This window comes from Phocoena phocoena, chromosome 13, assembly GCF_963924675.1.
Source record: "Phocoena phocoena chromosome 13, mPhoPho1.1, whole genome shotgun sequence".
Lineage (NCBI taxonomy): Eukaryota > Metazoa > Chordata > Mammalia > Artiodactyla > Phocoenidae > Phocoena > Phocoena phocoena.
The window spans coordinates 71,700,452-71,772,540 of NC_089231.1; the positions used below are offsets into that span (position 1 = coordinate 71,700,452).

A 72,089-nucleotide genomic window follows, 5' to 3' on the forward strand; every position below is an offset into this window, starting at 1 on the left:
ACAAAAACACCCAGGGCCCCCCACCAATAATCCCACCCTCAAGCTCACCCGCTTCTAGCTCCGTGGGGTCAGCACCCTCGCAGGGTAGCTCCACACCCCAGGAGGCCACCGCTCCTTTGCAGACGCTTTCCGGGCTGGCTGCGGCGGCTCCCCGCCCTGTGGGTCGCGCCCCCGGCCCCCGCCCGGCACTTACCTCCTTCTTGACGGTGCGCAGCAACCTCTGCCGGGTCTCCGCCTCTGTGGGGTGACACGGGGGAACTGCCGCTCAGCGGAGGGCTGGGAGCCGCGGCTCGGGGCTGCCCTCCCGCCGCCCCCGCGCCCCGCGTCCCCTTACCCGCCAGCCCTGAAGCCATGGCTGCGCCCGCTGCGATCCGAGTGCGGCCGGCGGCGGTGGCTCCTAGGGGCTTCTCCCGGCTGCTGCGGCCGCGGCGGGGCGGGGCGAGCGCCGAGTGACGGTCAAGGCGCCAGACGTCAGGCCGGGCCGCGGCTGCCCCACCCTCGGAAGAGCCACGCTGGGCCGCCCAGGCCCTAGCTGAGGCTCCGCGCGGCCCGACACACACGCTCACCCCCGCGCATCCGGCGCGTCCCGCGCATCCCGCGGCTGGACCTCCCTCCTGAGGGACCGCCCCCCGACCTCCATGCCCACCCGCCTTCTATGGGGCCGGGAAGGACAGCATCATTTATTCAATGTCTGCTGTGTGCCAGGCTTGGAAGTGGCGGGAGACGGTGGGCTACTATCGACACTCTACTAGCTTCGGTTTTCTTATCTTTAAAGTGGGTATAATATGATCACCTCATGGGAATAATATGAGACTTAAATGAAGTACTGAATGTAAAGCGCTTAGCACACACCTAGGAAAAAAAGGCCAGCAACCATAAAAGATAGCTGTGCTGCTACTATTACTGTTGTTGTTATTATTATTACAGGCATACCTCGTTTTATTCTGCTTTGCTTTTTTTTTTTCATTTTAAAAACTTTACCATGGACATTTTCAAACATATATAAAAGTAGAGAGAATAGCATAATAAACCGGATTTACCCATCCCCAGTTATTAATATACAGCTAATCTTTTCTTTTTTATACCTCATTTGTGTCCTACCCCCTGACACCATTATCATTTCATCTATAAATATTTCAGTGTGTATCTCTGAAATATAAGAACTCTTTTTGTTTACAACAAAACCCCAATCTCATCATCAGACCTAAAAATTAACACTAAATTCTTAATAACAACAAATATCCAGTCAGTGTTCACATTTTCCCAGTCAACTTATAGATTTCAGTCTATTTTCAACTAAACTATTGCTTGTGTCTTATACCCTTTATTGCACTTTGCAGAGATTGTGGGTTTTGTTTTTTACAAATGGAAAGTTTGTGGCAACCCTGAATTTAGCAAGTGTATTGGTGCTATTTTCCCGATAGCATTCGTTTGCTTTGTGTCTGTCACATTTTGGTAATTCTCACGATATTTCAAACCCTCCACCTGCAAAAAGATCGACTCCTCAATGAAGGCTTGGATGACCGCATTTTTTAGCAATAAAGTATTCTGAAATTAAGGTATGTCCATCTTTTTAGACATAATGCTATTGCACACTTAATGGACTGCAGTATAGTGTAAACATAACTTTTATAAGCACTGGGAAACAAACATTTGTGTGACTTGCTTTATTTTGCTATTCACGCTTTTTTTGTGATGATCTGGAACTGAACCCGCCATATCTTTGAGGTATGTGGTATTATTAAGAATCTTCCAAGGCACACTGGTTCTCCATCCAGGAGTTGCCAAGCCTTGAGGGGCTCCCTCCCCCACATGCAGGTCATTGGGAGAGTGGGATCCTGGCAGGACCCCAATAGGGGCACCTGTCAGCCAGGATCTCCAGGGCTGGGCAGGCAATGGGCTCTTTGAAACCAAGGTTTGTTCCACCAAGTTCCTGACTGCATCCACCCAGGACGCATCTCAGATCTATATTTATTGAGCACCTACTATGTGCCAGGTTACTGTGCTGGGGATACTGAAGTGAGCAAGACAGACAAAATGCCTCACTTTGTGGGGCTTAGGGAATAGACAACAAAATAAATAAGCAGATGATATAGTAGGATGGAAGCTTCTGGAGAAAAATAATGTAGGCAAAGCAGAGAGGGAGGGCCCAGACGGGTGGGTTTTGTATTTTGAAGTGGGGTAGCTGAGAGAGGCCCCACTGAAGAGGTCATTTGAGCAAAGGCAAAGGAGTAGGCTGTGGGGATTTCTGGAGGAAGAGCATTCCAGGCAAAGGGAACAGCAAGTGCAAAGACCCTGAGGTGGGAGTGCGCCCACTGAGTGTGATGACAAGCTGAGAAGCCAGTGGGGCTGGAGTGGCACAAACAAGGAGCACAATGGTGGGCCAAAGTCCTGTAAGGCCTTGAAGTCCACTTTAGGATTTGCATCCTGCCCCAGAGGGGCCCCCACTATTCAGTTTTCCTTTCAGAAGGACTGAGGACAGCTCAGAGTGTGCCCTCTCCCTGTAGCCGTGGATCCAGAGTCCCCTCTTTTCCATTTGTCAGTGTCAGGGGCCTTTGACCATAAGCCACAGGTTCTGACTTTGGCTAACTTAGCAAATGGGAATAGACTGGAAGGATAATGGGCATACCCAGAGTCCAAGGGAGGCTGGAAGACTCAGAAATGGGATGAAAACCAAGGCAGCTCTGGAAGGCCAGAAAGAGACTCTTGGGAATAGTCGTCTGACAAAGACTTTAGAGCACCACCACTCAGGTGACAGGAGCTCCACCTATTTAAGGCCCTGTTCCAGAGAGGGGGCATCTGATTGGTCTGGCCTGGGTCACACAGCCTGCTCCTTCTGTGGGAGGGGAGTCTCAGTCACACTCCCCCCACCTCACTATCTCCAGTGCAGGTGCCCAGAGTATGAGAAACAGTTGCCTATTGGCAAAAGAAAAAAAAATGGTAATACACAAAGTGAACAGCAGTCAGAATTCTGACCTCAGGGCTCAAGAGATTGATCCAGTGGTTCTATCCTTGACTGTGCCCCTAGGATAATTGTGGTACTTTAGAAAAGTAGGATGCCCAGGCCCCACTATGGGGAGCCATTTCTCAAAACCCATGTTTTTCCTTCTGCCAAGCACTAGGCATGGATAGGTGACCTGTGATGGTCCCTCCTTGAAAACCTGGAGCTTTTCTTCCAAAAAGAAGGACTTGATGAAGCTTGCTTTAATAGCAACAGGAAGATGGGCATCTGTGGGACCTGGATTTGCTCAGGTTTCTGAACCAGGAGCTTGGCTCTCTCCGCTGAAGTTAGACCGCTCACCACTTGGGGCGCCATCACCTAAGATCAGCTTGGAAAGATCCCAAAGCCCTCCTCAGGGTCTGAGAATTCCACCATCTGACTCACAGCTACCCAGGCTTTGCCTCATACCTGTGCTGCTGACCACTGGTGCAGCTGCGGGAACCAGCGAGAGAGGCCTGTTTCTCCTGCAGTGTCTCTTTAGCGCCCTCTACTGAGAAAACTCAGCATCGTGCTCAGTATAAAAGACAATCTTGATGCAGTCTTGATTATTATGGAGGAGCCTCCCTTGAACTCCGGGAATGCCCGTTTTTCTTCTTAAGTTAGCCAAAGTCAGCTTCTGTGGCTTATGGCCAAAGACCCCTGAACACGTCCATTCACTATGGAAGAAAGAATTTGGAGTTGAAAAGCAATACACTGATTACTGGCACAACGGCATGACCCTATTGTGAAGTCATTGACCTAGAGTTTTCTCTTACCTGCAGTTGAAAACACCTTGCTGATAAAATTATTCTATGTAATGTGTTCATCTGTTTACATGAACATTTGTAAAAAAAAGTGACCTGCTTTTTCACTTAAAAATGAACATCTCGGGCTTCCCTGGTGGCGCAGTGGTTGAGAGTCCGCCTGCCGATGCAGGGGACACAGCTTCGTGCCCCGGTCCGGGAAGATCCCACATGCCGCCGAGCGGCTGGGCCCGTGGGCCATGGCCGCTGAGCCTGCGCGTCCGGAGCCTGTGCTCCGCAACGGGAGAGGCCACAACAGTGAGAGGCCTGCGTACTGCAAAAAAAAAAAAAAAAAAAAAAGAACATCTATCTATGTCAATAAATATAGATCTAGATCGTTCCAGGCACATGGTAGAGCAGGTGCAAAGCCCCTGGGGCGGGAATGAGCACGCCTAGTCAAAGAAGAGAATGGATGTGGTGGAGACTGTAACACAGTGAGTACTTAAGGCTCCTCCAGTCCATAACTCCCTAAAAAAACCCAGGAGAGTCTTGATTTCCTTCTTACCTTCTCATTCCACATTCTATCCATCAGCAAGGCTTTTTAATTTACTGTGGTAACAGTCACATAACATTCACCATTCTAACCATTTTAAAGTGGACAATCAGTTGTATTTAGTACATTCGCAATGTGATGAAGCCATCACCACTCTCTAGTTCCAGAACACTTCATCTCAAAAGGAAGCCCTGTACCCATTAAGCAGTCACTCCACATTTCCCCCTTCCCCCAAATTTTGGCAACCACTAATCTGCTTTTTGTACCTATCAGTTTGCCTGTTCTGGAGATTTTATGTAAGTTAAATGATCCAGTAGGTAGGTAGCCTTGTGTCCAGCTTCTTTGACATACCATATTTTTGAGATTCATCTATGTTGTAGCATGTATCAGTACTTCATTCCTCTTTATGGCCTAAGAATTTCCATTTTATGGACATACCACATTTTGTTTCTTCATTCATTAGTGGATGGACATTTGGATTGTTTCCACCTTTTGGCTGTTGTGAATAATGCTGCTATGGATAGTGCTGTATACTTCGGTATACAAGATTTTATGTGGACAAATATTTTTATTTAACTTGGAGTGTAATTGCTGGGTGCTATAGACTGAGTGTTGATGTTCCCCTCAAATTTATATGTTGACATCTAATCCCCAGTGTGACAGTATTTGGAGGTAGGACCTTTTGGAGGTGATTAGGTCAGGGGGATGGAACCCTCATGAATGAGATTAGTGCCCTTATAAGATACCCCAGAGAGCTCTTTGGCCCCTTCCACCACGTGAAGACACAGCAAGAAGATAGCCATCTATGAATCAGGAAGTGGGCCCTCACCAGACACTGAATTTGTCAGTGCCTCAATCTTGGACTTTCTGGTCTTCAGAACTGTGAGAAATAAATTTCTGTTGTTTATAAGCCACCTAGTCTATGGTATTTTGTTATAACAGTCCAAACTGACTAAGACATGGGTCACACGGTCATTCTATGCTTAACGTTTTGAGGAACCTCCATATTCTTTTCCATAGTGACTGTACCATTTTGCATTCCTACCAGCAATGTACAAGGATTTCAATTTTTTCACATCCTTGCTAAAACCTATTTTCCTTTTTAAAAATTATAGTCATCCTAGTGGGTGTGAAGTGGTATCTGATTGTGATTTTGATTTCCATTTCCCTAATGACTAATGATGTTGGACATCTTTTCATATGCTTGTAAGCCATTTGTATAACTTCTTTGGAGAAGTTTTATTCTAGTCTTTTGCTCATTTTAAATTGAATTGTCTTTTTATTGGTGAGTTGTATGAATTCTTTATGTATTCTGGATACTAGACTTTTATTACATATATGGCTTGCAAATATTTTCTTCCATTCTGTGGGCTATCTTTTCTCTTTCTTGATAGAAGCCTATTGAGATAGTGCAAAAAAAGTTTTAAATTTTTATAAAGTCCAATTTATGTATTTTTTCTTTTGTTGCTTGTGATTAAAAAAAATTTTTTTTTTGTCCGCTCCACAGGGCATGTGGGATCTTAGTTCCCCAACCAGGGATCGAACCTGTGCCCCCTGCATTGGGGGCATGGAGTCTTAACCACTGGACCACCAGGGAAGTCCCTGTTGCTTGTGATTTTGATGCCATATCTAAGAAACCATATCCAAAACCAAGGTTATGCCTATTTGCCCCTATGTTTTCTTCTAAGAGTTTTATAGGTACAGCTCTTATATTTAAGTCTCCAATCCATTTTGAGTTAAGTTTTTTATATGGTGTGAGGTAAGGGTCCAACTTCATTTGCATGTGGATATCCAGTTGTCCCAGTACCCTTTTTTCAAGAAACTATTGTTTCTAAAAATAAAGCTACCATATGATCCAGCAATCCCATTCCTGGACATATATCCAGAGAAAACCATAGTTCAAAAAGATACATGCACCCCAGTGTTCACTGCAGCACTATTTACAATAGCCAGGACGTGGAAGCAACCTAAATGTCCATCAACAGAGGAATGGATAAAGAAGATGTCGTACATATATACAATGGAATATTACTCAGCCATAAAAACAAATGAAATAATGCCATTTGCAGCAACATGGATGGACCTAGAGATTGTCATACTGAGTGAAGTAAGTCAGACAAAGAAGACAAATATCGTATGATATCACTTATATGTGGAATTTTAAAAAATGATACTTATTTACAAAACAGAACTTATTTACAAAATAAGTTCTTATTTGCAAAACAGAAGTAGAGTTACAAATGTAGAAAACAATCTTATGGTTAGCAGCGGGGGAGTGTGGGGCAAGGCATAACTTGGGAGATTGGGCTTGATGTATACACCCTACCATATATAAAATAGATAAGTAATAAGGACCTACTGTATAGCACAGGGAACTGTACTCAATACTATGTAATGACCTATATGGGAAAAGAATCTAAAAAAGAGTGGATATATGTATATGTATAACTGATTCGCTGTGCTGTACAGCAGAAAGTAACACAACATTGTAAATCAACTATACTCCAATTAAAAGAAAAGAAACTATTGTTTCTCCATTGAATGGTCTTGGCAGCCTCTTGAAAACCAATCGATCATAGATGTATGGTCTCCTTTCTGGGCCCCCAATCTTATTCAGTTGATCTATATAACTATCCTTATTCCAGCACCTCAGTTTTGATAACTGTAAGGAAGTGTGAATCTACCAATTTTGTTCTTTTTAAAGATTGTTTTGACTATTTGAGGACTCTTGATATTCCGTATGAATTTTTGGATCAGTTTTTTCATTTCTGCAAAAATGGTGTTGGGATTTTCCCTAAGGATTGTACTAATCTGTAGACAGTTTGGGGGAGTATTGCCAAAGTTTATAAAGTGGTTTCGCAGCCATCACTTGATCCTCATATTGTCCTTACGAGGTAAAGGTTACAATCAGTGTTTCGCATTCTACACACAAGGAAACTGAGATCAATGAGATGGAGTAACAAAGCCCAAGGTCTGGCTGTTAGGAGGTGACAGATCCAGGGCATGGAAAGCAGAAGGAATAACACATGCAGGGTTCAGAGGTGACAGCCAGTAAGATACATTTGGGGAATTACATGTTGGTCAGTAAATTGAATACTGGGGTGTTGAAAGTGGGGTGGCTGAGAAAGCTCTGGGTCCACTCAGGGAGGCAGCACCACATACTGGTTAAGACCACAGTCTCTGGTCAGACATACACAAGACTGAATTTCAACTCAGCTACTTGCCAGCTGTGTGACCTTGATCATGTCCCTTAACCTTCCTGAACTTCAGTTTCCTCATTTATAAGATGGGGGCAATAATGATCAATATAAGCTTGTTGTGAGAATGAAATGGATGCCAAGTGCTATATTCCTGGCATACAGAAAATGCTCAAGAAATAATAGTCTCTAGGGAATTCCCTGGTGGCACAGTTGTTAAGAATCCACCTGCCAAGGCAAGGGACATGGTTTCGAGCCCTGGTCTAGGAAGATCCCACATGCCACGGAGCAACTAAGCCCATGCGCCACAACTACTGAGCCTGTGCTCTAGAGCCCAAGAGCCACAACAACTGAGCCTTTGTGCCACAACTACTGAGCCTGCGCTCTAGAGCCCATGAGCCACAACTACTGAGCCCTCGTGCTACAACTACTGAGGCGGCGTTCTAGAGCCCACGAGCCACAACTACTGAGCCGCATGCCACAACTACTGAAGCTCGCATGCCTAGAGCCTGTGCTCCGCAACAAGAGAAGTCACTGCAATGAGAAGCCCACACACTGCAATGAAGAGTAGCCCCAGCTCGCCGCAACTAGAGAAAGCCCACACTCAGCAACAAAGACTCAACACAGCCAAAAATAAATAAACAAATTTATTAAAAAACCCGTCTCTAGTCTCCAAACTTCAAAATCTGATTGGCTTAGCCTAGCCAATGAACTGACTCGATCCTGGGTCAGGTGGCCCTATCTGCTCCAGTCAGCTGTAGCCAGAGGGCTGAAGTTATTTGGTGTGAACATTGTTACTGAAGCAGAACGAAGCATATGTGGCTCAGGAGTGTGCCTATGAGTGAGGCCTAGAGAAGGTGGGAGAGAAAAGTGTTCCAGATGGTCTCTGAGGGCTCCAGGATGTCCTGGTTCCTGTGCCACAGGCATTGCCTTCTGAACATCATTCCTTATCCTCTAAGCCTCACTTTTCTCATCTATGAAATGGGAGAGGTGTTAATTCTACTTGTCTATCTATCTCCCAGTGCCCCTGTGAAGATAAGAATCAAATGACATCGTGTTTATGGAGATTCTTGGTGTACATGCCGTGTAAGTACACATGACTGTTAATTTACTGAAGTGATAAAATTGTGTTATTGAGCTGCTAAAGCAGATCTTAGTCAAGGCTCTTGAGACAGGAAAGACACTCACTCTGAGTCACTTAAATTGATGGAAAGATATGCAGGGCGGATTTGACAGAAGAAAAGGACAAGCCGAATAGCATCTCTGGCTGTGTGAAGGTTAATGATTTTCTCTTGCTGTGTGTGGCTCCATTCTCTTTGCCGATGTGTCTTTCTCCCTTTACTAATGTATGGGAAGGAGACTTACTTTGAATTGTGTGCTCTTTCCAGCAGTACGTTTGTGTTTTTTTTTTGGCCGCACCACACAGCATGTGGGATCTTAGTTCCCCAACCAGGGATTGAACCCGTGCCTGTGCCCCCTGCATTGAGAGCACAGAGTCTTAATCACTGGACCACCAGGGAAGTCCCTCCAGCAGTGTGCTTTTCAAAAAATTGTTATGAACATATGTTGGTACCTTTTCACAAAATAGAAAATAATAATGATAATAATAAAGATGATGGGGTAGGGTCTCAGCAGGAATTGCAATTACCTGCGTGTTTTGTGAATCTTGCCTCCTTGTGAATCAGCTACTTCTCCAGGACGCCTTAGTTTCTTCTTTTGGAGTGTGGCATTAGAAACCAAGATCTGGGCACGAGGTATCTTCTGCTTGGTCTCCTTCTGCCTCCTTCTCTTCACACTCCCTTCGAGGTCTTGGGTTTCCAGTTTCCTGGAGGAATGCACAAATGAGAGATAAATTTGTGTTAGAAACAAAGACACAGGGCTTTTCTGGTGGTGCAGTGGTTAAGAATCTGCCTGCCAATGCAGGAGACATGGGTTCGAGCCCTCGTCCGGGAAGATCCCACATGCTGCGGAGCAACTAAGCCCGTGCGCCACAACTACAGAGCCTGCGCTCTACAGCCCGCGAGTCACAACTACTGAAGCCTGCGTGACACAGCTACTGAAGCCCGAGCACCTACAGCCCGTGCTCCACAACAGGAGGAGCCACCGCAATGAGAAGCCTGCGCACTGCAACAGAGTAGCCCCCGCACTCTGCAACTAGAGAAAGCCTGTGCACAGCAACAAAGACCCAATGCAGCCAAAAATAAATAAATAAATTTTTTAAAATTATAAAAGAAACGAAGACAGAGCAGAAGCAAGGTCCAGGATACAGGAACCCGAGCTCTGGCTGCTTCTCAAGCAAACTGTTCTTTCAGGTCGGCTTTTGCTTCCTAGACTCCAGAAGTGTGGATCCTGAACCAGAGGAAAATGAGCTGGGTGATGGCCTGACAGTTCTGTGTCCAAAAGAGCCTAGGCAGGTGATGAGGGCACCCTAATGACAAGGCTGCTCCTCACTGTGCCCTCGGCAGAAGCAGGGCCACCGGTAGCAAAGGCCAGAGGCTACATCTCAGCACAGTCTTGCCTTTGGTGTCACCGGGCTCACTACTTGCAACAAGGGGGCTCTGCCTTGGAGTACCTCCAGGTTCTGACTTAAGGCAGGGGCAATCGTGCCTGCAAAAACAGGGTTATTCTTAGTGCCAGGTCCTGTGGTTGCTATGGAGGTGTTTTGCTGAGGGGGGCCCCAGGTGTTCAGGTAACGCTTCCCCCATAGCAGCTTGTGGTTCTCAGGGACCCACTCACTTCTGCTGTAATGCTGAGTGCTGCAAAGGGGCAGCTCATATCTGGGGCAGATCTGCAAAAAAACCCAACAAACAAACAAACAAAAAACAAAAGAAGAACCATCACATAAACAATAATCTGCTCACCAGGGAACCACATCACTGACACTTGGATGCACCTCCTTCATGGCTTATTTTTAGGTGAGCCCCCCGCCCATTATCCCATAGGAAGTAGGGAGTCCTTAAGAATTCCTGGGCTGGAAGAGTTCTCTCAACAACTTAATTTTGAAGCTCAAAAGACAATTTGGGGAAGCTACGTGGGCCTTAAAAGATCCAGTTACAACACAGGAGCACCTCAATACATAAGGCAAATGCTAACAGCCATAAAAGGGGAAATCAACAGTAACACAATCATAGTAGGGGACTTTTAACATCCTACTTTCACCAATGGACAGATCATCCAAAATGAAAATACATAAGGAAACACAAGCTTTAAATGGTACATTAAACAAGATGGAGTTACTTGACATTTACAGGACATTTCATCCAAAAACAACAGAATACACTTTCTTCTCAAGTGCTCATGGAATATTCTCCAGGATAGATCATACCTTGGGTCACAAATCAAATTGAAGAAAATTGAAATCATATCAAGTATCTTTTCCAACCACAACACTATGAGACTAGATATCAATTACAGGAAAAAATCTGTAAAAAATACAAACACATGGAGGCTAAATAATATACTACTTAATAACCAAGAGATCATTGAAGAAATCAAAGAGGATATCAAAAAATACCTAGAAACAAATGACAATGAAAACACGATGACCCAAAACCTACGGGATGCAGCAAAAGCAGTTCTAAGAAGGAAGTTTGTAGCAATACAATCCTACCTCAAGAAACAAGAAACATCTCAAATAAACAACCTAACCTTGCACCTAAAGCAATTAGAGAAAGAAGAACAAAAAACCCCCAAAGTTAGCAGATGGAAAGAAATCATAAAGATCAGATCAGAAATAAATGAAAAAGAAATGAAGGAAACAATAGCAAAGATCAATAAAACTAAAAGGTGGTTCTTTGAGAAGATAAACAAAATTGATAAACCATTAGCCAGACTCACCAATAAAAAAAGGGAGAAGACTCAAATCAATAGAATTAGAAATGAAAAAGGAGAAGTAACAACTGACACTGCAGAAATATAAAGGATCATGAGAGATTACTACAAGCAACTCTATGCCAATAAAATGGACAACCTGGAAGAAATGGACAAATTCTTAGAAAAGCACAACCTTCCGAGACTGAACCAGGACGAAATAGAAAAGAAACAGACCAATCACAAGCACTGAAATTGAGACTGTGATTTAAAATCTTCCAACAAACAAAAGCCCAGGACAGATGGCTTCACAGGTGAATTCTATCAAACATTTAGAGAAGAGCTAACACCTATCCTTCTCAAAGCCCTGTTAGGACTAGCAGGGCCTGAGTTAGGAGTAGTGTCAGGGCCTTAATTAGGGACAGTGTCAGGCCTTAGTTAGGACTAGCATCAGAGCCTTTGTAAGGTATAATATCAGGGCCTGAGTTAGGAGTAGTATCAGGGCCTTAGTTAGGACTAGCGTCAGAGCCTTCGTTAGGTATCGTGTCAGGGCCTGAGTTAGGAGTAGTGTCAGGGCCTCAGTTAGGGACAGTGTCAGGGCCTGAGTTAGGAGCAGTGTCAAGGCCTTAGTTAGGGTCAGTGTCATGGCCAGAGTTAGGTGTACTGTCAGGGCCTTAGATAGGGACAGTATCAGGTCCTGAGTTAGTAGTAGTGTCAAGGCCTTACTTACAGACAGTGTCAGGGCCTTAGTTAGGAGTAGCATCAGAGCCTTTGTTAGGTACCGTGTCAGGGCCTATGTTAGGAGTAGTGTCAGGGCCTTAGTTAGGGACAGTGTCAGGGCCTGAGATAGGATTAGTGCCATGGCCTGAGTTAGGAGTAGTGTCAGGCCTTAGTTAGGATTAGCATCAGAGCCTTTGTTAGGAACAATCTTGTCTTGTCCTGATCTTAGAGGAATTGGTTTCAGTTTTTCACCATTGAGAATGATGTTGGCTGTGGGTTTGTCATATATGGCCTTTATTATGTCGAGGTAAGTTCACTCTGTGCCTACTTTCTGGAGGGATTTTTATCATAAATTGGTGTTGAATTTTGTCGAAAGCTTTTTCTGCGTCTCAATAGATAATCAATATTACCTCAATAGAGATGATCATATGGTTTTTCTCCTTCAATTTGTTAATATGGTGTATCACATTGATTGGTTTGCGTATATTGAAGAATCCTTGCATTCCTGGGATAAACCCCACTTCATCATGGTGTATGATCCTTTTAATGTGCTGTTGGATTCTGTGTGCTAGTATTTTGTTGAGGATTTTTGTATCTATGTTCATCAGTGATATTGGCCTGTAGTTTACTTTCTTTGTGACATCTTTGTCTGGTTTTGGTATCAGGGTGGTGGTGGCCTCGTAGAATGAGTTTGGGAGTGTTCCTCCCTCTACTATATTTTGGAATATAGAGAATAGACTTGAGGACATGGGGCAGGGGAAGGGTAAGCTGGGATGAAGTGAGAGAGTGGCATATACACTACCAAATGTAAAATAGATAGCTAGTGGGAAGCAGCCTCATAGCACAGGGAGATCAGTTCGGTGCTTTGTGACCACCTAGAGGGGTGGGATAGGGAGGGTGGGCCGGAGGGAGACGCAAGCGGGAGGGGATATGGGGATATATGTATATGTATAGCTGATTCACTTTGTTATAAAGCAGAAACTAACACACCATTGTAAAGCAATTATACTCCAATAAAGATGTTTTTAAAAAAAAAGGATCCAGTTAATGTGATTTTTGGAGGCTTAAAGGGGTGAACCTGTGAAATCAGGAAAACAAATGGTAAAGAAATTAAACTCAAATTGAGCAATTATTCCTAGGAAGATGGCCTTACACTTGCACATATGGGTGGTGGTGTACAAAAGTGGTTTTACTGTCATTTAGAAGAGGAATCCCACAGTGATATTGAGGAAGCCACAACTATCCACCTACAGGATTAATATTTTTAAATGTCCTAATGCCACATGAATGCCTTGCTGTGGTTTGTCACAAATTCCTGATTCAAAAAGGTCTGTTTTTCTTTCCACATAGATGGAAAACAATCTGAAAAAGACATATATATGTATGTATAACTGAATCACTTTGCTGTACACCTGAAACTAACCCAACACTGTAAATGAACTATGATTTTTTTAAAAGGTAAAAAATAAATATACATAAAAATGCTAATAACCTATAATGAAAACCTATAGTTTTCTGTTATCCTGATTTCTTGTGAAACCGGTCAGATTTGTATATTCCTTCAATATGTTAGGCTTTACTCCTCTTCTTAACTTGATTATCAAATAATCCAAGAGCCTAATCATTGATTCTGTTTGAAATTTATCTCTTCCTCTTCATAAATTATTGCTTTGGGTATGATACAAAAAATTTTTTGTTATATTTCTCATTGTTTGGTGCATTTATAAATATATGTGCCACATTACTGACTGTATTCCACTTGGACTGCGTGACCAACAGAATTGTTGTACACACTTGAATTTCCTAACTGAACACCATAGCTTGTTCATCAAGGGAAATGGTTCCTGATCTTGCATATTTGGGGCCTGAAAATTGCAGGGGAATATGTATTGGATAGGAAAATTTTTTTTTTTCCGGCTGTGCTACATGGCTTGCAAAATCTCAGTTCCCAGACAAGGGATTGAACCTGTGCCCTCAGCAGTGAAAGCGTGGAGTCCTAACCACTGGAGCACCAGGGAATTCCTGGAAATTTTTAATTTTGGTTATTAAGGACGCAAAAAACCACCACACATCCACTGTCTCCATCATTTCATAAAAGAAAAACCGGGACTTCCCTGGTGGCGCAGTGGTTAAGAATCCGCCTGCCAATGCAGGGCACATGGGTTCGAGCCCTGGTCTGGGAAGATCCCACATGCCGCGGAGCAACTAAGCCCGTGTGCCACAACTACTAAGCCTGAGCTCTAGAGCCCACGAGCCACAACTACTGAGCCCACGTGCCACAACTACTGAAGCCCGCACGCCTAGAGCCCGTGCTCCACAACAAGAGAAGCCACTGTCATGAGAAGGCCGCGCACCGCAACGAAGAGTAGCCCCCCACTCTCCGCAACTATAGAAAGCCCGCGGGCAGCAACGAAGACCCAACGCAGCCAAAAATAATAAATAAATTAAAAAATGAAAAGAAAAACCATCTTAACACCTAAAAGATAGGAAGGACCTAATTTCAGCCCTAAAAAAAAAAAAAGGCCTTTCCCGGGCAGGGACAGCTGGTGTTTGTACACTGACAATTTCACTGCAGAAACCTTCTGCCCCTGGCTTATGGATTTGAATCTTGTCTCTGATACTTCCTAGCTGTGTGACTTTGAGTAAGCAACTTTGCCTCTCTGTGCCTCACTGTCTCCTTCTCCGGATCATTGTGAGGATTAAATGATTTAACCTATGTAAATTAAAGCCCTTGCTACAGAAGCTGGTGTAGATTTATCGTCGCCGAAACTCACGAGTGACAACAGCGCCACCTAGTGGCTCTTCATCCCAGGTACAGACAAGCTGCTTCGGAGGAGGCATCCACACGGGCAGTGAGTGGGAACCATGTGTAATGGCCAAGGCTGAGGGAGAAATAAGCAGAAAAGCCACAAATATTCATGGAATTATAAATAAAGTTGGATTCTCACTTTATGCCATATACAAAAGTTAATTCAAAACTGATCAAATATCTAAACGTAAGAGCTAAACCTATAAAACTCGAAGAAGAATACAGGGCAAAAATCTACATGACGTTGGGTTTGGCAATGATTTCTTGGATGTGACACCAAAAGCACAGGCAACAAAATAAAAATAGATAAATGAATACATCAAAATTAAAAACTTATGTGCATCAAATGACACAATCAACAGAGTGAAAAAGGTAACCCAGGGGATGGGAGACAATATTTGCAAATCATTCATAAGGGGTTAATACTCAGGATATATAAGGAACTCTTACAATCCAATAACAAAAAACTAATGTCACCATTCAAAAATGGGCAAAGGAGTTGAATAAACATTTGTTCAAAAGTGTATACAAATGGTCAACAAGCATGTGAAAAGATGCTCAACATTATTAATCATTAGTGAAATGCAAATCAAAACTACAAGGAGGTGCCACCTCACATCCATCAGAATGGTTACTATCAAAGAAACAAAAGACAAGTGTTGGTGAGGATGTGGAGAAATTGGAAACTTTGTGCACTGTTGGTGGGAATGTAAAATGCTGCAGCCACTATGGAAAACAGTGTGGTGGTTACTAAAAAATTTAAAATAGAATTACCACATGACCCAGCAACTTCACTTCTGGGTGTATACCCAAATGAATTGAAAGCAAGATCTCAAAGAGATATTTGTACACCCATGTTCACAGCAGCATCAATTACTAGAGCTAATCCAAGGAAGCAATCTCCATCGTCAGATGCATGAATATATATATATATGTCATACACACACACACACACACACACAATGGAATAATATTCCACTGGACACAATGAAATACCAGTCCTGGGTCATTCTAAGGAAATTGTTCCATCCAAGTATCAAATGGTTTTCTAAATTTATAACCCATCACAGGTTCAAAGTCATGCCTCATTTTAACTGGCCTCCTATTTGGCCCACGACTTCCTTGCACAGACTTATTTTACTAGAACTTGTAATTGGCTTCCTTAGTTGTTACTGACATAACAAGCATATGTGTTCTCCTTATTTCCAAGATTTTCAGTCACAGCTTCTTTTTTTAAATTTTTTTTATTGAAGTATAGCTGATTTACAATGTGTTAATTTCTTCTGTACAGCAAAGTGATTCAGTTATACATATATACATTCTTTTTTATATTCTTTTCCATTATGGTTTATCACAGGATACTGGATATAGTTCCTTATGATATACAATAGGACCTTGTTGTTTATCCATTCTACATGTGATATTTTGCAACTACTAACCCCAAACTCCGTCCATCCTTCCCTCACCCCCCTTCCCCTTGGCAACCACAAGTTTGTTCTCTGTGAGTCTGTTTCTGTTTCATAGATAGGTTCATTTGTGCTGCATTTTAGATTACACATATAAGTGATATCATATGGTATTTGTCCTTCACTTTCTTACTTCACTGAGTATGATAATCTCTAGTTGCATCCATGTTGTTGTAAATGGCATTATTTCATTCTTTTTTTATGGCTGAGTAGTAGTATTCCATTGTATATATGTGCCACATCTTCTTTATCCATTCATCTGCCAATGGACATTTAGGTTGTTTCCATGTCTTGGCTATTGTGAATAGTGCTGCTATGAACACAGGGGTGCATTTATTTTTTTGAATTATAGTTTTGTCCAGATATATGCCCAGGAGTGGGACTGCTGGATCATATGGTAATTCTATTTTTAGTTTTCTGAGGAACCTCCATACTGTTTTCCATAGTGGCTGCACCAACTTATTAATACATTCCAACCAACAGTGTAGGTGGATTCCTTTTTCTCTACACCCTCTTCAGCATTTGTTATTTGTAGATCTTTTTTTTTTTTTTTTTTTTTTTTTATGCGTTACGCGGGCCTCTCACTGTTGTGGCCTCTCCCGTTGCGGAGGACAGGCTCCGGACGCGCAGGCTCAGCGGCCATGGCTCACGGGCCCAGCCGCTCCGCGGCATGTGGGATCTTCCCAGACCGGGGCACGAACCCGTGTCCCCTGCATCGGCAGGCGGACTCTCAACCACTGCGCCACCAGGGAAGCCCTGTAGATCTTTTAATGATGGCCATTCTGACTGGTACGAGGTGCTACCTCTTTGTATTGTAGTTTTGATTTGCATTTCTCTAATAATTAGTGATGTTAAGCATCTTTGTTTTTTTTACACCTTTATTGGGGTATAATTGCTTTACAGTGGTATGCTAGTTTCTGCTTTATAACAAAGTGAGCATCTTTTCATGTGCCTATTGGCCATCTGTATGTCTTCTTTGGAGAAATGTCTATTTAGGTCTTCTGCCCATTTTTCAATTGGGTTGCTTGTTTTTTTTGTTGTTGTTGAGTTGTATGAGTTGTTTGTATAGTTTGGAAATAAAGCTCTTGCAAATATTTTCTCCCATTCCATAGGTTGTCTTTTCATTTTGTTTATGGTTCTCAGTCATAACTTTTTTTTTAGTCATAAGTTCTTTTTTTTTTTTCAGTATGCGGGCCTCTCACTGCTGCGGGCCTCTCACAGGCTCCGGACGCGCAGGCTCAGCGGCCATGGCTCACGGGCCCAGCCGCTCTGCGGCATGTGGGATCTTCCCAGTCCGGGGCACGAACCCGCGTCCCCTGCATCGGCAGGCGGACTCTCAACCACTGCGCCACCAGGGAAGCCCTAATAAAATTTTTAAATGGCAAAGCCAAAGAATGACAGAACCCGGAGGCAATTAACAAAAAGACTGATACAACAAATATCATTTACAAAAACAACCTCCAATAGTTAGCTTAAATATCACTGCAAATCCACTTGTAGGGATCTGTGCCAGGGAGACGACTAGGGATGAGCCCAGGTTTGAGTCCAAAGACAGCCACAGTAGCTACAACTGAGTTAGTTATATTGGCCACAGCAGGGATTTAGTTCAAGTATTAAGTGCTAACGACATAAGTTTCTGGAGTTCCAAGTGAACATCATTTGGTAAAGTCACTCGGCAGGTTAATCCGCGGATGGCTGATGGGTGGGATCAGGTGGGCCCAAGGGCAGGCAGAGCCACTCCCCCTCCCACCTCCCCATCCCACTGACACTCGGAGCATCTCTTAATTCACCAGGTGCAGCTTAGAGTTGGCTGCATTTGGGCCACGATGGAGGCGGCGCCGGAAGAGGCTGGGCCGCAGGGTTGAAAATGAAATTGAGGTGGGCCTGCACCGGGCGCCTGCCCTGCTCGGAGTGAGGCGCATCCCACAAAGCGGCCAGGCTAGTTCTCCCTCCAATCCCACCCCTGCTTGGTGACTGCTTTGGGGGCACAGGGTTGTGTCCTGGGAGGGCTAACCCTTTTAGAAGGAGCTTTGCACCTCTAACCCTGCAGAAATCGGCGCTCAGACACTGTGGGGCTGGAGGAGAGGGACCCGAGGGCACAAAACTGTGGGTGCATCACGCACAGATCTTCCTAATTGCAGAAGAGGAAGGAGGGTAGGTGAGCTGTGTGCGCTGAGGCCCAAGACTGGAGATAGGTGGGTGGAGTAGCAGTTCAGAGGTGTGTGTGTGTGTGTGTGTGTTAGAGAAAGTCTAGGGGACACCGTGTGTGTGTGTGTGTGTGTGCGTTAGAGAAAGTCTAGGGGACACCGTGTGTGTGTGTGTGTGTTAGAGAAAGTCTAGGGGACACCGTGTGTGTGTGTGTTTGTGTGTGTGTGTTAGAGAAAGTCTAGGGGACACCCAGGCTCCTCACTGTGCTATGGGGATGCCTAGTAGGTAAGAAGAACCCAGTACACACCTGACTTGTACTAGCAAGCACCTTGACCATAGTGTCTCGTGAATCTGTGTGTGGAAAAGAATCATAATCGACAATTTTCTTAAATCCCCATGAGTGTCTTCCCAGGCGCCCTGTCTTTTACCACAGGACACTCCTCTGACAATTTAGGGCAGGCCCTCTCGTTGGTGTGACTGGAAAACGTGTGTAGCTAGAAACCTGATGCTTTATTTGAAGTCGTAGTTTAAAAAGAAGTTCCCAGGCAACTACGCAGAGATGTTTAACAAAACCAGGTTTTTTAAGGGCCTCCCCCCTTCAGGGTCATCGCCTTCAGGACAGCAATGACCGGCAGGGCCAGGGTTCGAGCCCGAGGCAGAGCGTGCAATCCAGCATCCGTGGAGCCTGCTAAGCCTGAGGTGGCTAGGGGGTCCTGAAGTACCCAGAACTGACCTACAACGGAGCTTCGCTGACATAGTGAGACGTGGCACAGCAGTGAGCTTCCTAATGTTCCTAAAGATGCCTTGCTGAGTCAGTACAGTTCAGGTTTAGAGTTCTCTCCTGCTGAGAGGGAACTAATGCATCTTGTAAGAAAAGTCAGATTCCATGGCTGTCGGTGTGGGTAGGCTTTATCTACCTGGATATCCTCTCTACCCCTTCCCTTTCATGTGCATCTTCATAGATGCAAACAGACTTTCTTCCAAACCCCAGTGGATGGAAAGTCATCTACCTCTCTTGGTCTCAGCCAGTGACTCCTCTTTGGGGAGTGATTTCAAAATGGGCAATTTCAGGCAAGTGTTTAAACAGACTGAGTTGGATAGAATTTTTTAGTCTTGTTTAAAACTTGCTATCCCTGCTGTCTCTATGCACTTCTGTCCTCTCTTATCCCGCATCCACTTTGCATGTTTTAGGGGGTCTTGCTTTGACCTCTGATGGGTCCCAGTGCTGGCCAGCAGTCACATGACCCCATCAGGTCCTGTTTCTTTGCCTCCCCCACCTGCTCAAGCCTCAACCCTTCCTGCTGCTCCTCCCCCATCTTAATTTTCAGCCTTTAACATCAACTCCTATGTCACTGAGACAAATAAAGCATCAAAGCAGAACTTCAATGCTGTCTTCACCGAATCTCCACATCCTGGCCTTGGCCCCTCACCCGAGACCCTAGGGCACTGGCTCTGCTCCTACCTGAAGGAAAAATCTCCTGGGCCCCTTAGCCAATTCTCTATCCCCTGGCATCTCTCCTGCAATTCTCCTATCTCCCAAGTCCTAGATCATCCCCATCTGCCTACAACCAGCTGAGTTGACTGCCATCCAATGAGAATCCTCTCCTGGATCTGCTTTCCTCACAATTACTTCCTTTCTCTTTGCTTCTCATCAACGAAGTCTTGTCTCTATTCTGAACTCCAATCCTTATCTCCCTCTTATCCCTTCACTCCAATCAGGTGCTCTCCTCATTGCTCCACTGAAATGGCTCTTGTCAGGCTTCCTCAGTCTCCTCCACTTTGTCAAATCCCCAGGTCCGTCCTAGGTCCTCCTTGGTCTTGCCTATCACTTGTACTTGGAATAGTTGAGCCCTCCTTTCTCCTTGATTAACTCCTTCCATGTGGTGGTCAGGTCACCGCACACCCTTGGTTTTCCACCAACCTCACTGGCCACTGCTGTAGCTTCCCTTGGCTGGGTTCTCCTCCTGTCCTGTCCATATGCCCAGGACCTAGTCCTTGGGCCTCTTCTCCTTGGTACATGCACTCACACCCTTGGTCATCTTATCAGTATCATGGCTTTAGGTGCGATCTGGTATGTGGACAAGTTCCCTCTCCTGCACTAAACGAACATCTCCATGCATGTCTCACGCTCCTGACTTGCCCTCCCAGACAATTCCTAACTACTTCATCTGATGAAATCCCTTTCTTCCAGTTGTTTAGGCTAAAGTCTTTGGATTCATCCTCTCTTGACCTCAAACCCTTCACATAAACAACCAGGAAATACTGTTGTCCCTGATGTTCAAAAAATATCCAGTCTCTGATCATTTCTCATCCCCTCTATTACTACCCTCTGGGCCAAACCACCAGCATCCCTAGCTGGACCCCACAAATGGCCTCATAACTGGCCTTCTTGCTTCTGCCCTGGTCTCATCCTCAGTCTGTTCCCAGCACAGAGCCAGTAAATTGGATTCACGTTCAGCCCACAGCCTGTAAGAGTTCCCATTTTCTCAGAGTCACAGGAGGTTTCCTTAACATGGCCTCCCTCCCACTAGCTCCCCAGGTCCCCCTGCTTCCCCCTCCCTTGTTCATCTTGCTCTTCCTTGAACAATTCTTCCTTAGGAGCTTGCTCTTTCCTCCACCTGAGGCTTGTGTAACCTTGTTAACTCACTGCCTCTGAGTCTTTGTTTCAGCGTCAACTTCGCACTGAGGCTCTGCTTTGTCCCCCATGAATTAACGCAACCAGCCCCTTTCATACCCCACCTTCCCAATAACTCCCAATTTTCCATACTTGGCTTTGTTCTACTTTTTTCATTTCCCTAGCAATTATCATATTCATGCCATATAAGTTAGTCATCAATTTATTTTCTGTCACTGGAATATGAGGTTTTCAAGGAAGTTCCTTTGCTTTATGCTCTGATACATGCATCGTGGCACATGGCAGGCATATGATAATTTTTGGGTGACGGTCGAACATATGGATAACATTACTCTTTATTTTTATCTCCAAAAACTTGCAGGCTCAGCAACCTCGTCAAATCCAGGCTAGACTCAAGCAGCTGTGGGGTGTTAGCCACGTGGCTGGGGCTGGACCACCAACAGAAGCAGAAGGAACACCGCAGCCTTCAGGTAAAAAGAGGGAAGAAGAAAGATATGGTGAGGGGTAGAGGATACTTAATACGTGATGGTACATGACAGTGATAAAATTCTAGACAGACAGCCTCGGTGTTCCCGTGATGTTTGGCAGGATGGGAAGAAGGTACAGCTCTCAACTACCTCCTGCAGTGAATTATCTGGCTATCAATGCTTTATTCCCCTTATATTTTAAGACTTATGGAAAAAGAAATAGAGGTCATTATTCATTAGCTAATTCAATGTAATTGCTTTTCAAATTTAGAAAATGCATTGGTATGACAACTATAAGTTAACTAGTTCGGGGAACAAGATTTTTCTTGGGTTCGTGAATCGCTATACTGAAAGGTTGAGCAGTTCCTCAAATGTTTACCTACATTGTATTATCCTCACAGGTGAACGGTTATCATTATACAGGTAAGCCCACAGGCTCAGATGTTGTCGTTTGCCAAGGATTTGGGTAATGCAGTGAAACCTTAGATCTGATTCTCCAACCACCTTTTTAAAACATTTAAAAAATTTTTATTGTGGTAAGAACAATAGAGTTCTACCCTCTTATTGTAGTTTTAAATGTACAGCACAGTATTAACTATAGGCACAATGTTGTACCACAGATCTCAAGAACTAACTTATCTTGCATAACTCTAATTTTACACCTGTTGATTAGCAAATCCCTAGTTCCCCTCTCCCAGTCGCTGAAAACCACCATTCTACTCTCCGCTTCTGAGTGTGACTATTTTCAATGTATAAGTGGAATTATGCAGTATTTGTCCTTTTGTGACTGTCTTCAAGGTTCATTCATGTTGTTACATATTGCAAGATTTTTCTAAAATTTATTTTTATTTATTTATTTTTGGCTTCATTGGGTCTTCGTTGTTATGCCTGGGCTTTCTCTAGTTGTGGCGAGCGGGGGCTACTCTTTGTTGCGGTGCATGGGCTTCTCATTGTGGTGGCTTCTCTTGCGGAGCATGGGCTCTAGGCGTGCGGGCTTCAGTAGTTGTGGCACGTGGGCTCAGTAGTTGTGGTGCACGGGCTTAGCTGCTCCGCGGCATGTGGGATCTTCCTGGACCAGGGCTTGAACCTGTGTCCCCTGCATTGGCAGGCAGATTCTTAACCACTTCGCCACCAGGGAAGCCCATAGAATTCATTTTTTAATGTTGAACAATATTCCAGTTGAAGAATCTTGTATTCTGAACCAAAACCAGAGGAAACAAGACAAATATTAGAGCAGGGAGGAATGAGGTGCTAAGGCAAACACCGATGTGGACTGGGGACTTGTTGGGAAAAGCTTCTGAGTGAGACTCTTCTTTTCTGATGACCCACTGCTAAAATAATGTTGGGATCCTTTGATACCTTTTCTACCTCAAACAATCTTAACTCTTAATAGCTGGGGTGTAATATTGTCCTTTCTATTTACATTTCCCTTTTTGTGTAAATTAACAAGTTTCATGCTTGTTTACATGTAGAGGACCTTCAACTGGCATCTGGGTTGCAGGAATCCTCGCTGAGGCAGAGGAGGGATGTTGGCAGGGATTATCGAGACTGTGGTGAATACTCAGCAGATATTAGGCCATGTTAGAGACTCAACAAAAGGTATGTTGATCGTTAACAATACAATGTTACAGAGTTGTTTAAGTATCTATGATGTTTTATACCATCACCTTAAGTGGAGGTACCCTCTCACCTTCTCACATTTTTGTAATAACATTCACTTTTGCGTAAACAAAGACTTAAGAGTCCTGGATGTACTCTTCATTTTCATCTCTTCCTTTTATAGCCACTTAAGATAGAATGACCCAGTTCTTCGGTTGTGCTGAGATCTTTTAAAAACCCAGAAAACTAAACATTATTATATATCGTGGCTCCCCTCCCCCAATCCCCTGCTTTTGGCAGAGGTTTCCGTTTGCTATTTTTATTATCGTTAAATACCTTGATCCTTGAACTTCCTAAATGTGGGCTTGCATAAGGATTCACCTAAACTGATGTTAGGGATTCTGGAGGCCAGGTGTATATAATTGCTTATGTTGTTTGTTGTCAATCTCCTGGTTGGATCTAACTTTGGTTCTTAATATTGTGGTGTCCAAATTGTTTGGGGTCTGATCAGCCACTCTGTTTCATGATTAACACGTGGCTCCATTTTTCAGGCATGCTAGGTAGCCCGGTAATGCTATTTTCAAACCATGTCCAGCTGAAGTCTTGTTCCCATGGGAATTCACACAAGTACAATGTCATCTATATGCCAGACATAGAGGATGGACGAAAACGTGAAGCTTTACTCTCTGAACTTGAAGAGTTATTGGGACATCGTCGTATACGTGATGGAAACTCTTTATTATTACTTCACTCACTAGGGGAAACGGTTAAGTAATATTCTACATTTTCCTGACATTGCTCTTTCTCTCCCATTTTTCACTCTATTAGAGCCAAACTCCCACTATTCCTGTGCAACAGTTTGTGGAGATATCCTGAACATCCCTTGCCCATAGGACTTGTAACAAACCCACATGCCATGTTTGATTATCACCGATATTCTCTAGTGTCTCATTTCACTGCTTAAACTGAATTTAGTACAAAGGTAAAAAATATATCTTTTACCACCTTTTTAATGATACAATATGTCTCAAATGCCGATAATGAAGTTTTGAGTAATTTTTTAAATTTCTTGTTCCCTCTAAAACTTTAGCAGAAAAAAACATTGGGAGAAAGACTTACTATTTTATCCTATAAACTTCTACATTAAAGAACCAAATAATCATCTCAAACTTGGGTAATTTCTCTGAAAATATTGTTAATCATAACACTTGTGTCTATGTGTATGTATTACTCCTTGGTATACGTGTATATAATTTACATATGTATATATCATATATATCCTCACATATGAGTATATATAACAGTTTAAGCCCATAGGTGATAATAAAAATGGTTTAACAAAGATGATGTATTACTTATAACTAGCGCATCTGGTAAAAATCTCTGTTTGAAGGTCCTTCAAAAGACCAGTGATTATTAAAAATAAGAGATTAAAACTGACTCTAAAAGTATCAATTTTAGACAGTGAGTTTAGGTTCCCTAATACCTGGCTTTACGGCCAGAGCTGGGATCTTGAAACCCACATCTAACTTATTTGCAGATTGGAAATCTGGCCTGGCTATATTACTTCCATTCTTCCATATGAAGCTGGTCTTACCCTCTGTGCTGATGTGAGCCATAAACTGCTCCGAATGGAAACTGCTTATGATTTAATACCACACAGTCGTGAAAAAGCCAGAGGAGAAGATGCAAAAGAGAAAATTCTTAAAAAGTTAGTTGGGTCATCTGTTCTTACAAAGTAAGTCTGCTTTTTGGAAACCTATCCAATCACTTTGACTTTTTTTCATTAGAGATGTTCCTAGGGTTTTTTTTTTTTTTTTTTTTTTTTTATTTTTTTTAAACATCTTTATTGGGGTATAATTGCTTTACAATGGTGTGTTAGTTTCTGCCCTACAACAAAGTGAATCAGCTATACATATACATATGTTCGTTCCTAGGGTTTTTGAATGATTAAATATAGACATTCAGAAGTAGAAATAGCATGAAAATGGCAAGAATCACTGGATAATTTTTCTCATCTGGTTATACAGCATGGGAGAGGAACATGTGTCAATTGTAAACTCTGAGGTTCTTCTGAGTCCTACTGCTAACTCAGTTGTTGGCTCTGAACGCTCACTTGCACTCAAGAGAGTATGCATCTTCCAAATTTCTCTTTTCCTTTCTCTTTGTCTAGCTATTTTTAAAAATTGGTGCTTAATTATAATCTACTAGCAAATTTCCATTTGAAGGAAGTTTTTATTTTTAATCTCCCTCTACACCAGAAATCTTAATTGGTAAGAGGATGTTTTGGCTAAGTAACCTTAAATCCAATCTTTAAGAAGAGCAAAGTTGGAAGACTTGCACTTCCTAATTTCAAACCTTATTATGAAGCTACAGTAACCGAGACAGTGTGACGCTGGTATAACTATAGACCTAAAAGCCAGTGAAACAGAATAGGGATTCCATGAATTAATGCTCACTTTTATAGTCAGTTGACTTGAACAAGGGTATGGAGATAATTCAATGAGGGAAAGAACAGTCTTTTCAACAAGTATTGCTGGGATAGCTGGATATTCACCTGCCCCTTCATCACAGGATACACAAAATTAACTCAAATTTACTAAAAAATTAACTCGAGATAGACCTAACTAAAAGAGGTAAAAATATAAAATTCTTAGAAGAAAACATAAGAGTAAATCTTGACTTTGAGTTAGGCAAAAACCTTATTAGATAAGACACCAAAAGCACAAGTAATGCCCAAAGAAACAAATAAATTGGACTTAACCAAATAAAATGTTTGTTCTTTAAGGTATACTGCCAAGAAAGTGAAAAGACAACTGGCAGAACAGGGGGAAATATTTGCAAATCACATGTAATAAATTATTTGTATCTATATACATAAGGAATATTTACAACTCAATAAAAGAAACTCAACTTTAAAAAATGGGCAAAAGATCTGAATAGACATTTCTCCAGATAAAATATACAAATGGCCAATAATCACATGAGAAGATGCTCAACATCATTAGCCATCAGGGAAATGCAAATTAAAGCCACAATGAAATGCCACTTCCTATCTACTAGGATTGCTAAAAGTTAAAAAGGAAGATATTAACAAGTGTTGGCAAGGATGTGGAAAAATTGAAACCAACCATTATACACTGCTGGTATAAGTATGGCCTCTTTGGGGAACAGTCTGGCATTTCCTCAGTGTGCTAAATATAGCATTACCATACGACCCAGCAATTCCACTCCAGGTTATATACCCAAGAGAAATAAAAACATATCCACCACAATTGGTATATGAATGTCCACAACATCACTATTCACACTAGCTTGAGCATAAACAACCCAAATGTTCATCAACTGGTAAATGGATAAACACAAATGTGGTATATCTATACAATGATATATTATTTGTCAATGAAATGGAATGAAGTAGCAATACATGCTACAGCATGAATGAACCCTGAAAATATTATGCTAAGTGAAAGAAGCCAGTCAGGGAAGATCACGTATTATATGACTCAACTTATATGAAATGTGATGAGTAGGCAAATGCATAGGGACAGTAAGTAAACTAGTGGTGGTTTAAGGACCGGGGGAATTGGGTGGAAACAAGGAGTGACCGCTCATGGTTCAGGTGTTTCTTCTTTGGGTGATGAAAATATTCTAAAATCGCGTGATGGTTGCACCACTCAGTAAGTATACTAAAAACCATTGGACTGCACTCTTAAATGGCTGAATTGCATGCTATGTGAATTAATCTTAGTAAAGCTATATATCCTGCAATTACGTGTAGGATTTTAAACCACTTCTTTCTTACATGGTTCCATGCAATAACGTCAGGAATAATACCATATATTACGATTATTCCACAGGTATGACAACAGAACCTATAGGGTGGATGGTATTACTTGGGAGAAGTCTCCCAGCTCTACATTTACAAGATCAGATGGCAGTGAAACCTCCTTTGTAGACTATTACAGGGAGGTATGAAATTTTATTTCTTCAAACATACTTGTCTTAAAAATTTTCATATTATACAGTTAAGTATATTTCTCAAGTCTTATTTAGACACATATATATGTATTTGTATATATTCTCCTTTTGGGGTATTATAGCTTGGCTTATATCTATTATCCATGTATTCGAGTGTTTTGTGTATAGGGTAATGTCACATAATTAGAATGGCTCCAAGATGGCCCTCTCTGTCAGGCTTTGAAGTGGCTATGGTTGTTTTGAACATGTAGATGGATTGTTAGGTAGAAAATAAAATATGGTAAGACTTCAGAAATGAGAACTTTATGTAGGAGTTTCAGCCCTACAGAACTTGGTTCGAAAAGAAGAAAAAAACGACCAATTACAATCTGAGATGATGTCTGTTATGTGCTAAATCTCATAATTCATGGATTCCTCTATTTATTTGTTTTTGGCTGTGTTGGGTCTCCGTTGCTGTGCGCGGGCTTTCTCTAGTTTCGGCGAGTAAGGACTACTCTTCATTGCGGTGCGTGGGCTTCTCATTGCGGTGGCTTAGTTGCTCTGCGACATATGGGATCTTCCCGGACCACGGAACGAACCCGTGTCCCCTGCATTGTCAGGTGGATTCTTAACCACTGCGCCACCAGGGAAGTCCTTCCATTTTTTTTCCTTTTTTTTTGCGGTACACGGGCCTCTCACTGCTGTGGCCTCTCCTGTTGCGGAGCACAGGCTCCGGACGCGCAGGCTCAGTGGCCATGGCTCACAGGCCCAGCCGCTCCGCGGCATGTGGGATCTTCCCAGACCGCGGCACGAACCCGCGTCCCCTGCATCAGCAGGCTGAGTCTCAACCACTGCGCCACCAGGGAAGCCCTCCCTCCTATATTTTTAATTTGAGTGCTCACAAATAAACTCAGGCCAGTTGGTGAGGCTGGTTTTCCAGCTTTAGCAGATGAGAGAAAGGTAATTAAAGGAATGTAAACTCAGGCCAGTCGGTGAGGTTGGTTTTCTAGCTTTAGCAGATGAGAGAAAGGTAATTAACGGAATGGCAGATATTTGTGGCAAATGGAAAGAACTTATAAATGGATGTTTTTAAAAAAGCTTGTATTATATTGGGACTCAAAACATAGCTACTGGGCTTCCCTGGTGGCGCAGTGGTTGAGAGTCCGCCTGCCGATGCAGGGGACGCGGGTTCGTGCCCCGGTCTGGGAAGATCCCACATGCCGCGGAGCGGCTGGGCCCGTGAGCCATGGCCGCTGAGCCTGCGCGTCCGGAGCCTGTCCTCCGCAACGGGAGAGGCCACAGCAGTGAGAGGCCCGCGTAACGCATAAAAAAAAAAAAAAACATAGCTACTTGGAACAACTGCAGGTACATAGCCCTCTGACATCCTTTCAAGGGACGGTTATTATGACATTATCCTCATTTGTGTTTCACACATCACTTGTTCATTCAATCCCAAGAGCATCTAGTGCCTATTGTATATCTTGGGTATACATTAGTAAGACAATTTAGTTCTCAGCTGTTAAGGCACTTGCCTTCTCATGGCAGACAGAGAGATGACAAACAAGAAGAAAACTATTCTAATAGTTATAAGGGATATGGAGATAATTAAAATTGGGTGGTATTATGGAGAATATCTGGTGGCTATTAGTCTGCAAGGTCATGGAAAGCTTCTCTGCGAAGCTGATATGTAAGTGGAAGCAAGGAGCAAGCTAGGTGCGGATGAGGGAGAAGAGGTAGTACAAAGGCACTAATTTCGGGGTGGGCATTGTGTACCCAGAGCCCAAACTAGGCTGGAGTGTTCTCTAGAGAAGTAAATTGGATTTTATTGTCAAATCATATTGTGTAGATATTTGTAAGATTTCTGTCTAATATACAGAGAATGGGCTGTATGGGGGTAAAAATGGAGGCAGGGAAACCAGTGAGGAGGTTATTAAATCAGTTGACTTAAATGATGATGGTGGCCTGGAGCACGGTGGGAGAAGTAGGTGAAAATGGAGAGGACATAGTGAAGGCTTGGTTGTAATAAGTGAGGGGATTGTTCTGGGATGAGATAGGCACAGATGGAATTGCAAACTGAAATATCAATAAGTTAATTTTAAAAGGTTTATTTCTGGCTTGAATAAAGTCTAATGAGAGTCAGGGAGACTCAGTGATCTCATCTGTTACCATTTTGTGGCTCTACCATCTCAACAAGAGGACTCCAAGGTTGTCATGTTAGAAGAAAAGAGGTAGAAGCAGCATCCTGGCTCTTAGGTCCCTTAGACTGAAAGCGATAGGCTGATGCACTACTTTCACTCATATTTCTTTGTTAAATTCAGTCCTATAGCCTGAACCTACCTAAGTGGACACTCTTTTCTTTCGTGTACAGATGTGGTGAGTTCAGTATCATCTCTCTGCCAAAGGGTGTAAATAAAGTATGCTCCTTGGGCATGCGGATGAGTCTGGAGTCCCAGGGTGTAAAGCCTGGAGTTTTCATTTTGGGAATGATTAGCTCTTACCTAGTCCTTGGATTTTGATATGCAGTCACCTGGGCAGAATATATAGATGACCAAGAGAATGAAATATTTCAGGAAAGAAGGATATGCGTCTCTGTAGAATGTTAAGATGAGGTTAAATGAGAGTGTATACATATGCCCCAATTCACCAAACTGTACACATCATGGGCAGATTTTTGTATACCAATTATACCTCAGTAGAGCTGGGGGAAAACACACAGTGAAGAGTATATTGAGTTTGATAGCATGGAGTTCACTGCCGAGAGCAAATTGTGTAATGGTGGCAATTGAAGTCCAGGTGGAAGGTACTGAAGGAAAAATTTAGCAACACTTGCTGTAGAAGGGAAGAGAAATGTTATGTAGATGAAGGATTTTTTTAAGTTCTAGAATACTGCAGTATGTGTTTATCCTGGTATAAATTGTCCAATAGAGAAGGAGAAATTGTTAATACAGAAGGCAAGATAAATGAGGGGTAATGATAGGAACAAAATCCCTGAAGGAAAGAAGAGGTTAGAATCCATAGCTGTAGTAGAGATTACAGACCCTTTTCTGGAGCAGGACACATCCTCCATAGTAATCGGAAGGCAAGAAGAACATACATATGTGTAGAGAGAAGGCAAACACCGGGCAGAATATAAGTGTACTCCTGTCTGAATCCTCAGACATTCACTTCTCAGTGAAGTATGAAGCAAGATCACCGGCTGAGTTAGTTGATGGGCAGCGATGAGGGAGATGTATAGGAGATTTGAGAAGAGATGAGAAAGTGTGAAATGTTGGTTTTTTGAATGGGTAGGAAGCATAACTAGGGCATCTGAACAGAACACCCCTTTTAGATTGTGGCAGACTGACTCTAGAACCACTCAGCAGGGTTAGGCTGTTGGTTGCATGGGCAGAACAGACAGCTGGGTTTTACCAGGGTTTGAGACTTGCCAATGTAGCATGATCAAGGCATAGTGAAGGAATGAATGGCATTTGTGAGGATGTAATTGTGACAGGCTATGGAATGCAAGCTGGGGAAGTAAGGGAGGTGAGGCTGTGAGAGAGTTAAGGACCTCTCTCCTTCTCAATTTATGTGTGCTGATTCCTCCACCTAGGCTGATGTTTGCTTGTTCATCCTACAAATTTTATCTCAAAGATCTTTGACTAAGAAGAGCCGTTCTGGGTCCATCCATGTTGCTGCTAATGGCATTATTTCATTCTTTTTTATGGCTAAGTAATATTCAATTGTGTGTGTGTGTGTGTGTGTGTGTGTGTATACACCACATCTTCTTTATCCATTCATCTGTCGATGGACATATGGTATTACTTATACATGCAATCTAAAATATGACACAAATGAACGTATCTATGAAACAAACAGACTCACAGATACAGAGAATAGACTTGTGGTTTCCAAGTGGGAGGTAGTGGGGGAGGGAAAGATTGGGAGTTTGGGATTAGCAGATGCAAACTATTATATATAGGATGGAACAACAACAAGGTCCTACCGCATAGCACAGGGAACTATATTCAATATCCTGTGATAAACCATAATGGAAAAGAATATGAAAAAGAATATACATATGTATAACTGAGTCACTTTGCTATATAGCACAAATTAATACAATATTGTAAATCAACTATACTTCATAAAATGTTTTGAAAAAGAGCCACTCTGGATATCCCAACAGTACCCCTCCCTCTCGGGCATACACTGACCTGCAACATCAGGCCTCTGTGAGGTCACCCTGTTCTGTTATGTACTTGTATTTCATAACACTTATCCCAGTTTGTAATTATATATTTGGGTGATTTTTATTAATCTCTCCCCTCCCCAATAGACTATGAGTTTCATAGGACTAGGAGAGCTATGATTCTGCTCTTTGCAATATCTCTTATACCTTACACCATGACTGGCACATAGCAGTTCATACACATAGGTTGTAATAGATAATTCATGCAAGTTAGCATCACAGAGTAGTGGGATTAGTAATAATTTGAGGGAGTGTGTCACATTAAGGCAAACTACCTTCTTGGCATGTGTTGATATATAGAGTCGTACATGTAAACATAAGAAAATTGTTCCAGCAGATTTACTTGAGTGAAATGGATGTGCTGAAATATTTGAATGACTAGGGTAGTCTCAGGATGCCCTGCTAGGAATCGAGTCTCATAAGAGATGACAACTTTGTCGTAGCCTTGTAATGAGATCTGGGAAAAACTGCTGAATTCATAGATGAGGCATTAGAAAGTAAGCGGAATCCTACCTTTCAAATAATGGAAATAGGGACAACAGAACTGATTTGTTTTTTGGACCTAAAACAATAGACTGCAGGTTTTTTCTTCAGCAAAGATGGGTTGATTTGGGATCAGTGTAGAATTGCAATTTGGGGTCTGCAACCCTGGCGAGCCACGTGCAAGTCCCACTTGATGAGGAAAGGAGAACCCCTTCATAGAAGAGAAAAGCAAGTTGGAAGGGCTTTAGTAAACAAAGAATCCATGGCTTTTCATTGGCCAAGGTCTTGCCAGGGAAGAAAAGAAGTCTTTCTTCTTCCTGTTGGGCTCTGCTATGGTTGCAGGGTATGAGAGCTCCCCCTCTGGTCTCCTGACTCTATTTAATTGAGGCTTGTTTATTTTTTACAAAAGCTATAAGAAATGGGAAGTGTGATTTCCAAAGTTCACAGTTGGTGGTTAAAGAAATATTAGGAGAACACCATGGGCTAGAGTGGGCCACTAACTTTGAAATAGGTTGTTTATATTTTTCTAAAAACTGGTTAGTGTGGTGAATTATAGTGTGGTGAATATTTCTCTTAGTCCACGCAGGTAATGCATTTAATAAAATCTCATACTTTTTCATGTGAAAAAAAAAACTCAATCTACAATGAGAAAAGAATTACCCTAATCTGATAAAGAACGTCTGCCAAAAACTTCTATAAGCATCATTATGTTAAAAAGAATATACTGGGCTTCCCTGGTGGCACAGTGGTTGAGAGTCCGCCTGCCGATGTAGGGGACACGGGTTCGTGCCTCGGTCTGGGAGGATCCCACATGCCGTGAAGCGGCTGGGCCCGTGAGCCATGGCCGCTGAGCCTGCGCGTCCGGAGCCTGTGCTCCGCAACGGGAGAGGCCACAGCAGCAAGAGGCCCGCATACTGAAAAAAAAAAAAAAAAAAAAATATATATATATATATATATATATATATACTGGTGATTTTTCCCATTAGTCAGAAACAAGCCAAGCAGTAGCCTCTCTTCCTAACTTCTCAGTGTCCTACTGGAAGTCCTGGCGAGGGTTTGGAAACTTGCTCTGCTGCTTGTAAATCAGGCAGTTTCCACAACAGCCCCCAAGCTTGTTTGCTGGTGGGGGCACATAACAGTATTTATCTCAGTTGATTGGTGAGAGAATTAACTGAATCAAGTAGAATGCTTGGGAAGCACCCCACACAGCGATCATCCCATCGACGGTGACTGTCCTGAGGACGGTATAGTTCAGTCTATGTTTTTAACCCATCCATGTTGACTTCATGATAAACTTCTCGAAATGGAATGACTCCTGGGAATGGAATGACTAGGATGAAAGTGTTTTGCAAGTTTAAAGGATCGATGCATATTTCCAAATGCCTGTCTCGCAGCCTGTCTCTTCCATACACTCACACTTGTTGAATGCAGTGTGATTCTAGACCCTTCACCCTCATGGATTCAGATATCTATTTAATAAATAGTCTCTACTTTGTCAGTGCTCCACCTATATAGCTTCCTCAACACGCATCCATTTCTCACGTCACCGTGTTCTTGCATTTTGGGGAATGTCATGTTTGCTTTCTTTCAAGGTCCTTTTCTTGCTGCCCACTGAAAATAAAGAAATTTATGATGGCATAAAAAGACACCTGTGTGTCAATTACCCGCTTCCAAGCCAGTGTGTGTTGAAACGGACCTTAGAGAGACCATCGCTGCAAAGATTGCCCTGCAGATGAACTGCAAGCTAGGAGGTGCCCTCTGGAAGGTGGATATAGAAGTACGTGGGGATTTTGTTGCCTTCTCTTGCTTTCATCTGTCTTTGGTACAATTTGTTAAGGTCCTATTTAATTGGAAATTTGCTTCGTGTTCTAACTCAATCTGCTACCTTGTTTAAAATTTAAGTTGCAGAATGCAATGTTCATCGGTATCGATTGTTTCCACGGTATTGTACATCGACGGAAGTCAGTCGCAGGATTTGTGGCAAGCATCGATCCAGACTTGACGCGGTGGGTAAGCTTTGGCAGACAGTGTTTAGTGGGGAGCTATCTGGAGGCCAGATAGGAGAGGTGGACTTAACACACATTATTGGCAAGCTCCATGGACAAGTTGTTCTTAGAGATGTGCTCTCCTGATCTTCTGGCAAAGTTAGCTCCCAGAACATTTTGTATGGAAGCCTCTGATCATTCTCTATTGCTGCCTAACAACCATGACAAAATATGGCAGCTTAAGACGACACTCACATGACCATGGACAGTCCTGTGGGTCAGATGTTGGGCACTGCGTGGCTCTCAGGGCCTTACAAGGCCGAGATTTTGTTTATTTTTTTGGCTGCACTGCGCAGCATGCGGGATCTTAGTTCCCCGACCAGGGATCGAACCCATGGCCCCTGCGGAGGCAGTGCAGATTCTTAAACACTGGAGCACCAGGGAAGTCCCAAGGCTGAGTGAAAAGTGTCACATAAGCCACATTCTCACCTGGAGGCTTGGGATCCTCTTCCCAGCATACGTCGTTGTGGCAGAGCCAATTTTCTTGTGATTGTGGGACAAAGGACCCCACTTCCTTGCTGGCTGTCACCTACAGCTAGTCTCAGCTTTGAGAGTTTCATCCATGTTCCTTCTGATGTGCTCCCTGCCTCCCCTCCAACTTCCAACCCGCCAATTCACACTGTGCTATTGTTCTCTTTTGAATCCCTCCATCTTCCTCTTCTGTCATCAGCTAAAGAAAACTTGCTGATTTTAAAGGAGCTCAGGATGTCGGATATCATCCATCTGGAGACTCCTTATCCTAAAGTCAACTGTGCCATATAACATCACCACAGGGGCCAGATCTCAGTATTTTCACAAGTTCCAAGGATGAGGACAGGTAGAATTCTGCCAACCGCAGAATTTGATCAGTAAGCCTCTGCATAGGGACACATGAGGAAGCACTTAGGATATACGTGGGTGAAGACACATATGGGAACATACTCAGTGGCCTGTATGTATAATAAGATCTTGTCTTCATACATTTGTATATAATGTACCTGAATAAGGAGATGTGCTTCTATATCCTATGATTCTCCTTTTCTCCAGGGACCTTTTATTTTCTGTGCTTAGAGTAGAAAATAAAACCCATAGTGCAGATGGGTTTGCATATTCTTCTCTTGTGCATTATGGTATGTGGGACAGTCACAAACCACCACTGTGTTCAATGCTGTTTGTGGCCCACCAGGTATAATTCCACAGTATCCTTTAAGGATCTTTTTTTTTCCAGTCATACTCTAAATACAGTAACATGGATTTACTCTGCCTTTTTTAGTAGAAAATGTTGTGATAATAGGTAAAAAGTTAAGCTTGCATTCATGCAATAGATATTTTTGAGCACTTGCTATGTGTAAATACTGAGAATGCAGCAGTGAAAATGTAAAGCCAAAATACCTGATCCCATCCATTGGAGTACAGATTCAGATGAAGAGGCAAACATACATCATACCCTATCAGGTCATCCTAATACTCTGAAGCAAACAAAAACGCAATAAGGGGATAGAAACTCGAGACAAACAGGTGATTTTACCTGATACCTTGAGCAGTGGTCACAATAGCTATTACTGTTTTGAAGCAAACTGCTCCCTCCAAAGCAGATTCATATGGATGAACCATTGTTTAAGACATTAAACTAAAGTAGGAGTCTCCGGAAAAACACTGGGTTTGCACTTTGTGGAATTCCCCAGGAGCTGAAACAATATGAGTCATATGTATTCAAAGCATGTATAATTTGTAGTTAATGTTAACAAATGTTTCCATTCTATCTTACTCTTTCTGTACATTCAAAATGTTACAAAATGCCTAAGATATGTGAAGAGACCAATACCTGGATCTCTGCAGCGGGATGAAGAATGGATCTTTAGGGCTTCCCTGGTGGCGCAGTGGTTGAGAGTCCGCCTACCGATGCAAGGGACACGGGTTTGTGCCCCGATCCGGGAAGATCCCACATGCCGCATAGCAGCTGGGCCCGTGAGCCATGGCCGCTGAGCCTGCGCATCCGGAGCCTGGGCTCCGCAACGGGAGAGGCCACAACAGTGAGAGGCCCGCGTACCGCCAAAAAAAAAAAAAAAAAAAAAAAAAAAGGATCTTTAATTGGATCCTCAACTACTGATAGTGAATTTTTTTTTGGTCATAGATTAATTTCATCATTTTGATTCTGAATTAATCTTGTTTTCCAAACTAATGGCTTATTTTTCTCCATACAGGTGGTTCTCTCAATGCATCATCCAGCAATCGGGGCAGGAGCTTGTCAATGGGCTGACGACCTGCTTGCACAGTCAGTGCCTGGTGGAGGCTGGAGGGCTTGAGTCTATACTGGTGGAGATACTGCTCCCCCACCTGGGACATCTGGCAATGAGTGAAGATACTTTTGGTTGTCACAATAGGGATAGAGGTGCTATTGGCATCTAGTGGACAGAAGTTTAGGGATGCTGTTAAATGTCTTACCATGCATGGGACAGCAACACTCCCTGCCCCTGACTACCACAAAGAATTATCTGGCTCAAAATTTTCATACTCTTGTTAAGTATGGACTAGACTGAGGACTTAAGCAGTGTCCTGAAAGCTACCATGTTGACAAATGAACACAGAAGTTGTCAAAAATAGTGGCCACTTTGTTCCAAGTTATGGTTTATTTATATGTGTTTCTGACTTCCTTTCAGCTGCCTTGAAGCTCTGGTATGAACAAAATTCATCTCTGCCACATTCACCATTGTGTATCGAGATGGAGTGGGAGATGGACAGCTTCAAGCACTGACTGACCAAAAACTAAGACAGATGGAGTCCTACTTAGAAAATGCTTACAGAGGACAAAAGTGGGTATATTACTCTTGAAGTGCAGATTTTGTAAGCTTTACATTTTAGTTTCTGGGGGCAGGGGGAAATATCTACAACAACTGTGATGTGTGAATTGGAAAGCTGGATACAGAGGGCTTCAGTGGATGGCGGGGGGGAGAAAAAACAGACCCTTCCCCCTTTGCGTTCCATGCCCACGTCAGAGGAGAAAGCAGAACTGAAGGCTTGCAGTAGCAGGTTGTTTCCCCATATGGAACCCCATGATTCTTTCTCTTTTTCTAATCTCCTTTCAAACCTTGATGGAGGAGGACTAGCTAACCTCAGATATTCCTAAAAGTCCATGAACATAGCCTGCCGATGGTTTGTACTTATCCAGCTCCTTTATCCTGGAGTTCTGTACGTCCCAGGACTGGGGATTCCTCTCAGTTCCCTTCTCTGGCCTCACCTGTTTGTCAGTGAAGCCTGGTGCCCAGCATAGACAGTACAAGTAATCCTGACCTTGGGAGGAAGGGACCCTTCCCCTAGGATCTGAATGGCTATGAATAGAAACCTCCTCCTTTACTTCCTGAATCAGGCTCTTGGATCTAAGACAGTAAAATTGGGGTGTGTGGAGAGCTACCATCTGCAGACTCCTTTTAATGGCTCCTACGTGTGGGCTGTTTTCGATACTCTGAATGCTTCTGAGATAACGCAGAGCAAACAGAGTGACACTGATCATAATCTTTTAAGTGTCAGACTAACTTTCATCGTGGTGAAGAAACAAATAATCATTAGATTTTTTATTGAAAAGGATGAAGGAAGACTTGACAATCCATCTCCAGGAATTGTTATTGATTTAGAGGTGACTAGGACGGAATGGTAAGCCATCTTTATTTTAAAGATTCTTTTTTATTCAAATAGTAACAGAATTTTTTAAGGTTTGCATGATTTGGACGAGAAAGGAAGAATTGACCTAAAGAAGGTTAAAAATGATAGGTATATTAGATGATAATTTTTTCTGTCTTCAATCATTGTGTTTCTCAGAGAATTTTATTTTTTTATTATTATTATATATATTTTTTGCGGTACGCGGGCCTCTCACTGCTGTGGCCTCTCCTGCTGCGGAGCACAGGCTCCAGACGCGCAGGCTCAGCGGCCATGGCTCACGGGCCCAGCCGCTCCGCGGCATGTGGGATCTTCCCGGATTGGGGCACGAACCCGTGTCCCCTGCATCGGCAGGCGGACTCTCAACCACTGCGCCACCAGGGAAGCCCTCTCAGAGAATTTTAAAAACAGACAAATATTTATTGATCGTTCTAAGATGATTCCGTTGTTAGGAAGAAGGCTAGAACTTCTGGTTAACTTTAGACTTGTAAAGTGAATTATGCAAATGAGAAAGTTATGCAAAACCACAGCAAGAAATAAAACAGGATATTCATACCAACAGATAGGGAGAAATGAATTAAGTTTGAAGAAAGGCAGAAACACTGATTTTTCTAGTAGAAGGCATGAAAGGATTGAAGAAAACAAAGCAAATGAAAAGTACAATTAACATAAAGTATAACATAAAATGATATAAACATTCAATATTTACAATAAATTGGTTAAGCTTACCACTTATATAATTTAGGGAGTTTGAATATATTCTGGTGATTTGCAGGGATGGATATTCCCAACTTTCCCTTGAACCTCTGAATCACATTACCTATGACCATGTCTAACGTGCTAATTTGATGTTTGCTGCCTCTAGGCATCAGCGCATATGCTTTTGAGTTTAAATCCCATGAGCGTTATTAATTGTCAATGATTTCACTGTCCTTTGTAGATTTGTTTTAGCAAATCATGCTCAACAGTTAGCCAGGCTTCTAAATATAAAGGAAACTCTGTATCATAGATTTCTGTAAATTGTTACTTCAGAGACTAGGTTTGCTACACTGTTTTTCTTCTAAAATAAGCTTGATACCAATTAGGTTCTATAATTCTAGGTATGCCTTTTTTATTGTGAGTCAGTCTGTGGAAGAAGGCACTGGCACTGGCACTCCCACTCATTATGATGTCATCCATGACACGCTTTACTTGAGCCCAGATGCAGTACAGAGTCTAACTTACAAATTATGCCACATGTATTACACTTTTTCAGTGAGTACGTTTTTTCTTTAATTTGGTAATGTGCATCTGTTAATCCTATACTCCTAATTTATCCCTCCCCCCTGCAGTTTCTTCTTTGGTAACCATAGGTTTGTTTTCTGTGTCTGTGAGTCTGTTTCTACTTTGTAAATAAAAATAAGTTCATTTGTATGCTATTTTTTAGGTTCTACATGTAAGTGATATCAAATAATATTTGTCTGTGATTTCCTTCACTTAGTATGATAAGATCTAGGTCCATCCATGTTACTGCAAATGGCATTATTTCACTCCTTATGAATGAATACTGTTCTATTGTATACACACACCACATCTCCGTCCATTCATCTGCTGATGGACATTTAGGTTGCTTTTGTGTCTTGGCTATTGTAAATAGTGCTGCTACGAACATTGGGGTACCTGCATATTTTTGAATTAGAGCTTTCATCTTTTCTGGATATACACCCAGGAGTGGGATTGCTGGGTCATATGGTAGCTCTGTTTTTAGTTTTAAGGAGCCTCCATACTGTTCTCCATAGTGGCTATGGTAAGTATTTTTTGATACCGATTTTCCTTCAGATCTGTGAAACTGTTCAAAATTGAATCTGCTTTTTGAACCTTGGATATCTATAAAAATTTAAACTTAGGGAAAGTAGACATAAACGTAAGAAAATTGTTTTGGTTGATCTTTCTCCTAAAGGGTATCATCTGAGTCCCTGCTCCTTGCCATTATACCCATAAGCTGGCTTACCTGGTGGGCCAGAGTCTTCACCAAGAACCACATGGATCTCTGTCAAAACATCTCTTTTACCTTTAACATAGAGAAGAAAGCATGATAAGATGTTGAAAACCACAATTTGTAAATTTATTTTCTCATTCTGCATCTGTACATCTGAAATTTTTTCCTAGATGCACGATCAGAGCTTAAAACCATTCTTGACTGGACATGGACGAGACTCCAAGTGTGTTATGCTATTTTCAATACCACCACTAACTTAACATGAGGCTTCTCTTCTCCAGGCTGGAGAACTGACAGTGACAGTTTTGTTTTAGAATTTACCTCTCAAATGTGTTACAAGGACTTTATGATTAAACATGCCTGAATATTCTGTACTCCAAGCAATGCTGCTCTAATTGTAAAGGTTGGGGGACTTCCCTGGTGGTGCAGTGGTTAAGAATCCGCCTGCCAATGCAGAGGACACGGGTTTGAGCCCTGGTCCAGGAAGATCCCACATGCCGTGGTGGGACTCTCAACCACTGCGCCACCAGGGACCACAACTACTGAGCCTGTGCTCTAGAGCCCACGAGCCACAACTACTGAGCCCACATGCCACAACTACTGAAGCCCATGTACTCTAGGGCCCATTCCCCGCAACAAGAGAAGCCACTGCAATGAGAAGCCCATGCACCACAATGAAGAGTAGCCCCCGCTCACCAAAACTAGAGAAAAGCCTGCACACACCAATGAAGACCCAACGCAGCCAAAAATAAATAAATTAATTAATTTTAAAAAAAGGTTGGGCATTAGTCACATGGAGAATATATATATCTATGAACAAGTAAATTCTACTTGGAAAATCATACCTACTTTATTTTTGTAACATCCTTTTTCTCAGGACAGTGAAGACATAAAAGTGGCAAAATTAAATGGGAATTTATTTGTGTTTAATATTTTGTATGAAAGAAACAACCTATATATGAAATAGTTTGTTCTTTGTACCTGCATGGCAATCTGAATTTTTTCTGGTGGAGCTGTAGTAAGGAGAGCTTTGCGATTTAAAAGTTGGTGGCTCAGGAATGTAACATTTTGTCACTTTTTCCACAAAGAAGGTAAATTAAGGGCTTTGTTAGCATTTCTGTTTAATTCATTCTCTTGTGCATGTTCTAAGTGTGACATTATTGTGTTAGCTGTACCATCATCAGAAGAAAGTCTTGAATAAGTTGTTTAAATGAAGCTATCATGTTTTTCCTGAAAGCAGACACATTTTTTTTTTCTCTTTCCACTTAAAACTATCTGTAAATAGACTTAAGAAACAATATGTGGGACTTCCCTGTGGCTCAGTGGTTAAGAATCTGCCTGCCAATGCAGGGGACACAGGTTCAAGCCCTGGTCTGGGAAGACCCCACATGCTGCAGAGCAGCTAAGCCCGGCCGTGACAACTACTGAGCCTGCGCTCTGGAGCCCACGAGCCGTAACTACTGAGCCCACGCACCGCAACTACTGAAGCCCACACGCCTAGAGCCTGTGCTCCACAACGAGAAGCCACTGCAATGAGAAGCCCACGCACCACGACAAAGAGTAACCCCCGCTCACCGCAACTAGAGAAAGCCCACACACAGCAACAAAGACCCAACGTAGCCAAAAATAAATAAATAAATAACTTAATTAACTAAAAAAACAATATGTGAAACTTTCATTCTCTTATACTCTTAGAGTGGTATTTTTTCTTTTTGAGGTGGGGTAGTTAGGGGGCTTCAAATACATCAGAAAGGATATGTTTAAAAACAATATAATTGCTTTGATTATAGGTTAATCAATTTAGGTTTGCAATTTGAACCCATCTTATAAGAAATAAAATTAAAACAAGTCTTTTAAATATACTGTAATCCAGGTAATGTCCTACCTAGCTGTATTGCTAATAATGATAAATATAGGATATGGTCTCCATGATTAAAGATAACACATTCTTTTCTAAAGCTAGAATTTGATTTATGATAATACATTTGTGGTAGTACATTTCTAGAGAGCTACAAAAATCACTTGGAACAAATTCAAAGTAATGAGCACTTTCTGAACATTTCCTATAAATGCAATACAAATATTATTCATAAAACTATAATGTCTAGAATTATACATTTAAAATGTGATTCACTAAAGGTATTCATGTTAAAATCACTGAATTCAGTCTTGTTCTTAAAAATATGGTCTCAGGCTTCTTAATCTACTGATTAGAAAAAATTGTTGCTTTTGTAAGATGAACAGAAGTATAGTGACCAGGACACCATCTGACTTTATTAGCCTACTAGTCCTTTATAAATTAGATGAAGGAAACTGGGTATCAAATATTTCTAGGAGAAAGCTTTATTGTTCCAAAGGCTTACAGATAAACTTTCTCCAGTGTACCATAGTACCTAAGTTTCACGTTACTGAGTAGGTTAGGAATGAATCTGGCCTAAGCAGCAATACAATATATAATCTAAGAATGATGAATGTCCTGACTCTGAGTTAGAGGTCTGGTCTGGGCATTACCGGGCTAAAATAAATGTCAGCAGGGCTGCATGCCTTTCTGGAGGCTCTAGGAGTCTGTTTCCTTCGTTCTAGCTGCCAGAAGTTGTCTGCATTCCTTGCCTCCCGGCCCCGCTTCCATCTTCAAAGCCTGCAATGGCCAATGAAGTCATTCTCATATCCCACTGACACTGATTCTTCTGCCTCCCACTTCCACTTTTAATGGCCCTTGTGATGATGTTGGGACCGCTCGGATAATCCAAGATATTCTCCCTATTTTAATGTTAGCTGATAGGCAGCCTAGCTCCATCTGCAACGTTAATTCCCTTTCCCTATATAAGGCAACATTTGGATAGAATCCAATGATTAGAATATAAACATCTTTGGAGGGGCCATTAACCTGCCACAGAGACATTGCCCAGGGCTGAGCGTGTCGGGGAACAGGGACACATGTGAATGTAGGAACTCCTCCCTCCCATGGGTGCCTCAGAATAAGAGACTTAGGGGAGCACCCACTGGAGTCTCAGGCAGCACAGCTCTTGAGCACCTGCCCCATGACCTGCACCCCTCTCCTCACCATTCTCCTCCCTCTCTGCAGCAGGTGAGGGCTGACCTGTTCTGGGTGGAATATTTGTGGGGGACCCCTCAGTTCTGCCCTGTACCCTCATTCACTTGGCTCACTGTTCCCTCTCTCCCTCTAGGGTCTACGGCCCAGGCAGGGCTGACTTAGCCACCCTCAGCATCCAAGGGCCCAGGACCGATAGCCACCATCACCTGTACTGGAAATAGCAACAATATGGGCAACCAGGAAGCAGCTTGGCTGCAGCAACACTCAGGCTGTGTACTCAAACTCCTGACCCGCAAGTATGTTAACCAACTCTCAGGAATCACAGAGATTCGTGGGCTCTGGGTCAAGGCAGACTGGCCTCTCTCTCTCTCTGGTCTCCAGCCTGGAGATGAGGCTAATTATTACTGCTCAGCATGGGACAGCAGCTGAGTGCTTGCATTGTGCTCAAGGTCCACAGGGAAGTGAGAGAAAGACCTTTGGGCTTCAGGCTACCTACTCGCTGCCCAGAGCATCGGGGTGCAATGGATCCCTGAGGAGATATGGAGTAGACAATATTGGGTACTTGAAGGGGCTTTTTAAAGTTGGGACTGCCAACAAAACTCAATAAATCCAGTTAAGGATGTTTAGAATCACTCATTCAAAAATATTTATATGCAGCACAGTTCTAAACGTACTGAGATCTACTTGATGATGTATATTACATGTATTTATTAATGAAGAGGAGCTAGGTTAAATATGTTTATTTAACCTCCGATTTTTTCCATAAAGGAACTGTAAACAATGCCAAGAATAGCTAAAGGGACATTTACTTACCCAACTTCTTCCTAACAATCTTTCAATTCAATGCAATCATCTAATTTTTCAGTCCTGTGGATTATCCACCATTACAGCATATATTGGCCACTTCCTGGGGTCCCTAACACTAGAACAGTAATGCTCTCACACAGTTTATGTTTTTGGATGTCAGTCTCCTCAATTGTGCCTCCAAAGCCCCACCTTCACCTTTTTCTACCAGTCCCTGAACACAACAGTGTGAGAATTAGAAGGGTGCCGTGGGAGCACATATTGAGTTAAATCCCCAGTGAGGGTTTAGGCTTGGGGGAAGCATTTAGGACACAGAAACCTGACCCCAGAGGGTGATATCTTAGGATTTATGGAAATGAGCTAGAAGGAGAAATGAGGGGGAAAATGCTCTAGGTGTTGGTAACAGCATATGTCAACAACAGAAAAATTTTTTGGTTGTTCATCCAAGTAAATAATAGAATTTGCACTGGGCCTAAGTGTGGCAGATGGCAGTGGGGACAGGGTCAGGAGAAGTGACTCTAGATGAGTCTGGATGAGATGAAGGAAGGGTGCAGCCATGTCGTAAAAATGACACATCCTAAGAAGTATGCATTTGGCTGTAGAGGTCATGTGGAGCCTGGGCTAGTCAGAGTTCTCTAGAGAAACAAACAGAGATAGAAGGAGATAGAAGGAGATTTATTATGAGGAATTGGCTCACATACTCAGGGCTGTGCACATGCTCAGGAAAGGCCTGCGAAGGTCCTAAGCTCTCACCTCTGGCTGACCTTGACGTTCTGCACAAGCAGGAAGTGAAGGCTTAGGTGGGGATTTCCGCTGCCTGGCTGAGTGCTAAGACAAAAATCCCCATGCTCACAGAGCCCCTCAGTAAAGACTGGGTGACTTCTTGGTTCCAGGCTGTTAATGAAGTCTCTATCCAATCAACAAATGACCACCAAGTAACCAAACAGGGACGACAGTGGTCACACACGACACAGAATACACTTAGTGAATTTGCTCAGAAAAGTCAATAGCAAAACAACAACAAAAAAAAACCCAAACCAAAAACACAACAAGTACAAAAAAATAGCATAACAACAAATCCTGGGGAGGGGTGAGAATCTGATTCTCAGAGTTTCCATGTGATATTATTTTAAATGTCCAGTTTATGCCCCCCGCCCACCAAAAAAAAAAGTGTGGTCCTACGTGGTCCAGAAAAGAGTTGACATAGTAGGGTTGAGACTGCTTTCCTTAGAAAGGCCCACTTGCTAGACTGGCCCTTGGCTAGAGTCTGGGAACTTGGAATCAGGACAGTCCCCACCATTCTCCAGTAAGAGTGTGGCTCACTGTGCCCAAGCTGTTTTCGCAAACACTGTGCTTTATGCTGAACATCTCTTTCCTGCTGAAATTCTTGAGTTTAGGTATGTGCTAGGCAGAGGATGACTAAATGACCAGCCCCCAGTAACAACCTCTGGGCACACAGTCTCTAATGAGGTTCCCTGGAAGACAACATTTCACATGTGCTGTCACAAGTTTTGTTGGAGGAGCTCAGTGTGCCTGTGTGACTCCACTGGAGCAGGATTCCTAAAAGCCTGTGCCTGGTTTCCTCTGGACCTCCTGCATGAACTTTTCCCCTGAGCTTATTTTGCTTCGTGTGCTGTCATTGTAATAAATGATAGCAACTAGTATGACAATATACTGAATTCGGTGAGAGAATCACATAGCCTGGGGGTGTTCTCATCCCCCCACCAAAACAGGCTGACACACAAGGGTTAAAAAACCCTAGTAGACAGTATCTTCATGAAACTCCTGACAATGGACAAATACTTTATATCAGCTATTTTTTTAAACCAGTTTTTAAAACTGAAGTGTAGTTAATTTACAATGTTGTGTTAGTTTCAGGTGTACAGCAACATGGTTTGGTTTATATATATATATGTGTTCTTTTTCAGAATCTTTTCCATTATAGGTTATTATAAGATATTGAATATAATTCCCTGTGCTATACAGTAGGTCCTTGCTGTTTATCTACTTTATACATAGTAGTGTGTATATGTTAATCCCAAACTCCTGATTTATCTCTACTCCCTCCTTCTGCTATCCCCTTTGGTAACCATAAGTTTGTTTTCTATGTCTGTGAGTCTATTTTTGTAAATAAGTTCACTTCTATCATTTTTTTAGATTCCACATATAAGTGATATCATATGATATTTGTCTTTCTCTGTCTGACTTCACTTAATATGATAATCTCTAGGTCCATCCATGTTGCTGCAAATGGCATTATTTCATTCTTGTTTATGGCTGAGTAATATTCCATTTTATATATATATATATATATATACACCATATCTTCTTTATCCAGTCATCTGTTGATGAAGATATAGGTTGCTTCCATGTCTTGGCTATTGTAAATAGTGCTGCTATGAACCCTGAAATATTTTTTTGAGTATGTTCAAAGAATTAAAAGAAATCCTATTTTAAAAACTAAACAATAGTATGAAAATTATATTCCTCGAAGTAGAGAATGGCAATAAAGAACATAAAATTATAAAAGAGAACCAAATGGAATATCTGTAGTTGAAAAGGACAGTAATAACTGAAAATTTCACCGGAGGGGCTTAGATTAGTTTCCCAGGGCTGCTGTAACAAATTACTATAAACCACACGTCTTAAAACAACAGAAATTTACTGTTTCACACTTCTGGAGGCTGGAAGTCTGGAGTCAAGCTGTAGGCCCGGCTATGCTCCCTATGAAAGATCTAGAAAATTATTCTTCCTTGCTTCTTTCTAGCTTTTGGTATTTTCTGGAACTCACTGGTTTTCCTTATCTTGCAGCTGTATCACTCCAATCTCTGCTTTCATTATCACGGGGCCTTCTCTCCTCTGTGTCTGTGTATCCAAACTTCCCTGCTCTTATAAGGACAACAGCCATTGGGTTAGGGCCCACAGTAATCCCATATGACCATATCTTAACTTGAGACCTTATTTCCAAATAAGGACACTGTCACAGGTACTGGGCATTAGAGATTTAATATATAATTGGGGGGACACAAACCCACAATAGGGCTGAACAGATGTGAGCAGGAGGAAGACAGAATCAGCGAATTTGAAGACAGGTTAATTGAGTTCCAGTCTGATGAACAGTAAGTTTAAAAAGTTGGGGGGGATAGGGAAGAAAAATGAACAGAGCCTAATGAGACCTGGGTAATACTATCAAGCATACCAACACATGCATAAAGAAGAGTCCCAAAAAGACATGAGAGAGAGAAAGGGAGGCCATGTGAAGTAACAGCCAAAATCTCACCAGATTTGATGGAAAACACAATCAATATTCAAGAAGTTCGATGAACATCAAGTTGAATAAGCTCACATCACACTAAAATGGTTCAAGGTCAAAGACAAAGAGAGAATCATGAAAGCAACAAGAAAGAAGTGACTAATCACGGGCAAAGGCTCCCCACTAAGTTTAAGGGCCGACTTTCATTAAAAATCATGGAGAACAGAAGGCAGTGGGATGACATAGTAAAAGTGCTAAAAAAGGGAATTTCCTGGCAGACCAGTGGTTAGGACTCCATGCTTTCACTGCAGAGGGGCCGGGTTCAATCCCTGGTTGAGGAACTGAGATCCCACAAGCTGTGCGCAGCGTGGCCAAACAAACCACAAAGAAGTGCTGAAAGACATTGACTGTCAACCAAGAATTCTCTAGTAGAGATGCCCTTCAGTAATGAAGGAGACATTAAGACATTCCCAGATAAATAAAACCTGAGAGACTCCATTGCTATCACCAGGCCTATAAGAAATATGGAGTCCTTTAGGCTGAAATGAAAAGACAACAGAGTAACACAAATCTACATGAAGAAATTGTTACATATGTAAATATAAAAGAAAGTGTAAATATAAGTACATAAGATGTATATAGTATAAACATATAAACAATGTACTATTTTCTTCTATCTGCTTAAAAAGGACACTATAAGAATATAATAATCTACACTGCTGGACACACAACATATAAAATATGTAATTTATATGACAGTAACAGTATACAGAAGGGTACGTGGAACAGATCCACAGATGAGTAAAGTCTCTGTAAGTCACTGAAATTAATTTGGTATTAATCCAGATTAGAATGCTATAAATTAAGATGTTAATTGTCCCCAGGGAATCCACTAAGACTATAACCCAGAATCTATAGTAAAAGAAACAACATGGGAATTAAATTGGTACACTAGAAAATAACCAGCACAAAAGAAAGCAGCAATGGAGGAATATTAGAACAAAAAGATATAACTCATACAGAAAACAGATGGCAAAATGACAGATTTCAATGCTACCTGATTAGTGATTAAATAAAATGTATTCATACATGGTTTATACACTCCAATAGACAGACATTGGCAGAATGGATAAAAAGCTATGATCTAGCTGTATGCTATCTACAGAGTTGCACTTTAAATTCAAGATACAAAGAGATCTAAAGTAAAAAGGTGAGAAAACATATACCAAGCAAGTATTAACCAAAAGAGAATTAGACTGGCTTTATTATATAAGACAAACATTATGGCAATTTTTTCTAGAGACAAGTAAGGACATTTTTGAGTGACAAAAGGGTCCATTTCTCAAGGAGGAAACTTTATAAACATTTTGCACTTAACAAGATAGTTCCAAAATACATGAAGCAAACTGACAGAATTGAAAAGAGAAACAGACTCCTCAACAATCATAGTGAGAAACTTCAATACTCAACTTTCAATAGTGGAGAGAATCTGTTATTTCTTGGGATTCTCACATCAGCACTATGGGTTGGACAGAGTAGGAGCTGTGGCCCATATTTTATGGCTCAGGGCACTGAAATTTAGAGAGATTGAGTAACTTGCCCAGAGTCACAACATTGATGAGTGATGGGTCTAAGGCAGGGGAGGGAGTTGATTCCCTGTGGATAGAGATTCCTGAACACATGGACATGAGATCATGCCCTGGATACAAAAACCAAGAGCTCTCCTCACTCCCTTTCCCACATCCTCCTGCCCCAAGGATGCTGCAAGGAGACAGCTGGTACTCGGAGGAGGTGCCTGGCCCAAGAGAATGGCTCAAATCTGGACCCAACTCCTGGCTCTATGTTTCAATTCCTGACCCCAAATACAATGTCTTTCCCCCAAATGCAGACCCCCTGATGGACCGGGGTATCCAAATATGTGTGCATCTCCCCTCCCTTCCCCCTCAGCACTTGATTCTAGCAGCTGATTTGCAGTGAGACTTCCTGGTGGTCAGGTGACCACCCTGAATGGCCAGTAGTCTACTTGACTCCCTAACTGACTCAGAACCCAGGACATTCCAAACCAACTGCCCACATGACAGCTGCACAGAGAATTAGCATCATCTTCAGCTGACCAAACCCGGATGCTGAGCAGTTAATATTCATTAGCTGGGAACAGGCTCTACTGGGCTGGTGTTTTGGTGGCTTAACAGATGAAGGTTACAGGCCCCCAGGGTCTCACTGACTAGAGACTGACCAATCATCTGAGCAGCTTGGACTAAGGCCTGGCTAAGAGCGGGCAGTGGCTGCACGGGCTCTGAGTGGGCACCTTCCCTGCCCAATCCTCCCTCAGCCAGATCCAGGCTCTGCTGTACAAACTACAGCCATTACTCCTGAATCTACTTGCTGGTATTATTTCCACAGTACCTTCAATGGAGTGGTTAGTGGGGGTGCTATTTGTGTCCCCACCCTGTTGTTTGGCCAGATGCTGGATTCTGATGTGTCTGAACCACCGCTGCGGATGGCCAGCAGATTATCTTGATCGCAGATGATATTCTTGTGCATCCTGTGTTTGATTCCTTTATAATCTTCCTTTTCTCCTTGGTACCCGAGTCATGATCCTGGAAAACACAACAAAAACTGAAAGAACTCTTGATAAGTTGCTGGGAGAAGACCATGCAGAGGTGTCAATTCATTCCCAGGTCACATGTCTGTTCTCTTTGTTCACCAGCCTCCTAGGGGAGTCTAGGGGAGTCAAGCGAATCAAAGCTGGGCTTGGGAAGAGGGTGTTGCAATGTGGGGTGCATTTAAAATAGCCAGTGGGCTGACTGCACGGGGACATGACTTTATTTAGTGAGATAATATAGAAAAGGAACACAGCACAGTGACCGACAGAGTGGGGGCTGGTGCCTGATGGTCTGGATTCAAATCATACCAGAAGCCACATGAACCTGGGAAAGTTATGCAGACCCTCTGTCCTCAGTTCCTTGTTCTGTGATATGGAAATGTTAATAGGGCCCACTTATTAGTATTACATGATGAAGCTTAATACAACAAATCAGGTAGACCCTGACGAAAAATGATGGGTACTTCATAAGTGCTACCTAAGTGTTCAAATATTAAATGTCTGGAAGAATAAGCAAGAAATGTGGTAGTGCTGCCTCCAGAGAGGGGACCTGGATGCCACAGGGCAGGGGAGAGGGGAAGGTTATAGGTGTGATGCTTTAGAGCTTGTGAAGAGTATCTGTTATCATCTCCTGTGATTCCCCACATCAGCCCCGTGGGGAACTCACAGCAGGTGCTGTGATCCATATTTTATGGTACATGGCACTAAAATGTTGAGATTTTAAGTGACTTTCCCGGAGTCGCAAAGCTGATGACAGATGGATGTGGGACAGGAATGTAGTTGGTTCCCTGGGACAGAAATCCCTGAACCCCTGAATCCTCTAGATGGTGCCCTGGACTCCTGAGCCCAGGGCTCCCCTCCCTCCATCCCCCCAATCCTCCTGCCTGCCCCATGGTTGCTCCAAGGACAGGAGGGGTCTGAGCCAACAGGAGGGCCCATGCCTGACCCGCTGCCTCCCGTACATGTTGATCCCTGACCCCACAGCTGTTAAATATCCCTGAAAGAAGGTCCCTTGAAGGATCACAGGGTCCCATCTACGTCCCTCCTCCCTCAGCATCTTCACACACCGGGTGAGCCTCCTGCTGGTCTGACCAGTGGTCGGCTTGTCTCCACGTGGCTCAGAGCCCCGGTCTCTCCAAGCCAGCTGCCCGCATGGCACGTCTCTAACAAATTAGCTTGGTCTTCAACAACCAGTCCTGGATACACAGTTAGTGCTGATTAATGAGGACAGTGGCCTGCTGGGCTGTGCTTGGTGGTTTAGTGGGTGAAGCTGGCGTGCCCCACTGTCACCTGACTATTGATGTGAGCAACTGTCTGAGTAGCCTGGGCTACGGCCTGGCTGGGGAGGGGCCGTGGCTGCACTGGCTCTGAGGGCGCACCTTCCCTGCTCATCCTTCCTCACCAAAATCCAGCCCCTACAAACTCCTCATCCATCCCTAGACCCTGCGGTGGCACAGGAGAGAGGCCCATGTCCTCCTAGAGGGACCCCTCCATAGCCACAGCCTAGAGACCCCATCACAGGACTGTCTCTGAGGATGACCCAGGCCCTCCTAATCTCTGTCACCAAATGTTCATTCCACTAACCCGATGGCATTGCCCCTTCTCTTCACGTTCCCAGGCAGCACCCAAACACCCAGTGATCCTGTCCACATCAACCACTGGAAATACTGCCACGAAATCCCAGTTTCCTTCCTTTCTGAAAACCTCTAGATTTAGACTGCTAATATTTGCTTTTGGATTTTGACATCGACATTCAGAAGTGTTTAGCCTGTAATTTCTCCTGTCCTGTAATATCTGCTGCGGGTACGACATCAGTATTCTCCTGGTCCGATGAAAGCAGTGTGGGTGTGTTCCCTCTGTATCTGTTCTCTGGAAGAGTGTGTAGGAGACAGCCATCATTTCTGTCTTAAATGTTTGATAGAAATCAGAGGAAGCCACCTGGGCCCGAAGTTTGTTTTGTGGGGAAAGTTTTTTGGATCTCTTTCTAATTGAAGTTTACTTGGTGTATTGTACAGGGCACAGATCTTAAGCGTAGAGCTTTATGGTTTCTTGTAAATATAAACACATCTGTTACCAACACCCAGTTCAATATACAGGACGTCCCCAGCACCCTGGCAGCCCCCTGTAGAAGGGGAGAAGAATAAGTGCTAACTTATTCGGTTATAAGAATGAAATCAGTTACTCCATGTATATTCCAAGTGCAGTGATTTACACACAAATAACTCAAAATTAGTGTGGCAGCACAATCAGAAAGTAGTGGAGGGCGCTGGAGGGCTGGGAGAATCCAGTCCCTTTGGGATTTCCGCTGTGGAGGTCTGGGGCCAGAGTAAGGAAGCTGAGAGGAGCTTCTCAGAAGCATCTGGGCTTTTACAGAGGGAAAAACTACTGCTCCCCAGAGTGGAGCGCCCATTGTAATTCACTGAGCCCTCCCCTTACGGAGGGTGATTTTCTACACTTGTGTGTTACTTTACATAGAAATGTTTAAAAAATAAACCAAGGAGGAGATCAATTTTGCTTGATGTAAAAGCCTCCAGTGTTAAAAATAAAACATATATCTAAAATTAATGCTAAATCTGTACAGCTCAGACAGGAAGTAACCGGCACTCACTAGCTGACTCAGGAGCGGAGGGGGAGCAGAGAGGCGGCCCTCCTTCCTTGGCCTCGTGTCTCATTTAAGCTGCCAGATGCTGCACAAGCTCCATCCCCCCTGAGTCTCAGGCTGAGGCCTCCAGGTCACGGTCTTCACAGGTGTCAGACCAGAACCTGCCACACAAAGGCAGGGACTGGAGTCAGTGGGGAGGTGGGTTCCCTGGGGTCGGTGTGTGGGACCCAGGGGGCTACTCAGACCCTGGAAGTGACTTTGGGCCCTGACATCCCCAGGGCTCACATCCTCAGGGCACTGGGGCCTGTTTGCTGCTCTTTGCCAAGTGTGTTCTGGTAGCATAGAGACCTGTCCTACAGGGGCGATTTAACCTGGGCATTTGGCCGGGCGGCGTTCAATTGACTGGTCCCCTGAACAGTGAAAGTGATGCAGAGGAAAGGGGAGGCTCTGGGGCTCCAGGGTGAAAAGTGTGGGCGCTGTGAGGAGTGGGAGGTCTGATGACACAGGTGGAAGCAGTGACCCTCTCCCTCCAGCCCTACTCAACCCGACCCATCAGGAGACCTGCACAGTGGAAATGAACAATTAATTAAGTCACATTTTACCCCCAATAATTTTTTTCCTAACATCCCCACCAAGCCTTGCTTGTTTCTTTCACTTTAGAAAAAGATTATTCAGTGGTAAAAAAAAAATAAGGTTTATGGCCTAAGTACTCCAATGTGAAAAGGTTATAGAAAACACTGCTATGTAAAATATAATGAGGGCTTCCCTCGTGGTGCAGTGGTTAAGAATCTGCCTGCCAATGCAGGGGACACAGGTTCGAGCCCTGGTCTGGGAAGATCCCACATGCTGCGGAGCAACTAGGCCCATGTGCCACAACTACTGAGCCTGTGCTCTAGAGCCTGCGAGCCACAACTACCAAGCCCACGTGCCACAACTACCGAAGCCTGTGCGCCTAGAGCCCGAGCTCCGCAACAAGAGAAGCCACCGCAATGAGAAGCCCGCGCACTGCAACGAAGAGTAGTCCCCGCTCGCCACAACTAGAGAAAGCCGGTGCACAGCAGTGAAGACCCAACGCAGCCAATAAATAAATAGATAAATTTATTTAAAAAATAATAAAATAAAATATAATGAAATAGGGACTTCCCTGGTGGGCCAGTGGCTAAGACTCTGTGCTCCCAGTGCAGGGGGCCCAGGTTCGATCCCTGGTCAGGGAACTAGATCACACATGCCCCAACTAAGAGCTTGTATGCCACAACTAGAAGTCCACATGCGCAACTAAACATCCCATGTGCTGCAACTAAAGATCCCACATGCCACAACCAAGACCTGATGCAGCCAAATAAATAAATATTTAAAAAAAAATAAAAAATGAAATATAATCAAATATATAATTTTTTTTACTTATTTACAAATTTGGAAATTAAAGAAACATAAGCGATTTATAATTCTGCCCCCTTACCCTATCCCAAATGAGTATGGCATTGAGTTTCCTTCCACTTTTGTGTGCCTGTTTAGTTCTTATATACATATGACAAATCTACAGAACCTCAGCCTGAGAAACGTCGCCATGAGGTGACTCAGGCCCTCCGCAGGGCTCTGTAGAGGCTGAGGGGCCCCCAGGGGTTGGCTCCCTCCCAGCTGGGTGTGGATCCTGCAGAGTGCCCTACTTGATCCTGAGACTACTACGGGCAGACAGGGCTCTAAGCTGGCCCACGTGAGCTGTCCTGATTGCATGAGAAGGAGTCCCAGGTGCCTCTGTCCTTCTCACCCTTTTCCTAGGAGACCTGAGGGAGGGGGAGGGTCAGGGCCTCACCATGCTATCTCATCATATCCAATGTTAGCGGATCTAGCATTCAGCCGCTGAGTGGGGGATGCCCCCTGTTGATGTTAAGGGGGTTGATGGAGCAGAGCTGGGTCCCGCACTACCAAGATATTAAATAAAACCCGGAAGACTCTTACAAACTTGTATGATGTGAACAACGCAGCCTGGAGTCAGGCACAGGTGGCCTTACAGTAACCTACAGCCCTCCCCTCCAAATGGAGGAGCCATTGGAGGGTTTGGCCCAGCAACCTTAAAAGGTTATGTGTGTTAGACCCAAACGGTCTCCGAGGGATTCCAACTCGCCCAAGAACCGCCAAGAGTTGAGAGCCGTTGCAACACGCAAGAGGTTTATTAGGAGCCGATGCACCGGGGTTCCCTGAACCTCACGCAGGAGGCCGATGGGGGAACCCCTAAAAGCGGAATCACATACTTTTTATAGGTTTATTCACTCATAGGGCGGGTATATTTCATAATGATTGGGTAAATGGGGTGACCTTTAAGCTTATTGGCTTATGCATTCTTGCCTCAGCTGTACTTGTTTGTTCATCAGTTTGCGGTTAGGGCATGTCCTGTATTTCAAGCCTATTTCTCGGAACTATTATTTCTTGAGCCCCCTTTTTCTCGGAAATGTTTTTGCCCAAAGGGATATTTCAGTATCTTACTCACCAGCTGGAAAGTCCAGAAAGGTTTGGGTATTGATAGGGAAATAGGGGTGTGGATATAGTTGGGGCCCTTCATGTGGAGTGGGTATCGCTTCCAGGAAAGATGTTCTCAGGGCACCCTGCATTTGTCTGCATAGATTTTTACCATCCTCTTGTCTCCCTTGCATGCAATACTGGCCACCCCAGTGTGCTCCTCAGTTTTGCTGGTTCTACCAAAGTGCCAGAAAGAAAGTTAGGAAGCAATGGAACCCATGTGCCCTTATTTGCCTCCCCTCCGCAGTTTACTTGTTTCATGCTCCCATTTCCTCTTATTCTTCCACTTTATCTCCTTCCTTCATTCTAATAGAGTAGGAGAGAATTTCTTGACAGCTGGAGAGAAAACAATGGCACTTGTCAGAGGCGCCCAGGGCAGGACTACACCCATTAGTGGCAATGGTGGGAGGGGGCAGGGCAGAGCCAGACTTCACAGGTGGGGCTGAGGGGGCTCCAGCAGGGTGGGCCCAGTCCTTCTGACTCCGACCTGCCTCCTGCCCCAGGGAGGGGGGCACTCAGGGCTGCTCAACACGATTCAGTGGTACAGACAGGGTGGTGGGCGGGCATTCTGGAGCCAGGGCAATGCTAAGAAAGTGGAGGAGGACGGCTGCAGAGGGTTTGTACAGATTTTATAGAAGATCCCAGGACCTCAAGTGCCTGGATGAGAACAGGTCCTTCTGGATGAGAATCATTAAAAAGAGGGAAGGAGGGGACAGGGAAGAGCTACACAGAGGAGCTTATGGATTAGAAAAAGAGAGAAAATGTAAAGGAGATGAAAGAGTAAGTTACATGCGGATTGCTGCCCTCCCGTTCAGAGTCTGCACTGTCAGCCGAGGAGTGTTTTAGTCCCAAGGACAGCAACGATGCTGGGGGTGGGGGCATGTGAAAGGAGAGCTGAGAATCAGAGTCAAGGTCAGAACTCGGGGCCCCTTCTGTCCCCATCTCTCCCAGGGCCTGGATGGCTTCACCTCTGCAATGAGGGCGAGGGTCTAGGATCTCTAGGGCCCCTTTTCCAGCCCTCGAATTCTGTAACTATGACCAGGAAGCCATGCCTGTGTCCTCCTGTGCCTCCAACAGCCAGTCACATCTCCACGGCTTTCTGTGCATAACACTGCCCTCCTCCCAGCTCCCTCCTCTTCCTTACTTCTTCCCTTCCTTGTCGGCTTAAAGTCCCTTCTCCTTGACAACCTCCACCAACCATATTGTTCTCCAACATATGGGAACATTGCAGGAACAATTGTGGGTATCCTGCCACTCTCCCTAATCAATCAATGGATCGATGAACCAATCCAACCAAATGCAGGAAGCACCTGTCATGGACCCAGGGTTTTGATGGGCCTCCTGGGACAGAATGGCAGCCAATTCCACATACAACTTATCTGTCCTGTGCCTGAGGCAATGACCTTAGTTACTTGCTAGATACTTAGTCCTCACAACAACCCTGTAAGTTTTCTAGCTCCTTAGAGGGGATGAACACAAGCTTAGAGGTAAAGTAACTTGTCCAAATTCTCTTGGTCTGCAAGCTATGCAACAAGGGTTCCCCAGCAGGAGGACATATGCCCACATGAGTAAACAGTACCTGCGAGATTTCCCCGGAGTCCTGGAAGGACTGGGGAGGAGGGGACCTGGGCCGGCCTGGGGGAAGGGCACAGGGTGGGCATGGCTGGGGTATGGGGGAGCAGGGGCAGTGCTGCCTGGCTGCAGCAGTGGGTTCGGAGAGGAGAAGCGACCCCTGGCCCTGCCTCCCAGACGCTCTGTCCTGGGGCAGGTCAGTCCCAGAGGACCAGGTCAGCAGGGCTATGAGGACAAGTGTGTGGGGCCAGCCCGGCAACCCTTCACAGCATCCTCAAGAATTCCTACCAACCGTGGAGGGGCTCGAGGGGCAGCTGAACATGGGCCTCATTCCTGGTCCCAAGATTTGGGTTGTGGGTGAGGAGTGGAGGTGAGAAATGTGCTCCAGGGTGTGCTCCCCACTCACCTCTCCAGGAGCACCCAGGAACCTGTGCAGGAAGCTGGGAGGACGTCATCTCTAACCTCCCCACCCCTGGGAGCGCCCTTAAACCAGGAGTAAACCTGAGGACAGGACATGAAGGTGCCGCCACAAGACCTGAATGTGCAGAGGGAGAGTCTGCTTCTCACCCGGCACCGGGATCACACACGAAGAACTGTGTCTCCAGGTTCAAGTGTTCATGAGGGAGTCGAGTCCCACCAGATGGCCTCATCCCAGCTCAACCCCCAAACCCCAACCCAATAACACTTGTGCTTTATTCTCAAGAGATGCCAACCAAACATAAGCAAAGGTTCTGGTGTTTGGCAGTGGCAAAGGCAGCAAGAACTGGTCTCCTGGAAATGATTATCTTAAATAACAAAGCCAGAAAAGGTGATTACAAACATAGCACCCTCAAAGCCCACAGACGTAATACCTCTTCCTATTAGGTCGTTAAAATACAGAAAACATGGGACTTCCCTGGTGATGCAGTGGTTAAGAATCCACCTTCCAATGCAGGGGACACGGGTTCGAGCCCTGGTCCAGGAAGATCCCACATGCCACGGTGCAACTAAGCCCGTGCGCCACAACTACTGAGCCTGCGCTCTAGAGCCCACGAGCCACAACTACTGAAGCCCATGCACCCAGAGCCCATGCTCTGCAACAAGAAGCCACCGCAATGAGAAGTCTGCACACCGCAACAAAGAGTAGCCCCCGCTTGCTCAAACTAGAGAAAGCCCGCACACAGCAATGAAAACCCAATGCAGCCAAAAATAAATAAATTAATTAATTTTTAAAAATACGGAAAACACAAAACAAGCCTCCATGTTTCCTCTTCTTTCTGATCTTATACCTTTCTTCCTCAGCCTACTAAAGCAGCTGAGCCTTGTTCCCTACCTGGAGAGTCGTCATCCTCGCTGCTTGAGTCATATATGCTCTCCTCAAGCCATTCTTTAGAAACACAAACTTGAGCAATAAGGTTGTTAGAGAGAGTAGCTCACTCCTTCCTTCTACTCCAGTGGAGGCCATGCTGGCTCACTCAGCATCACCCGGCTCTTTCCTCTGGGTTCTCAGCCTTCCCTGGGCTCCCTGGAGCCAGAGCCCTTCACCAAGATCATAGTTGCAAATCTAATGAGAGAAAGGATCCCTCTTCAACTTCTCACTACCCCAATTCCCACCAGATAAGTACCACTGTCATCTGCAAATTTATCAACCTGAAATTCCACCTGTGATGGAAACACTTTGAATTAGATGAGTTCAACCAACAGACCTGTGCCCAGATCAGGTCAGCTGCACAAGACAGTGTCCTGTGAGGATGGAAATGTTCTCTCTGCCTTGTTGAATATAGTGGCTGCTAGCACATAACTCTATAAGGCACTTGAAACATGGCTGGTGTGATGGATGGACTGAATGTTCATTTTATTTATAATTAATTAATTAGTTAGTTATAAACAGGCAAATCTGGCAAGGGAACACCACACTGGATGTCACAGCTATAGAATCCAAAGATGAGGAAGACATAGTCTCCCCCGCTCCGGCTTGTTCCTTCTAAGTATAGTTTGCTGGTCTTATCTGACAATGCATTTGTAGGTCCTTCCTGGACTCACGCACACGTGCCAGGCATTAAGTGAGGCCCTGGGGACACAGACAGTAAGGTCAACACCCAGGTCCTAGAGGATTCCCAGCAGGGGGCCCACCTGTCAGCAGTGATGAAGAGCAAGGCCGGGCACACCTGTGCTGATGTAATCAGAACAGCAGAGTCAGGGGTGAGGGAGGGATGTTTCAGGAGCCCACCCGTCTCATTCCTGATCTGGATTAGAACCTGGGCAGGCCCCTGGCTTGGTGTGGACCCAGCAGGCCTGGACAAGCTGAGGAGGGACCCTTTCCACCCCTGAACTGGATCCCAGTCCGGGGTGGGGGGATGTACATTAGACATTTATGGGGCCTAAGAAGGGTTGTCCAAGGCTGACCACTGGGGTGAGAATTGATGAGGAAGATACAGGCAGTGCCCTTGCAGTGGTCACCTACGTCCAAGGTTCCTGTCCCCACGAGTGGGAGGACATAGAGTTTGGGCCTGAGAATTCCAAGACGATTTCGAAGAAACTCTCAAATTGATGCCTCTCAGTCATAGAGTAGAGTAGCAAGGACCACCTCGACTCTGGGAACATCCCTCATGTCTTTGCTGAGCTTGCCCGGTGCTAGTGCCTGTGGCCCTCCCCACCTCCACTGCACCTGGAGTGTTCTACAGCTGCCTGGCCACATGCTGTGAGCTCTCTTCAGTTTAAATGCTTTTCTGGGCCGGAAAATCCTTGGTTAATATTGTCTAGAAAAGGAGTAGCGTCATGCAACCTCTAGAAGCTGATGAAAAGTAAAAACTGGTCCCCGTCCCAGCATGAGGGAGAAGAGGTCTCAGCATGAAGCTGATGAAAAGTAAAAACTGGTCCCCGTCCCAGCATGAGGGAGAAGAGGTCTCAGACCCTCCTGTCTCTGGCCAGACCCTGTAGTCCATTCCTGCTGACCCATGTCAGACCTGACTCCTCTTCTCTGCCTCTCACCAACTGCCATGATGCAAAGTGCCGGGTATGTTCCAGTTGATGGAGAAGACAACAGAATAGGAAGGAAGCTCCTCTCTGCAGAAAATAAGGTGGATGTCCCTGTTGTTCTCACTGCAGCCACTGCACCTCATCCTCCCTCATCCCCACATGGAAGGAGCACAGAGGTAGAGATGGCCATGGCTGGACACAGGTGGTGATGCTGTACTGATTTTTCCCATCTGAAGACTTTGGAATCTATCACCCCTCTTCCTTCCCATGGCCTGGGTACTCTTGTGTCTTTCTTGTGTCCCTCCGTATCTTTTCCCTCTCAAGGTCCTGCCCAAGGTTCTGGGCCCTGATGTCTCCTATGGGCAGCTGCTCTTGGTATCTCTCGCTGTAACCTTTAATCACACATGGCCAGGGTCCCCTCAAGCACCTCTGGGAATCTGTGATCTAGAGATGAAGGATTTCTAGGACAATCTTTTTATGAGAAACTTGCTTCTGGGGGGAAAAACTGATCTTTTAAATCAACTAGTCTCCTCTTTTTATTTTGTGGGGGAAAATTTCAACACTCCTGTAGGACAATCAAATTCTATTAAAATGCCATGCATTTCACACAGGAGCCATGAAACAAAAGGATCCTCAAGTCAGACTCTGCCTCATTTTATATTTGCATTGACTTCAAACAACTCCCTTGACTTGTTACTTGCTAAGGCTTCAGAAGAAACCCAGACCCTATTTCCTCTGGCAGGTTTGACAGGGACATGAGTGGCGATGTTCCTGTCCCACTGCTGAGTTCCCCTCTCCCCAACTTGCAATGCGTAACCTCCCCTTCAGCCTCCCAGGAAGGGAGCCCAGGGCCTACCCTGATGCTCAGCCCCTGAAGGAGATCTCTGTACAGTGTTTCGTGCCCAGCACACAGAAACCAGGGCCGGCATAAGTGATGGGAGACTGATTTCCCACATCAGAATGGCATTTCCTATTCTTGGCAACATTTTCTGGAGCAAAATACTAGACTTTAGTTGGTGAGAGTTGGAGTATAGGTTCTTCATTTATCCCTGGAGGATCCTCCTTTCTCAGATTCCTCCAGAATTGGGTACGACATGTGGGTTCACCTGGGGCTCCTGCAAAAGGAAGGAATGCTACCCCAGCGCCCAGCTTAGATGGGGGAGGATTAATTCTGAAGCCTCTTGTAGTAACAAAAAGAAGCTTTGGGAATGTGGAGAGGGACAGGAAGGAGGCATCCTTGAGAAAATACCCCTTTAATGTTAAAGTATCTGAAGGAGCAAGGGCTGGGATTCCTGCAATCTCAGGCCTGCTGAGCATCCCACACAAGGATTGGGAACAAGGATTAAAGTCATAATTGATATGCCAAACTCATAGGAGAAGTTTAGAGTCTGTCCCAAGAAGCAGAGGCACCAGAGAAAGTCCACAGGATTTGGAACTGAAGGGTTACTCTACAGGGCCTGGTTCCCTATTTGCTGGTCGTACAACTTTGCAGAATACCCCCACGTTCTCAAGCCTCCCATTTCTCATAAGTCAAATAAATAGTTAGAGATTCTTTTCTTGTATTTGATCAACATAAAGGCCAACTCAGAGTGGAGATTTATTATTAAACGAATACTTAATGGCTCAGTAATAGTGATTCTGAAGCCACAGTTTTGTCCATTTAGAACTCTGTGAATGTTTTCCTGGATGGCAACAGTATTTTGTCCCAGTTTATTGAGGTGTGCTTAGCATACAGTATATTGTACATACTGAAGGTTTGCAGTTTGATAAATTTGGACATACATCCTATAGTATAATAAAGATGGTGTCTGGTCTCTGTCCCTGGCTCCTGGCACAAAGCTTCAAAAATCCTTGGAATTTCCTGCATGTTAAGATAGCCTTTGTTAGGCCAAAGAGGTGACTCATTTTGGATCCCCGGATGGCTTTAGGATGGGAGTGAAAGGCCAACTGCAGGATTAGATGGTTATAACTTCAAGCCAAAGTGACTCCAGGGAGAGGGGAGGGGCTGGAGATTGACTTCAGTCATTCGGCCAATGATTTGATCAATCGTGCCTACCTAACGAAACACCAGTAAAAACTCTGGACACCCGTACACATTGGAACCTCCAGGATGGTGAACACGTGGTGGGAGGGTGATGTGTTAGGACTCCACAGGGAGGGGACGTGGAAGCTCTGCATCCAGAACCCTCTTAGACCTCACCTGTGTGCATCCTTTATAGTAAAACTCTAAGTGTAAGAATAGTGCTTCCCTTAGTTCTATGAATTGTTTCCAGGGAATTATTGAACCCCAGGGGTTGTGGGAACCCCTAAAGATATAGCCAGTCCATCAGAACTGTAGGTGGCTAGGGATCCCCCAATTGCATCTGGTGTCTGATGGAAGGAGAGTCTTGTGGAGGACTTTGTCCTACCTTGTGGGATCTGATGCTAACTCTGGGTGGTGAGCATCAGACTCACATTAATGTATGCCCAGAATAGGGGGGGAAACACAGCATTTGGTGTCAGAAATGGGGGATCCACTACAAGGACCCTGACCCACTGAGACATGTGGTTTGTGAAGAGAAAGGATAAAAGGGTGGCGGGTGAGGATTTTTTGATTCCTGGGTGACCACAAGGTCATTTACAGTATGGAATAGCAGTTGTGCTGCAGTCCCTTACTCAAAAGTGAACAACAGAGTTTAGAGATGATGGACCCAGCTCCTGGGGTTTTGGCTCACTGGATGCATAAGAAATGTAAAATAACAAGAAAAAAGTTCAGTATGTAGTCCGCTGGTTACTGTTATCTGTAATCTGAATTGAAAGAAAGTTCTGAGTCAGATCTTGGTGTTGACAAAGCTCAGATTTTGCACAGGGGAGAGGACCTCTGAGACCTCTGGTCATCAAAAAGGTAGTCCAGGTCGAGGATGGCAAAAAGAAGAAATTACTGAAACCAGGAGGTAGAGTGTGCATGCAGTTGTCTCATTTTGTGGATTGGTATCATCAGCTTCCTGAAAAACCTGTACTGAAATGGCACGTGACAGGATTAACATGGGGGCTGTGTCTCTGGCTTTGAAGGCTGCACAGTGGAAGGGTGTGTTTGCTCTGATCCAGGACCCACATGTCACTATGGAACAATCACAGAAGGTTGTGCATGATTCAGACACACCAAAGGTTATTCCCAACAGCCTTGTGGGCTGGATAAAAGGTCCTGTGAAGTCTGTTTCCCCTGACAGGAAAGACTGTCTGACTCCCCCTATAAATGCCAACTAGTACATCTCAGATGAAGCAGCTGAAATGCTTTGCACACAAGCCATGCTACACTGGCTTTATGGAGATCAGGATTTTAATCCACAGAGTATGCCGCTTACCCAGGACATGGCAAGTGCTGTGATTAAAGAGCCTCTTTTGCGTGGACACGTCTTGTAACCTAACTGCTGCCAAATCAAACAGCGCCCCAAAATGATTTATGAGATTTTTCTGTCTCAGTTTTCCCCTTACGGGTCTTATAGATGCTAATTAAAAAATAGACTAATTAACTTTAAACAATGGCAAAAGGCAGAAGGGAGAGTCAAGAGACTCATCCCAGCAGAATGGAAATCTTTGCATGGTTTTTGAGGAATGGGATGAATAAAGCTGACCTTAATGGCATTGAAACAAAAGTCTTAATGGAGCACCATCAAAGGATGAGTGGACCAATGGGTCCACATGGGTCCTCAAACATGTCTTTCCACTCTATTTATCCCAGTTTGGAGCAATTTTAAAAGTCAGGAGGCAAAGACTACAGTGAGAAACCCAACTGGGAGTCACCTGGGATGACAGTAAAGCAGACTCACCTAGATAAAGACTGACAAAGGGGCCAGTGTATCTTGGCTCATGGCTCTGCTGGGGGACCCAAAGTCTTATGCACACGAGTGGGTGGAATGATTGGGGAGGGAGGAAGGGAAGTTTCCTGGGCTCCTTGACAAAAGAACTTCATGTACTGTGTAGCACCCAAATCTGTGCGTGAGACAGGACCTCAAAGAGCCTACAATTAAACTGAGAAAATAAAAGAAATGCATGATTTAATCGGATTAAGGTAGAAAGTTTGGATGAAAACTGGAATGTTTATGCAGGCTCTGTGTAAAGTGGCTGTGTCTGTGTTACCTGAACATATTATAGGGATGGATATTAGCTCTGACTGAGGAATGTTTCCCTTGCCTGGCATAAAACAGAAGGCACATAAGTCCACTCTTCAAGCAATACTAATTGCTAAATGGGAAGCAGTAAAAATGTCAGAACCTACAGAGTATAAAATAGAAGCTTAAGTGTTGGTACAGACAAATTCTCATTATAGTAGACCCATGTAAGAGTGTAGACTGGGGTTTATGGCAAAACACTGTGTTCCCCTCCCAGTGACCACTGCTGGGATAACAGACTAGAGAATTTCCGTAAGAGGAGCAATTATTATCTTGCTATTGGACATTAACTGACTCTGCCCTACAACTGAAGGACATAAAATAATCTTGAAACCCGAAATACCCATAATATCTTGGGTGATAGCAGAGGGACACTCTAATAGGGAGGGCAATGCCCAGGTGAGTTCCATAATAAAATGGAAATGGTTTGCACAGAAGCAGGCTGTGAGGGGATTGCAAAGACTTGTTCAGTGTGTTTGTGGGCAAGTACACTCATTTTCTCTAGGACTGACTTTGGAATCACATGAGGAGCTACTGATTCCATTGCCACTTGGGACAGTGCCCTATAAACAGCTCTTGACTGACCAAAAAAGAGCGGCTTAGCTTCTAGATGACAGTTGCAAGATGAAGAGATAGTTTCCTGTTTGGAAGACCATCACTCTGATCAAAGAAGGTAAAAATAAACTAGCTCCATGCCCCTATATTGCATGCTGTTTGGGTTTTTACTGATGCATGGGTGGTGACCAATAGCTTGGCCATATGGTCAGGCCAAAAGGCAATGGAAAAATGGCCTATGAGAAGGATGCCCAGATGGGGCATGGCCCTATGGAAATCACTATGGAAATCTGAAGACTGAATTCAAGTAGGATATGTCAATGCCCATCAGAAAAACCATTCTTCAGATTTGTAAGATGACTGGAATCGATGAGTTTGGATATACTAATGTGCTTGCCTGAGGTGGCCTCCTCGGTCCACGGACTGTAATGGACTGAATCGGCATGCATTCCTCTTGCTCCCTCTGAGACACAAAATGCCAGGAACTGTTCTGTCTGTCGACAAGAGAGACACAGACCGCTGATGGCCGTGGAGTGGATTCCCCAGGGGGAAAGCTGGCAAGTGGATTACACTGGACTAATGCTGGGGCCCCAGGGGGCTATACCTAAGTCCTGACAGGAATAGATACTGACTATGGACTGGAGTGTATGTCATCAGGTGGTACATGCCAATGCTCACACTACAACAGAAGAGTCAGAACAGAAGGTCCTGCACTGAGCAACACGGTGCTCGTCCTCGGAGTAATGGTTTGGTAGAGGACTGGAATAGGCAATTAAAGCATTGATTTGTCTAAAACAGGGGGAGATAGAGGCATAACAGACTTGCTTATGTGCCCTCACAGCGTTTGCTCACTCTCACCGTGACAGGCGCCAAAGGCATTTCCCCCCTAGATAGATCCTTCTGCTTTTGTGGTGGGTCTGAGGGAGAGGGTGTGGGAGAGGATGCTGCTTTGACCATGCAGTTCTTCCCACTGGGGGAAGATGATGGTATGATTATATATTTTTCTTTTCCTCACCATCACCTCAACTTTCTTCCCCTACCTGATGTAAATAGTAGTCACAGGACTGGGCTGTAACGACAATCAGAAGCAGGCATGGATCCTAGGCGAGAAATTGTAACTCTTTTACACGTTTATGTCAATTTTCCTAAGGGCCTGATTGAGTGAGTCCTGGTTTCACTCCCTCAAGCCAAAATGGGGTTAATGGTGCATGCTCTTATACTGCCCAGCGGTAGAAATAGCCCATTCATTCTGTACAAATGGAGAGAAGCAGAAATAATAGCCGAAGGTAAAGGAATGAATACATGGGCTATGCAGAGAAGGAAATCCAATATTCTTCCAAAAAGGCTCTTAGCTCAATTATGCCAGATGCCTGAAAGGCTGAAGCCACATAGAGCTGAGACCACTCCTTCTTTTGGAACCTGACAATGTCAAACGGAAGCCTGCAAACCTCTGTGGCCCTGGCCCAGGAGACATTTGGTCATGTAATATGATGATGGGCTGGACTATTTATTCATAACTAAAAGGAACTCATTTTTCAGGTTGCATCTATAATATTGAGATGCGGTCTAACACTGGCATTGCTGGCAAGATTATAATACTGATACTGATAGTTAAATGTATTGGGAAATACATTTGAGTTAAAAACCTACTATCTGTACCCTACACTTGCTCCTCCAAATATTAGCTATATTCACATCAGTACTATTGCTGTATCTATTATGTAAATGCTACTCCAAATGTAGATGCTCAGACAGGTATGATCATTTTGCTATAAGGTAACCATGGTCAAAGACTAGGAGAGGGGAGGGCAGACAGAGATTGGCTTCAGTGTTTAAATCAATTATGCCTGCAGAGTGACACCCCAATAAAAATTATGGACACCAAAGCTCAGTGGTGTTTTTTGTTTGGGGAACAGACAGATGTGCTGGGACGGTGACGTGCCTGACTCCACAGGGAGAGGGGATGGGAGCTCTGCTTCCAGGACCCCCTCAGGCCTCGCCCTACGTGTGTCCTTTATAATAAAACTGTAATAACAAGTATAGCACTTTCTTGAGTTTTTTGAGTCATTTATAGCGAATTATCAAACCTGAGGGGGGTCATGGGAACCCCTGAATTTATAGCCAGTCTTTTGGAAGTTTGGGTAGCCTGGGAACCCGCAAAATGTGGCTGGTATCTGAAGAAACGGCAGTCATATGGAGGACTTTGTCCTTAACTTGTGGGATCTAATAGTAACTCTTCGTGGTTAGCGTCAGAATGACATTGCAGTACACCTAACACATATATCCATGAGGCAATGGCAATGGGATATTTTACTGAGAAAGCTGACACTTGCAATTTTGCTGTGTAAAAGGAATATAAGGGAAAGACACACACACACACACACACAAACTGCACCGCACGAACTCACATACAGACACACCCCACCCCCTAGGACACAAACCTGTACCATCTAAAGGGATTACAATGGCTTGCAGAAACACAGCCAAAGTTCTTTATCTAGAAAATTCACCTATAACTTCCTGTTTGACTAGATATCTAAGGGCTTGAGATTCTATAATTGTCAGAATCATAAAGACCTTTTAAATATTTTAAAAATTAAATGCAGAACTAAAAACATGGAAAGGAATCACAGATGATCAGAAATGTCCAGGCAGATTATTAAAGGAAACAACTGAACTACTAGAAGTGAAAAATACAGAAATTAAAATTAAAAACTCATTTAATGAGCTATAGCAGAAGATTAGAGATAGGTGAAGAAAGAAACATAGAAATGGACGTTAGGTCTGACATATTTTCCCAATTTAGTATACAAAGAAATGGAATGCTCAGATAAAGAGGTAAAACAATATGAAACACAGAATGAGAAGCTTTGATCATCTTCCAACTTTATTCCAAGGAGAAAATGAAGAGAATGGGAGAAAGAAAACACTGGAAGTAATCACGGCCGAGCATTTCCTAGATGTGATAAAAAATAGGTGAATTCTCCTCTTCAGAAAGCAGGATGAAAACCCTAGCACGTGAATAAATAAAAAATCCATGTAGAGCTATATTGCAGTGCATCTCAAGAAAAACAAACGGAGCGACGAGAAAGGGCTCTTCTTATCCCATAAGAACAACCAGCAAAAGTACAAACAAAAGGAACTGAAATAACACTTTCATATGCTAAGATTCAAAAGAAGATCGGTGTAGAATTATAGACTTTTACTTGTATTCAAATAACAGTGAAGAGAAACAGTAAAGGTGATTTTTCAGAGACAAATTGAGGTAATTAAAGGGACAATGATCTCAGAATGAAAGTTTGAGATGTTGGGATATTCAGTGAACACTGGTGAGCAGAAATGAAGTACTCACCAAATGAAATAATAGTATTTTCCAAATTGGGAGTTAAAAAAAAAAAAGAAGCAAACTACTAGACAAAAGTAACATGTAGGATGAGAAGGATGGCAATCAGATTTGAAGAGTTCTCATTTTGTTCAGAGTGAGGTAGGCACAAAGATTACTTTGCATTGTAAGCTAATTTTGTATGTTAACGTTTTAAGAATAACTTTAAAATTACATAATAGTACTATGGTAAAAATTACAGTTAGTCAATCCAAAAGAAAAAAGAAAAGGAGAAAGGAAGCATCAAAGCATCAGAACAATTAGCAAAAAACATAGTAGAAATAAATACAAATATATCAAAATTATAATAGAAATAAATATGAATATAAAAATATTCACTCATACTAAATTTAAATGGGCTTAACATGAGAGTTAAAAAGCTTTTATCCAGATTAGATAAACCATACAAGACATGACTATATATAAGTACACATACATACTTTTTTTTTTTTAAAGGGGGCCTCTCACTGTTATGGCCTCTCCCGTTGCGGAGCACAGGCTCTGGACACGCAGGCTCAGCGGCCATGGTTCATGGGCCCAGCCGCTCCGCGGCATGTGGGATCCTCCCAGACCGGGGCACGAACCTGTGTCCCCTGCATCGGCAGGCGGACTCTCAACCACTGCGCCACCAGGGAAGCCCCCACATACATACTTTTGATTAAAATGCTGGGAAGTTATACTAGGCAAACATTAGCGAAAGAGAAAGATTATTGAAGGTACATGAATAAATAGCAACTAAATATGGTTGGAGACCAAAAGCACTGTTTTGTCTTTAGAAAGTCAATATATAATAATAAATTGTGTGATTCAAAAAAAAGAATCATAATTCTCAACTCCAACACCAACTAGCTTGGACAACTCACTTTCCTTCTCTGGGCTTCATTTTCCAGATACAACCCTTGGGGATAACAGCACCCATAGCTTGGTGGTGGTGAATGAAGGGACATAGTGAGTCCCCTATAGTAAGTGAAGTAGCGGACGGCTTGTGTGATGGAGAATGAGCTCTTTGGGGGCAGGGATGGCTCCTACTCTCCCACCCGCCCCTCGGGCCCCGCTCAGTGCCAGGCACACAGTAGGTGCTCAGATGCCCGAAGGAACTGAATCTTGTTTCAGTTCTTTGTGCTGCAGCCCCAGAGAGCCAGCGCCAGCTCCTGAGCGCCCTCCCCTCCAGGCCGACTCTCCTGTGTTTTTCCATCCCATTTCCGATGAGGTGGAGCCAGAGCACCAGCCCTGCCCTTGCCTCTGTGCTGAGCCTGGTGGAGGTGGGGTGGCAGCTCCTCCTCCAGGGCACCCCTCCCAGTGGAGGCTGGGAAGGAGGGAGGAGGGAGGGGGAGAGGAAGTCCCTCCAGAGTTAGCCCTGCTTTCCCAGGGGCCCAAGGTCCTCAGACATGAGAGTGAGGCTTCAAGCCCAGCACCCCTACTCCTAGCTGTGTGACTGTACAATGGGGCTGTTGATGACACTGGCAGCCCCTTAGGGTTGTAGGGAAGGTGGTGAAGTGTGGAGCATACCGTTGGCCCTCCATAAACGCACCAGGCACTGCTGTCTCTCATTTTTTACAGTACAGCTCTTGTCTTCCACAGATGGAGAAACTGAGATCCAGAGAGGGATGTCACTGAGCCTATATCTTGCTGGTTTCAGCGCTGGCCTTAGCCATTCTCCCTGGGCAACCCCAAATAACCAGCAGGGCTGGGCCTCTGGGTAGACCAGGCAGGGGTCTCCTGGGCTGAGGGAGTGGGGAGGGTGTGGCGTGGAGGAGAGCATCAACACTAATACCGCCTTGCTAAGGGCCTTACTTGTATTCTCATTAAATCCTCAAAAAGCTATGAAAGCGGTGTTACTGTCATCTTCATTTTACAGATGAGGAAATTGAGGCTCAGAGAGGTGAAGTCACATGCTCAAATCACACAGTGGTGGGAAGAACGGTCTTAACCTCAGCCCCAGACCTATTTGTTGAATGAAGGAAGAGACAGTAGATGATTCGGGGACATACAGTGAATTCTTGGTTTGAGGGAGTTCAGCCTGCCTCCCCCAACCCTGAAATGGTGAAGGGCTACAATGCCAGCATCTTCTGGGCTTCTGGCTCTTTTGAAGCTCTCAGAGCTCCAGAAGAGGACAGCCCTAACCTCACCCCACTCCCCATGCCCACATCTAGTTGGCAGAAGCCTCCCCTGCACAAGCTCAGCCCCAAGGAGCAGCAGCAGGGCAGCATTTAGAACTGCAGGGGGCCACACCCACACGGCACCCACCCAACCAACCTCTGCTCTGTGCAACCAGGCAACATTCAGAGGCCCATCAGTCTTTCTCCCCAGGACTGCTCCAGCTCCAGCCATGGACCTGGAGCCTTAGCACCTGGTCCCATTGTATATGTTGTCTCCTCCAAGCCTGGCACCTCCCCCCACCCCCCAGTCTCCTACAGCCCTCCAGGCTCCAGGAGGAGGGTCCTGGCTGTGGGCCCCATGTGCCTGCAGGTCTCCAGGTGCACTGTTTCCAGTGCACCCTCAAGGAGACACAGGGAGGTGTCTCAGCCTCTGATTCCCCAAGTGGGAAGGCCAGTCCCAAAGTCTCATAGGAAGAAGGCAGAATCCCCCACCTGAAAAGATATTCACAGTAAGCCTCCCAGGAGGTGCTGTGACCCCATTTTATGTGAAAACTGAGAGTCAAGAGTGAGTGGATGAGAGTTTCGGAAATGGAAACTGGAGTCTCCCACCCCCTGTCTTATCAGTAACTGGCCCTGCTTCATGGGGCTGGGGATGTCAGAAGGGGCCTCACCCTGATGATGTAGTGGAAAGAGACTGAACTGTGGCTCCACGGTTTCAAGCAAACCTCACTTTCTTCAGTCTGTAAAATGGGAGGATAAGGTTTCTGTATCAGTTTTCTAGTGCTGTGTAACAAACCATCCCAAAGTGTTGTGATGGGGTCCTAAGTAGCATAAAATAGCAATTATTTGTACATAGTAGGAACTCAAAACGTGTTACATTAACAATTCTCATTTTATAGATGAGGATCAGAGATGTTGAATAACTTACCCAGGGTCACACAGCTAATTAGTGGAAGAGCTGGAATTTGCACCCAGGGCTATCTGATTCCCAAGCTCATGTTCACGACTGCTATCCTCTGCAGCTGTGCCAGAGTGTGTTATTCAGTTCCAACATTAATAGGGATTAATAATTTACAGTACTTATTCTGGGTTGCAAGCCCTGTTTCTTCCTTCTGACCCTTTCCCTCATTGTTCTCAGAATGTCTGGCCACATTTCAAAGAAGCTGCTTTTCATTTATATCCCAGGGTCAAGGGAAGTTGATCCAGGCACAAAGTAGAAACCAGGGGTAATTAGTCTGAATAAGTCACCCACCCATATCTGCAAAGACTGAGTAAATAAACTCGACTTCCACTCTCTCCAGGCTGTAATGAGGCACTACAACCCCCTTCTGGCGGGACAGGGGTATGGTGGTGCCAGAGAAGGCTGTGTATGGAGTCAGGACTTTCATCCCTGCCAGATGATGAGGAAGTCCTCCACTCTTCGGTGTCAGTGGATTTTGGAGAGAGCCTGGACTTCCAACAACACCCAGCCGTAAAGAGGTGGCCTCCCTCTCTCCGCTGGGGTGATGTCAGAGGAGGCTTTTACCACCACTCAGTGTTACTGAGGCCACTCTCCCTACCCTTGATGTCAGTGAGGTCACATGGGGAGCACTAATGAGGCACTCATACCCCTCCCTCCCACCGATGTATCACTGGAGCCCTAGTGGGGAGCTGGAACTCCACTCTCCTGTCCCATCCTGACCAGCAGTAAGGAGAACCTCAGCCCTTGAGGGTTAATGGAGGCCAATGGGAGACCTGGATTCCAAACTCAACTGGCAGTAATGAGTCAAGACCCTCTTCCCCTTGAGCAGGGTCAGAAAATCCAGCTAAAACAGAACATTTAAATAAGATCCAGAGTCTCATCATACTCATAATGTCCAGGTTTCAATAGATAATTACTCATCACATCAAGAACTAGGAAGATTTCAAACGGACTGAACAAAGACAGTCAGTAGATGCCCACACTGATGTGACAGAGGTGGTGAAGTATCTGACAAGGATTTTGAAGCAGCCATTGTAAAAATCCTCAAATAAGCAATTAAGACTATACTTGAAATCATGGGCTTCCCTGGTGGTGCAGTGGTTGAGAGTCCACCTGCCGATGCAGGGGACACGGGTTCGTGCCCCGGTCCGGGAAGATCCCACGTGCCACGGAGCGGCTGGGCCCGTGAGTCATGGCCGCTGAGCCTGCGCGTCCGGAGCCTGTGCTCCGCAACGGGAGAGGCCACAACAGTGAGAGGCCCGCGTACCGCAAAAAAGAAAACAAAAAACAAAACACCCCAATTTTAAAATTGGTAAAAGACATGGTCATTTCACCAAAGAGGAATTTACAGAGAAAAAATCATTTTTGACATTCATTAGCCATCAGGGATGAAAAGCACAATGAGATACCACTATATATCTATCAGAATGGCTAAAATAAACAATAGTGAGAACACCAAATTTTGCTGAGGTCGGAGAAGATCTGGATCACTCAAAGATTGCTGGCAGAATGTAAAATGGTACAGCCACTCCAGGAAACATTTGGGCAGTTTTTACCAGTAAACTAAACATGCCCCAGCAATTGAGCATCTTTTTTTTTTCCCAGAGACATGAAGACTTATGTTTACACAGAAACCTTGTACATGGATGTTTATAGCAGCTATATTCATAACAGCTAAAAACTAGAAAGAACCCAGATGTCCTTCAGCGGGTGAAAGGCTAAACTGACTGTAGAACGTCCATACTACCGAATAGTATTTAGCCGTAAAGAGGAACAGACTATTTACCTAACATCTTGGATGAACCTTCAGAGAATCATGTGAGTGAAAAAAGCCAATCTCAAAAGGACCGTATGGTGTATTTACACAACATTCTTGCAACTACAGAGAAAAAAAAGTAGTGGAATCCAGGGGTTAAGGAGAGGCTGCATGAGAAGGGAAGAGGATGTGGGAATTAAAGGGATATGAGGGACCCTCGTAGTCATGGATCAATTCTGTACCCTGACTGGACCAATGTCAATATCCAGGTTGTGACAGTGTACTATTGTTTTGCAAGATGTTACCATTAGGGGAAATTGGGTCAAAGATCCATGGGATCTCTTTGTATTATTTCTCACAAC

At 44.0% G+C, this 72,089-nt stretch overlaps 2 protein-coding genes across 2 annotated transcripts; both read left to right on the forward strand.

Moving 5' to 3' along the window:
- Window positions 1–19,050: 19,050 nt before the first annotated feature.
- Window positions 19,051–27,105, forward strand: PIWIL3 (piwi like RNA-mediated gene silencing 3). The gene is given in 8 exon segments (XM_065889515.1): window positions 19,051–19,136; window positions 19,138–19,201; window positions 21,423–21,531; window positions 23,001–23,076; window positions 23,078–23,127; window positions 23,679–23,898; window positions 24,533–24,865; window positions 26,988–27,105. Coding segments are annotated over 8 exon segments (1,056 nt in total).
- Window positions 27,106–33,366: 6,261 nt separating this feature from the next.
- LOC136133119 (piwi-like protein 3) lies at window positions 33,367–39,535 on the forward strand. The gene is given in 9 exon segments (XM_065890313.1): window positions 33,367–33,499; window positions 33,502–33,575; window positions 33,701–33,804; window positions 36,027–36,097; window positions 36,483–36,527; window positions 36,530–36,635; window positions 37,345–37,473; window positions 38,580–38,733; window positions 39,419–39,535. Coding segments are annotated over 9 exon segments (933 nt in total).
- The last annotated feature ends 32,554 nt before the right edge of the window (window positions 39,536–72,089 follow it).